At 35.2% G+C, this 72,089-nt stretch overlaps 1 protein-coding gene across 2 annotated transcripts; it reads left to right on the top strand.

The window, feature by feature from the left end:
* Positions 1–17,539: 17,539 nt before the first annotated feature.
* On the top strand, positions 17,540–64,157 carry LOC128988122 (mucin-2). 2 transcript variants are annotated; one of them, XM_054409342.1, is made up of 7 exons: positions 17,540–17,597; positions 34,878–34,938; positions 52,864–52,966; positions 53,827–57,646; positions 58,367–58,585; positions 61,224–61,562; positions 62,622–64,157. In XM_054409342.1, the coding sequence occupies exons 3-7, from the start codon at positions 52,866–52,868 to the stop codon at positions 63,060–63,062; spliced, it is 4,920 nt and encodes a 1,639-aa protein (XP_054265317.1). In that variant the 5' UTR covers positions 17,540–17,597; positions 34,878–34,938; positions 52,864–52,865; the 3' UTR covers positions 63,063–64,157. The 2 variants fall into 2 exon arrangements, with proteins under 2 accessions (XP_054265317.1, XP_054265325.1); XM_054409350.1 differs by lacking the exons at positions 17,540–17,597; positions 34,878–34,938 and adding an exon at positions 42,667–42,728.
* Positions 64,158–72,089: the final 7,932 nt, after the last annotated feature.

Raw genomic sequence — 72,089 nt, 5'->3', positions numbered from 1 at the left:
TAATCATATATATAATTTATATTTCTAACACAAGTTGCTGGTTCCAGCCAGCACCAAAATAAATCAAATTAAACAAAAATTATATTTTCTTTTGCCGCAAATCTTTACAATCGCAGTTCTGATTCGTCACATACTTTTCTCATTCAACGACTGTTTCCAAGATGTGTTGTGTCGGTAATGGGCAACGGTAGAAGATTACAATGTGAACAACACAACAAACTACGGTAGAAATCGCTGCCTGACCGAGTGGCCGTGTATTAGGAACGCGTAAAATTAAAAAGCTTAACTGGAGGAAAGGGGAGGATGGGATCGGGCGCGAGGACGACCCACTATCTGGCACACTGCAACAACCCGCAATTTGGGTGTTAATTGGTCGTCCTTGTTGGTACAATTGTCATCGCATCACGAGCTCAGCCTGCCAAGCCATGTGGGGTAAAGAGCAGTGCAGTGAGGTGAAGTTTATAACCGTCGGACCTTCATTGCTAAGAATACTTTTTACAAAGTAGATAAGAAAAGATTTAAATGCAAACGTACACGAAACCTGACTTTAAGCCTAACTACATAAAAGCCTAAGTAAAAATGTATGATCAGCTAGAGATTTTTACCTGAAGACATCTATGGTTTTGCGACGAACACCAAACTATCCAACAAAACTTTCATTTTCTTATGTACGCCAAGTGTCACTGATCACGGAGTATAACTTCACTCAAAACTTATAAAAACATATCTATATAAATAGTAGTTAAAATATTGTTATCATATAATTGTGTAAGGCTGATCCATTGACTATTGGATACTGAAGTATCCATAGTTGTATCAATAGTCAAAGCTGTGATTAATAACTTTGCATCAATGTAGTTTTATGCTTTATCGTGATGAGTTTGCGCATTTTAGATATCATGTACACAGGATATTATACATACTATTCCACAGCAAAAGAGTGGTATAGTGCTGTTGTAGCTTATTAATGTACGGCTTTCTTACAGTATTAAATTATATAAACTAAAGAATTGTGAAGATTCCTACAAAAGTATATTTATAGAAAGGGACGCACGTATTGCTATTAAGGATGCTATCATAACAAAGACACGACAATAGTGTTAAGACTAATAGGTGAAAAAGGTTCCTCGTAAGCTTCCTATTAGGATGATATGAAGATAAAAGACATGTTGTAGAACTTACATACTAAAATCAGACTTTTATCAACGAGTATGTATATTTTGATTGTTACAACAACACCAACTGACCAAGAGAAGCCAACTCTACTGTAAGACAAGCAGATAAGGAAGGATGTGCTCCTAAGTCATCCAATGAGGATAGGTTGAAGACACAAGGCACGTCGATGGACTCATCAGAGGATCGCTGATAGCATCCTCATCCTCATCCTCCCCAGGATCTGGAGGAGGTCCGCGGCACAACAAAGGAGGACTCCCACGAGTGATGACGGGCATTAACATAGAAACATGGAGGAGTCACCCAGTTCCCTGGCTGGGTCAGTCGGAGTCGGCTAACTGTGCACCTGTGTGCGCTGTGCAGATCATCTTCACAAACGTCATTTATTACACCGACTCAGAACGCGTCTTGTACATAATGCCGAAGTTAACAAAATCATAAAAGGTATTTTAGTGTATACCGTTTATACTTTTAACCCCGATACCCGAGTGATGAGATTAGATCCATTTTATTCCGCTAAATTATTGAAACTCTCCTTTGCCTCGGGATTGTTGTGCCGGTGTACCTACCGATAATAACCGATAATTTTGCTGGGTAAAAAAACCAATTACAGTTTAATTGTTGGAAGTAAAGGTGTAAGTGGATATACAACAAAATTGTAGATGCATTTGGACTCTACTAGGCCGAGGATAGGTGTAAGAATAATTGGGACGAAGATCAGGTCCCCTTCGGGGGCTGGCAACACTGGTACAATGAAAAACAAGAAAAAATTATATTTATTGACATCCTTTTTAGGGTAGGAGGAGGAGAAGGGGTGGATAAGAAACTTAATAAAACATTACTTTTTAGCAATTCTTTGAAGGAAGGGAACCAATAAAAACGTAAACAGCATGGACACACGTACAGTTGTTCATCCAGTCGTGGCACCTGACGGGTTAGGAGACCATGGATTTCGAGATGTATATTACAGACAGACAGACATAGCTCGTATTATAGTATATGATTTAAAAAAGAAGAAAAAAACTGAGGAATCAATTTTAACAATGGCCCACTCTGTGAGTCAATCATTAGAATAATTTAATTTGAATAAATATCATCCACAATTGGCCAAGTGGAGTTCGTAGCTGAATCAGTCTCAAAAATAGTGTAGTTAAAAAAAAGGATATCAGACATATTTGATAATGGATATATTTCCTCTCTTCAGCTGCTTCAAGACTTCACTTCCTTCACATGATTTTTGCCAATCAACTCTTGTTCGCGTTGGTCTATTATACAGGTAACATCACTCTAATATGAAACGTTTCCTGAGACGGGAAACGCCACCATAGATAAGGTGCTTTGCATGTTTATTATAAAACAAACTCATACGTAACCAGTTAGTATCTAACAGAGGTTAATATTTATTTTAATACTTAGTCAACTTTTTTCTGCGTTAAGTCACCACTCATGTTGATCAACTACGGGAAGTAAACATGATTTAAATGAACGGTCCAACATCAAAGACTTGCAGTCTTTTTTTCGTACCTTATTAAAAGGAGTTCAAAACAGCAGTAATAGATCGAGTTTAACTCATTAGGGCCTTCAAGATGCCTCTGCTTTCAGATCATAAACAATAATTAAAATACGTTTAATGGGACTTTTCTTTAAGTAAATTATTTGGTAAATGATTTAAATTAAAAAACAAAATATGAATGTCGTCAATAATATAGTGTACTGTAATGTACGATAACAACTTCAAGCTAAGGGGAAAATGATAATTTAAGCAAAAATATCGATATAAAATTAAGCCATGAAATAGACAAGTGTTTATACAACATTATAGTGGTTTGCTGTGATCATGATAAAGAAAGCTGCTACTACAATTAATCGATCTAAGATCAACCGCAAACAAAATGTTACTAAATTATATCAACGTTTGTAGAGCAAAACAGATGTATACAAACATATTGATTTATTTATTTAGATAACTTCTTTGTTTTGATATTATCAACAGTATTGAAGCATAGATGATAATATTAGTGCAATGCTTATGTAGGTAATACAACAAATAATATCATACTATGCCACCTATTATTGAAGCATGCAAACTGATGTGGGCAATGAATTTTCCCAGATAAAATAATAACAGTAGTATTGGTTATGAACTGCATTTAATTTTTGTCTCTTCTAATTTCTATTGCTTGAACTTCAGATGTTTATAAAAACAATCCGCTAGCAAACTCTGAAAATGGATTTGATACCGTTTAAAATTTGCATTAGCATTACTCCCAATGGAAATGCAATGTGTTTGATAAAGGTCAAGGAGGTATTTAACCTGTCTTCTGCTCCGCTGTTGTCATCACAATGTCAGCTACAGCTGACTGAAGTGAAGGTAGGTAACTGACAGTAACTGTGGTAACAATCTGTAATGCGGTCCGTCTCAAACGATCTACCTGTTAGAATACAGATAATAGTTTCGGAGTAATCGAAGTATTTACATGACGATACTTGTAATTTGCTTTAAATATAAATGTACATTCATAAAAGAGGGGTTGCAGATTCTGATTATGTTGTGAAAGAAGAAACTAAAGGTGCGTTTATATGCATTTTCATGTCATCCAAGTAACTTATGTAATGAATAAGTAGTTTATTTTTGAAGTTAACTAGTTGAAATAAAATGTGGATGATATAAATCAAATCAACCTACAAAGTTTATAATGTCATCTTGTTTTGTCTTAAATATCTATACATTAAACATGTTATTCTCTGTGTAAAGTGTTAAATATATACTAATCAATAATAGTTTTTTTAAGTATCATGGACTATTAAATGCAATAAGGGGAGAGACTTTTTTTGCTGATAGGGGTTTTCGGTATCTAAAATAGCTTTCAAAACAATCTCGCTCGACATATTTTTCACTTAAAAAACATATATTTATCAAACAAAATAAACCATTAAAAGAGACAGCCATCCGGAAACGAGTACTCGTAGTTAATCAAACATAGTCAACAAAAAATATTATTAAAAAAACTGTAGTAGTATGCATTCAACTTTAAGGTTGTGGATAATAGGTTTTGTGACCTCAGGTTTACGTTTTAACAATGATTTTTGTCAGTATAAACAGCTGATCCACTTGCGATAAATGGAGATTTTTGGCCTGGCCTATAAAACGCAATTGTCATTCATTACGTCATGCTTCTAAACTAGCTGGTTTCTACAATTACGATAAATATTACATTTAAATATTAGTCCCAAAATTTACCCATTTAGGAATGGAACTCCTGTGACGAGTAATCAACGATACTTTTCAAAGCGATGAAAATTATTAAACAAAGCTTCTAATAAACAATAAAACAATATTCGATTGTCAAGTGATTGTCTTTCAAGTTTTAATTTTCTATCTAGTTCATGCAATTAATTTATTTTAGTCAGCTGTAAGATATTATCTGTAATAAAAGAATGGATACACTAGCGCTACTGTTGATTAGAATGGAAACTTCATTTTTTTGAGGAAAGGAAAATATTTGTTTGAAACAGGCAACAATTTGTTTGGACAGGAAAAGAAATGTTTAGGACGAGCAAAATAGTTTTGAAAGAAAGGAAAACTACGACTTCTCTGTTATACCGAAATGATCTAATTTCGTACACAGAGTGATGAAAAATGTGTATTTCTGTACTCATAACATATCTAAGCCATAAGTTTATCATAACCAGTGATTCGACTTTTATCTCTTCATTGTACCTTGTAAACGGGAAAGGTTATAGCAAATTCTTTGTTCTGATCAATAAAATGTAATGAAGCTGTGATTAGCCTAGTGCCATTAAACAATATTTGGACTTGACAATGCATTGTGGTCGGAAGTGAAAGTCGGGTCACATCAGTTATCCAATACTGTGTAATGAGTCTTCTCCACGATACGTTCATTATTAGTCATCGATCCATTGTATCTGGCCGAAATGTCTTTCCTGGTGATTTTTCTATCCGAGTTTTGCAACACATACAGATGTTTCTGATTATAGAATTGTTTTTTAATCAGGAGTACAAACATATATTTTTAATTTAATGCTGTTCTCAACTTATCTTATTACATTGCTGATAATTGCAAGCTGGTCTGTATTTGGCCTGATTTTGAAATTTAAAATAAAAAGTACAATGTTACGTCATTACTATCAGTAATAAAAATATTTATGAATTCCTCAGGTAACCACGCCCAATAATAATACATGTGCATACACAAATGTGTTTAGTATAAATCTATGCACAACAAAGTAACAAGCTATACACAAGCAAGCTTATTAGGATGATTTTTCATCAACTGCTGACCGATTATATGCAAAATATTATCTAGCTACGACGGATAAAAATAAGCAGATATACAAGAAAAGAAAACATTCGCCTTTCATAAGATGATTTAACTGTATTTAGGTAAAACTTTTTTATGAATGAGTATTTTAAATCAAAGCAGAAAGTTTCGTTGTTATATTAATGGAAAACTTTAATATAACACGTAACCTAAGAATTACAAAAAATATCGTGTGTTAGCTTGCTTGTGTATAGCTTGTTGACCTCTTTGCGCATACAGTTATACTAAACATATTTATGTAAGCACATATACAGGGTGATTCAAAAAGGACTTTACAACTTTGAAAATTCATATAAATCTTTTTAAACAAGGTACAGAACTGGTTTTGGTGTTGTTTTAAAGGAAAACATTTCAAGTTTTTTTACCTTAAACTAAAGGTGTTCTTTGTGACTTCCGTTGGATTTGGGAAAAATAATTATTTAGGTATGAAAAAATAGTGAAAACCGTTAAAAATTTAAAAGAAATTTACAAAATTTTGAAAGTAGGGCGTTTTTTGACGGTAAAGGAGTGCGATTTTCGAAAAACGCATAATTAGTATCTTGTATGAAATTTAATTCCGAACCTGCGTTTTTCCCTTAAATGTTTTCTAGCTCTTACCGTTTTCGAGCTATAGCCGTTTGAAAAAAACGTGTTTCGTCGTTTTCAGAGGTCCGCCATTTTGGATTTTTGGGGGGGGGGTTAAAATTTGAAAATGTGACTTTTTGGAATTTTATGGGTGGTTGGGACCAAGAACTGCGAAATTTCAACTCCCTAGCACACAAGTGGGTGTATCGCACTCCTTCACCGTCAAAAAACGCCCTACTTTCAAAATTTTGTAAATGTCTCTCAAATTTTTAACGGTTTTCACTATTTTTTCACACCTAAATAATTATTTTCCCCAAATCCAACGGAAGTCACATAGAACATCTTTAGTTAAAGGTAAAAAAACGTAAAGTGTTTTCCTTTAAAACAACACCAAAACCAGCTACTTGTTTAATAAGATTTATATGAGTTTTCAAAGCTGTAAAGTCCTTTTTGAATCACCCTGTATAATTATTGTGTGTATTTACCTGATGAATTCATAACAAAAACTTGAAGTAAAAGTTTTGTGCAGCGTTTAAGCCAAAAACCTATATACACTTCATCTAAGCAATTTTTTTCGAAATAGTTTTACATGCAGATCAAATCTTCTATGCAAGTTATTTAGAATAGTAAATCTACAACATAAGATAACATCTGATTGTGTATCTAATCTGTATCAGTGAGCACGAAGTGTGATTTTGGTGTCAGCCTCCGGGCCCAACGACGAGGAAACAATCCTAATAATAGTCTCTTGGATAATACTGTAGTACTGCCCTTGTCTATAATTAGATTGGATACACTTTTAGAATATAAAGCTTCGATTGTTTCTCTCAGTTTGAAATACATAAAGTGACCTGGAAATATGTATATATTATTTTCAACAGAGGCTTACCGTGGGATTGTTCGCGTTTTTTCGATATCTACACTTATACTGTTAACACTATCAAGATGCTATATGTCTACTCGTATGTATATGCTACTGCTACTGGCAAGACATAAGACATAAGATTAATTTATTTCCTTTAGAACTGCATGTACAATGTCATTGGAAAACGTCAGTAATTCTGGTACATTATGAAATATACATTAAATATATAAATAAAACAATTCCTTCAACATCACATAATTCAAAAAAAAAGGAAATACATAATGTGTCAGGTGAAAAATTAAAAAGTCCTGAAACTCGCCATGCAAAGAGTAAAAAACCAAACAGCACACTCGGCAAATAGTCCAGGCAAATTAGATCAAAAATAGGGTGTGCTCCCCAAAAAATCGTCTAAAGCTGGAAAGTGTTTTAATACCTTTTGGGGGTCCCAAATAAGACTCCTGTGAGTTTGCGACGGATTCTGACGCCTGCTTAAGTTTTGGGAGTCGAAAAACTATGAAAATTTTGCACTTTTTTCAGTTTTTCGCTTATAACTCCTAAATAACGAATCCTAAAGAAAATGTTGTTCAAAGGTGACTTTTAGTGCATTAAATTTCGCGTCGATTGATGTTAAATACGTCAAAATCGGCCGAGCCGTTTACCCGCTGTAGCTTTTCAAAGTTGGGATATTTGCATCAACATGGCCAAAAGGTTGATTATTTGACCATTATTTCTGCAACTTCGAAAAGCGTTGTAACCCTTCAGAACACAGTGAGATCTACATTGATTGGAGTAAACAGCATGAGTAGTTTTAGGCTACATGAATAGTTAGATTTTCGACTCTTCTACATCACGCTTTCTTCATCAAACTGCGCTAGTGGGTACAGACCTATTTTTAATCCAAAGTATGATTCAAATTGAGGCTTGGGTTTAATGTAGAATATCACGTGCTGACTGAGGGGGGCAGATTCTTCTTTGATCTTTGATGTTGCCATCACAGCTCGCAATTAAGGTCACCACATCCTTTTATTCTGCACAGTTTATGGTCATTATATGCTTGCCTATTTACGATTTTCTTGCAAGCTGTGCCTTTTCATTATGCTTTATACATATCTCGCGTTGATGCTATCATATGGGATAACTGCTGAGCTGACATGAGCGAACTATTTTCAGAAAATGGGTTGTGACACTGGAACCATTTGATGAATTTCTTTTTGATCCCACCGTATCCGTGGAGTTTATATTGTCAACTTGCTGATAATATGTTGAAGAGGTGATCCCACAATATCCCTTAATTTGATGGGTAGCATTCACTGCGATGGGCCTGCCAGCGAACCATCGGGCTAGATTCCCATCATTGATTCCCCTATCTCGGAAAAGCTCTCCACATTAAGACGTTGCTCTCATGAGCACTTACTTGTTCATAGGCCATGCTGCAGGATCCATATGACGTCACACTAGTAGATAGATTCAATGCCATAGCCCCTATGTTTTTGATAATTAGGCTGGTTGTTTGCCAGATTTCAATGGCAAGATTTTAAACTTCGGAAACTTGACAAGCATCTGATCTAGTGTTAACAATCAATAGCGGTTAAATGGTGAAGCCGATCTTAATGAATTGGAAAAAATTCTACGCAGACGTTTATACTCTTCAAACTAACTACAGGAACATTTTTTCGATAGCATGCGTTATAAGATGTAAGCCAAAAACTGAAAGATGAATACAGGGATAGATCTACATAATGGGTGGTTGGGATGAATCCTAGAATTTTCGGAACCTCAGACAACAATATTAGACTTAAAATTACATGGGGGGTCTTACTCTCATCACACCTTATTAGATAAACTTCTGGATGGCCATAATGGAATAAACCACTATCTAATAATTCATAATCCATTTAAGGACAGGATCTATGTTGTTACCAATTTTAGTAAAATTTCCCAACTTTAACTTCAATACTATTTTCAACGAAATGGCGACTATACAAAGTAGGAAACAATCAATTGCCGTTATTGATTAATAAAAAAAACATTATACGCATAATTTTGTGTTTTACAAACTAACTACAGGCGCATTTTTGTATAGCATGCGTCGTTTTAGGAGTTGTAAGCCGAAAACTGGTCAAATAATCAACCTTTTGGCCATGTTGATGCAAATATCCCAACTTTGAAAAGCTACAGCGGGTAAACGGCTCGGCCGATTTTGACGTATTTAACATCAATCGACGCGAAATTTAATGCACTAAAAGTCACCTTTGAACAACATTTTCTTTAGGATTCGTTATTTAGGAGTTATAAGCGAAAAACTGAAAAAAGTGCAAAATTTTCATAGTTTTTCGACTCCCAAAACTTAAGCAGACGTCAGAATCCGTCGCAAACTCACAGGAGTCTTATTTGGGACCCCCAAAAGGTATTAAAACACTTTCCAGCTTTAGACGATTTTTTGGGGAGCATATGTCTAATTTGCCTGGGCTAAAAACAATAGTCAAAAAAGTACTTACATATTCTTTTTTCAATTTAAAAAATTCATAGGCTATATACTTTCAATTGGGTTGGCGAGGAGGAGACTTTCCACGCCCCTTTTGATTTGTTTACTTGGAAGGTTCCGGGCTGTAGAAGAGAACATATTTAATAGTTCAAGCACTATATTGAGGCATCCAGGACGTTACTTAAAGCTTAAAGGAGATTATTAACTTAGACTAGGCATTGTGTATAATTACTAAGCATTTTGTAGAATGAACTCATTTGTGTCGGGGATCGTATTATATAGAGAGGTTTGCTCACCAAAACTAGTTGCTTTACGATATTGAAATATTTTGTTTATGGTTAGATTAGTTTAGATCGTCTGACTAATCTCAGACAATTATAGGCATTATACAGATTACCTGTTTTTAGACTTTACTGGATCATATACAATATATGGTTATCGATTTCGAATACTTTAGTCACGTTGGTTATTAAAAAAGACCATTTGACAATCTCCAGATCCAACAAATATATCACCATATAAATTTTTTTACAATGATTTGAAAACTCTATAAATGTATTGTGTTTGAGATAAATGAACACTGTTATCCAGTTCAGGTCCAAAGCATCATTTCACTCCCAACTGGTTCACCGCTGTAGTCCCACCGTGTCCTTCTCTATCTCCAGTGATGGCGCATTTGCATAACCATGGATTTAATTTGTCCTCATCCTTTACCGAGGACGCCACAAATATCTTGATTACAAGTGTTTATGTTATATATTATACATCTTACTTGAAGTGAGTCGTCTAATTTACATACTCTAAGGCCATTTGTCTTAAACTCACTTCTGTGGTAGGGTGTTCTATTTGATCAAAAAAAATTCACCAGACCTGACATTCAACCCTTCAATCTATAAGGCTAGATACATTGGAGTTATTGCCAAACATTTTTGTATTACTTCAAAAGATATTTTTGTCCTCAAATAACTACGTTAATTGAACTACTGTTTATTTCTGTTTCGATATGTTTACCACACAAATCTATAATTTGTTTTAATATTAATTTATATTTTCGTACACACTTGTAAGTGTTATTAGTTTGTTTAGTTCCCCAGATTGGCTGGACCTTTAACCAATGATCACTAATAAACTTTTAAAAGTCCAATAATAGTCTAAACTTTTAGGTTGTATGAGTTTATAACTATTGTTTCGTTTTATTATTGGATATTAATGATTATGTCATAGCTTCAATTATTGACTCATCTTTCATGCTATTTTAGTAGATAACTGTAGTGTTTTTAGTGTATAATTATTGTTTTTTTAGGGTGTGCGTGTGTTCAGTCTTATTTAGTCTAATATGTGTTTAGTTTAATTTAGTGTGAAGAATAGTTTAGTCGTATATCTTAAGTGGCGTAGATGTTCGAAGTGAATTTTCACCTAAATCCAAACATTTACAAAAAATTACAGTAACACCTTTCTTGAGTCATGAAATTAAGTATGCCCATTGCCTAACCGTAGATATACTATATTATATCACTGTAATACTGTGTGCATTTTTTTTTTTTTTTTTTTTTTTTTTTAAGGGAGAGGAGGGAAAATGCTTTTACGCACACAGGTAGCCAGCCTGTAGTGTGAGACTCCTGAATCTATCGCAGACTACTCACTAAAAAACCCCCTCTACTCTGTTGGACACAGACCTGGAATTGTTTGTCACATTACTTCAAGTCAGGCCAACATGTTACCTAAGCCCTCAGGGCTCTCACCGTTTATGGCATTTGGATACTTTAAGACCTACACCGCATCCCGGTCAAGGTCAAACATCAGCTTCTTGGCGCGGAGAATACCCTGGATGTAATGTGACACACAGGTCCAATTGTCCTCACCCTCCGTCATCATCGGTATGACCGTGTTTACCGACAGCAGTCCTACTAACTGTTGAGCCTCCAGGCGGGGCAATACTGTGTGCATTACATTATTTCTGTATTATATAAATAATATTTATACGATATTCTTAGAAATGTTCTCACGCCTTATAAACACTGAATAAAGGTATCTCACTTTGTTTATTGCTATGCGTTCTTCTCCCCATGTATAAGCTATTTGTTAATTAGATTAAAAGTAGGTTTCTGGTACGTATTCAGAATTAATCTCGTAAGTAATGATTTCAGACATACCATCGGACAATGATGGCTTGTCCTATGGTATTAGTTGGACAGAAATGTCAGCTATATCAAGAAATATAAGCAATTGACCTGATAACAAATTCAAAATCACCTTAGTTCACCATTGGATTTGAAAATTGAAACGGCTTTAAGGGGGTTGTTAAATACATAATTTTTTTAATCTTTAACATAATTTTGGGGTACGCATGATTTTGAAGGTTTTAGGGTGTTTTATAAGCATTTTATTTCATTCAACCTTAAAACCATTCATTCAACCTAGGGTGAATTAAACTTTGACACTTTTTGTGCCTAGAGGAAAGTAATGTTAATGGCTAAATATTTTGATAAGCACAATTATTTTTATTTTTTGTTCAATCAGCAGAGGAGATAAATTGTTTAGCTTTAAGTGGTTCTTCTGGAGATGTTCTTTTGGTGGTGTTTTAAATCCTGGTTTGATAACATTATAATCATAACCCATTTAAGAGAGTTTGTTTCTACTTATACTATCAAAATTGACACCCTTACAAACAATGTAACAATGAAACAATATAAGGTGCCAAAGAAATGTTATCATTGTGATAAGTTTTGAATTTTACTTTTTTCTAAGAAGTTGAGTTTAATTTATATTTCAGCATATGTTGTTATTTCAAACACCATTATAGGTATAGTGCATTATAGGTATTGCGAAGATTCCTTGATTGGAAAGTTTTAATCTGTAAAGGAAGTTTGTTTTTTAATTCTTTGTAGTATTAGGTGTGTTTCCCTTGATTTTAAATTTATATTTAAATTATTTTTCCAACACGGTTGATACTTAAGCTCCTGCTACTATAAAACTAATTATTAGTATGACACCACTAATCAAAATCTATTAAATCATAAATAAATTAATAATAAATAATGTTTTTAAAAAAAATTTTTGAGAGATTTTGTTTACTTAGATTAATTTATAGATCGTCTATATTTTAATTATATCAATGAAAAAACTTGTTTTACAAAGGAGTTTGTGTCTGAGAACGCTTCCTTGGTAGGAATATATCAATCGTAGAGTGAAATATATATTATTTATTAGGCCATGTATTTTTTCCTTGAAATACTATCATATAATAGGACAAACTTTATGTTTTGATATTTTTTACAAAAACCGATTTACATTATGATTAACGTACGTCACCCTGTTTATAACGAAACTATGATTTTTACAATTTAGCAAACCAAATCAAAACACAATTCGCTGTTGTACCTTGGTTAAAAATCTAGCTGCCGCAAAGCAAAATTTTCTCTTCCGTCAAGTTATAGACATTTTTTACTCCAATCAAAAATTGTCATTTTCTTATCCAGCCAAGCTACCGCAACTTAAAAATAATATGTCAGATATCAATATTGTTCCAGTCTTTTCTACGATTTAAAATCTTTCCAAATAGACCAAATCAGTCGTTAAATTAGGAATTACGCTATGAATTGACACACATACACAAGCAATGGATGGAATTAAATTTGGAATTAAATTTTCTTATAAAAATAAATATGTCTACAAATTTTTATATATCTAATCTTTGTAATGCAACCCATTTCCTTATATTATTTATTTTAAATATCAACGTTGTAGTAGGCTCTCGTTCTCGTTCCGCCGAGTTGGAGGGTAACGCTCACTTGGGTTCACTTACGAGACCAGTGTTCCAAAGAGCGAACTCACTACAAAACATCTCAAATTGTTTGATACAAAACCAACCTGCGTATAACGATATATCTCCTGGGATTGATATATTATACATATTATATTATATAAGCGGGTGGGTACTTTGGTTTTATACCGACCACACTTAATAAACCTAACCTAACCTAACCTAAGGGTGGACTATGATTTAGTTTATGGTAGGGAGATTTTGTTATTTTAATTAATTAACATCTTATTTGGAACTCGATTTATCGGTGTGGTTGGTATAATACCAAAGTACCATTGGATGAATCCTCAATGATTTCCCTTTCATTTTAGCATTTCTTAAAAAATATTAACTTCCTTCTTGTATTTATCTTGGCTGACTAGAAAAATGTGTATTTATAATTAGATCATATATTTTATGCAATATTGGTGATTTACATTTGGAAATTAATTTACTTTAAACATGAGAATGGGTTCTGTCACATTATGTCAATGTAGTTTTACGCGAAACACACAGTAACGGAATTATTTTATATTGTACTATTTTTTTATTTTTTTATTTTTTTTTTTAGATGTAGTTTATGGCAGTTTATTTATTAATATGTTTTGTATCAAATCAGATTTTTCCGTTTTCGTTTATTTTCAGATGGTTTTAGTTAAAACCATTCTAATTCCACTATGACACATATGGAGTAATTTATAATCAAATAATTTGTTCTTTTTCATTATAAGACAATTGACAAATCATTCTTTTTCGCTTGCTGATACTCCTGGAAATGCATACAACTGGCCTACCATCATCCATGAAGGATGCTTCCTATCCAAACTGGCTCGCATCACACTGCACAGTGGCTGTCTTTTCAATAGCATAGTACTCTGTGTTCGAGGTGATGTTAGTAAATAGCCTAACTTTTGAAATGTATAATCATGACGTTTTTCCCATATCCACAAAGGTGCTGAGGTATCTGACGGTTTAGAAAAAATCACTAACCCTAGAAATCATGCAGTTATCCTTTTTTTTAGATACGTTCATCTGTTAATAAACACAACACCATAATCAACACACGTAAAGATGGTGAATCATTAAAAACCCCCTTTTCATGGAACGAAGTTGAAATTCATAAGCCCGAATTGAATTCATAAAATAATTGTTCAATAATTGGTCATGCATAATAGAATGTTTTAAGTGAATTTAAATATTGTTCCTGATAATGTATTACTCATATACACCCTTTTACTAAACAAACCTACGAATAAAATTTTGTTTTTATTAGCTCACATTTTAATGCAATATGATTATTATGAATGAAACCTACTTTAAAAGTTATAATTTATAAAAAATACAAAACAATCTTTAAGGACCCAATAGTTAAAAAACTAATACACATTATGATAAATAATAAATTTACAGTTATGTCTACAGAAATATTCAAAATTTGTCATTTATGTTAATGTTATACTACAGGGTTAATATAATTTAGGTTAAAAAGTATAAACCATGGATTTATGTTTTATGGTAAATTGTCGTAGAAATACATTAATAACATTAAAACATAACGGTTATATAGTGATTTTCACACTAATAAAGCAAATACTAACCAACATTGCCATTAAATAAAATCGGAGTGTATACAAACAATAGTATATTTTAGTAAGAAATTAGTATTTTAGTAAGAAATATTTTAAGAAGTAACAATTAGAATAACTACATAGGGCTGATGTAAAATTACTTCATTGGCTTAAAGTAGAACCGCCGGCTTTTACTATATTTATAGTGTTCACTGTTACTGAACACCTACCCCAGGGGCAACGACCCCTAAAGTTCATTCAACCATCGAAACATGGTTGTGATACCAAGGTAATCCTTTATATTTTCAGCGATCCTCTTTACTTCAAGCATAGTCATCTCTGATAAGATTACCCATAAAAATGAACTAAGGGAAATTCACCCTGACACTTCATCTGCGGCTATGGTAGTAGTCGAGATACCTTGTTGATTTCTATACATAACGATCATTAGGTGATTATTTATATATCTTAACTAGTTATCCTAAAGTATCAAGAGGTGAAGTATCCAGTCATGGGTTTGATCAACGGATCAATGTCCGTACTTGACGTCACTAGAAATAATTATTGAAATTTCCTAATTGTTTATCCTTAATGGGATGGTGGTGTCAATGTATCAATGTTAGTGGATGTAATATAGATCAATGGGGTTATGTCTGTATGTAATACCTACTATGTAAATGTTTAGGGAACCCCCACCTTCTATGATAACCCTTTATCTAAAGTAGCTAGGGGTATGAGGTCAGTTAAGGTGGTGGTTTTCAACGTTTAATCTACGTTACATCATACAAAGTTAATATCCAGAGATCCTCTACCCCTAACGTAGCTAGGGGTGGCGCTGGTCGTCGGTGGTGGTGGTTCTGGTGGTGGATGTGGCGGTAGGGTGGTGGAGGTCAGTTTAGTGGTTGTCAACGTTTAATGTACGTTACATAATACAAAGTTAATATCCAGAGACCCTCTACCCCTAACGTAGCTAGGGGTGGCGCTGGTCGTCGGTGGTGGTGGTTCTGGTGGTGGATGTGGCGGTAGGGTGGTGGAGGTCAGTTTAGTGGTTGTCAACGTTTAATGTACGTTACATAATACAAAGTTAATATCCAGAGACCCTCTACCCCTAACGTAGCTAGGGGTGGCACTGGTGGTCGATAGTGGTGGTTCTGGTGGTGGATGTGGCGGTCGGGTGGTGGAGGTCAGTTAAGGTGGTTGTTAACGTTTAGTCTACGTTACATCATACAAAGTTAATATCCAGGGACCCTCCACCCCTGACGTAGCTAGGGGTGGCGCTGGTCGTCGGTGGTGTTTCTGGTGGTGGTGGTGGTCAGTTAAGGTGATGGTTGTCAACGTTTAATCTACGTTACATCATACAAAGTTAATATCCAGAGACCCTCCAACCCTGACGTAGCTAGGGGTGGCGCTGGTCGTCGGTGGTGTTTCTGGTGGTGGTGGTGGTCAGTTAAGGTGATGGTTGTCAACGTTTAATCTACGTTACATCATACAAAGTTAATATCCAGAGACCCTCCAACCCTGATGTAGCTAGGGGTGGCGCTGGTCGTCGGTGGTGGTGGTTCTGGTGGTGGTGGTGGTGGCGGTCGGGTGGTGGAGGTCAGTTAAGGTGGTGGTTGTTAGCGTTTAGTCTACGTTACGTCATATAAAGTTAATATCCAGAGACCCTCCACCCCTAACGTAGCTAGGGGTGGCGCTGGTCGTCGGTGGTGGTGGTTCTGGTGGTGGTGGTGGTCAGTTAAGGTGATGGTTGTCAACGTTTAATCTACGTTACATCATACAAAGTTAATATCCAGAGACCCTCCAACCCTGACGTAGCTAGGGGCGGCGCTGGTCGTCGGTGGTGTTTCTGGTGGTGGTGGTGGTCAGTTAAGGTGATGGTTGTCAACGTTTAATCTACGTTACGTCATATAAAGTTAATATCCAGAGACCCTCCACCCCTAACGTAGCTAGGGGTGGCGCTGGTCGTCGGTGGTGGTGGTTCTGGTGGTGGTGGTGGTCAGTTAAGGTGATGGTTGTCAACGTTTAATCTACGTTACATCATACAAAGTTAATATCCAGAGACCCTCCACCCCTGACGTAGCTAGGGGTGGCGCTGGTCGTCGGTGGTGTTTCTGGTGGTGGTGGTGGTCAGTTAAGGTGATGGTTGTCAACGTTTAATCTACGTTACATCATACAAAGTTAATATCCAGGGACCCTCCACCCCTGACGTAGCTAGGGGTGGCGCTGGTCGTCGGTGGTGTTTCTGGTGGTGGTGGTGGTCAGTTAAGGTGATGGTTGTCAACGTTTAATCTACGTTACATCATACAAAGTTAATATCCAGGGACCCTCCACCCCTGACGTAGCTAGGGGTGGCGCTGGTCGTCGGTTGTGTTTCTGGTGGTGGTGGTGGTCAGTTAAGGTGATGGTTGTCAACGTTTAATCTACGTTACATCATACAAAGTTAATATCCAGAGACCCTCCAACCCTGATGTAGCTAGGGGTGGCGCTGGTCGTCGGTGGTGGTGGTTCTGGTGGTGGTGGTGGTGGCGGTCGGGTGGTGGAGGTCAGTTAAGGTGGTGGTTGTTAGCGTTTAGTCTACGTTACGTCATATAAAGTTAATACCCAGAGACCCTCCACCCCTGTAGCTAGGGGTGGCGCTGGTCGTCGGTGGTGGTGGTGGTGGTGGTGGTGGTGGCGGTCGCGGGGCCTGTACCGTTACGTGACGTCACCCGGGGTATATATCCAGTGAGCGCTGGCAGTCAGGAGTTCTGCAGTGAGTGTGCGTCGTGCCGCCAGTCCGGATACCGCATCACACAAGGTGTGTACTATTTTATTACATTTGTTTACCTTACTCATTCAAAATTTTTTCAACTTATAAAGGTAAAAATACAACTTAAATAAAATAGTAAAAATATCAAAAAATTTCAATAAATGTATCACGTTTTAAATTCTACTATGCAACAATTACTACTAAGATATCCAACAAAAATTTAAGTAAATTCATAACATAAAATAACGAGATTTTTGTAAACAAAATAGTTTTTTTACCAATCGTGCTTGAAACAAGTTTTAATAAATCAGTGTGTTTTGATACTCATTCAAATATAAACTATTTATTTACTAAACCTTTTACAAACAAAACTCGTCAATAAACACTAATTATGTCAACTATAGATGTTCTAAAAAGATTATTAAAATTAGTTCTATGGCAAATAGTGAAGAAAATGCATTGTATAATTTAAATTCACTGGGTGTAAAGTGCACATTTTATCACAAGTTAGATATATCCGTTGTGACAGTTCGGATTTAAGTGTCATTGTTATGTCAGCCCACTAGTGGCATTGAAACACACGTAGGCGTCGCTGCATAAACACAATCACCACAATAAAGGTTAAATGCAGACAACTAAAGGTCCACTGAATCACAATATTGTCTCAATAAAATCATATTTTTTATCTTCTGACCCAACCCTAACTTCTGGTATCTGAAGAGAATGAAAACAAATAACAAGACATGCTATTATTAGTAGGTAGGTAACTATTAGGTTGCCATATGGCCACAGGATATGTTTAAGTTTCTGGAATAATACTGTATAATTAATTAATTAGGGATTTCCCTTTGAGCAAATACAATTTTACAATTCAGTAAATCGTTCCTATATGAGTAACTGGTTTCTTTTAATCGAGAATAATGCATTAACTCTTTGATATAAAGTTTTTGTATTTGTAGTATTTGAGTAAGCCAACAATTAAAGTAAACATTGATAATCTTCGTTCGAGCTTATTCGTACTAAACTACGACGAATAAGTAGCTATAATAAATCTACTAAAACAATGGACTTTTATCTGAACTACTCAAAAATTAAAGTTGTTGTTTGTATCATGGCTTTAATTTATTCCAGTCATTCAGTCATGACATTGATACTTATTTTGGTAATTGAATAGTTTCCTCAAGTATAATCAGATACTGAGAAGACAAATACTATCCCTCCTTTTTCATATAACAATTTAAATATCAAGTTTTATTCAGTTTCATTTTCATTACAGTAACCGTTTTTTTATCTTTGTTTAGGCAAGTGGAAATATCATCTAGTGAAGGGTACGGACGAGAATTATATGATTCGAAATATTAATTCGATTTATTATATGTTTACAGCTCAAACAAAACAACTTGCAAACATAGTACGACTAAAAGATTTTACTAAAATAATTTAAGGTTAGATCGGCTGTTCGGACTATGTATTTTTTTTTAGTTATAGGGAATGTTGATTGTTTTGTAATCTATGTCCGTTGTAATTAATCTCGTCAAACATTTTCCGGTTTAATTGGAATCAAGAATTATTAAGGTAAACTAGCCCTATCTTATCTTAAGAAATTGGTTTTGTTCCCAATAATACATGAATAAAAATATGTTATTTTATCCGTTCTTTATGTTAATAATATTCATAATATATAACCAACAAATTTTCATAAAAATAAACGATTCAGTATACGTCTTTCATCATACGTGTTATTGCAGTATTACAAGTCGTACCACTGTACATTATTTCAATTTTACTGTCGTGAAGAATACATTTATTGTTGTAGATTACTTGTTTACTGATGAACCTTCATAAAATTTTGCAAACTCCTTAATCCAATTTAATGTTTTATTTAATTTTTTTATTTTATTAAATCACAAGAACATTGTTTACCCTCTATTGGCAGCAAACCAAGTAACTATTAGTTGAGCCAATGTTATTTAACATCGGGTGTGGGTCAGAGAGCAAATTTATTTTGACCGGGAACATTTTTTTTAACACTCAATAAACATGGCATTGTATAAGTCACCAGGTTTGCTGCAAGGCCTATTGCATTATTCGTGTGGTACTCTCCTGCTCAGTAGCCTATTGATTCATTGTCACCGAAGGGTGTGATTAGACCAGCCTCGTGTAGATGTTGCTCGCGTGCTGGACCTATCACTTTCACTATCAGTGATCACCAGTGACTACGACCCCGGAATCAGACCCGGGATTACGTGGGTCCAAATTTGTCTGCGGTCGGGTTGCGCAGAGGCTTGTTGACTCCCGCTCCTGACATTGACTCATCTTGTAGCTTGCTGCTCTGCGCTCTGCGCTCTGCGGTTGTGTTTCCTCTCGAAGGAAATTGCATTTCTGCATGACGGTTAAGTAATTTAAAGTGTTAATTTGTCCACTTGGTCGCTGTTTAGGGCTATGGGACATGAATATGGTCTTTTTATTGTGATATCGTGACATCAAAGTATTAGTTAGTATTGCTTAAATTGGAAATCTACTTATAAAAAAAAAAAAAAATGGATTTTGAACAGTATTGTGAATATTATTAAATTGTCTAAAATGTATATAATTTATTCTATAATTTTATACTAAAACAAAGTGTAGGCCTGTATTTAATAATATCGCAATAATTATCCTTTTGTTTCACATTCATCTCCGGCGTGATTTGGACACTGTACCGTACATAATTGTAAATTGCATATAGGTTAATATCGGTGCACTGTTAATAGTTAGTGAACAGTAGTGTAAATAGTTTGTAAATACAGTAACCCTAAATATATACCTTGTTCTAAAAACTGTCTCTTATTTTAAAACCAAGTATATACTTAAAATCATCGTAATTATTTCGTGTTTGGGCTCAATGTTCTTGTTATTTGATGCAGGTTACAAAAATTACGTTATTTAATACACTTTTTTAGTGATATACAAAAACTCTATCAACTATGCATTACGCCTAGTGCCTGACTCATGGTCAAAACCCAGTGCAGCCGAGCGAGGGCTAATTAGGGGCCGGGCCACCACCCGGCCGTCCTAATCCCTCAGCCGCCACGAAAGTTTGCGGGGAGTATAGTTGATAGGGTTTTCTAATCTCTTTCCATAAGTGCGGGTGAAATATATTTGAGTAACATACAAAATATTCGTTATGACGTACTATTCTAGTGGTTCGCGTAACTCAAGAAATTTTAAAATAATTTCTTTTGGGGCAGTTAAACTATATTTAGCGCGAATGGTATTTATTTACCTTTGGAACATCTAGACTAAGAAACTAAACTGAGAGTTAAATTACCATACCTTGTTACATGTTTTTAGAAACCCGTACAGGCAATAATAGCTCAACTCCTTATCCTCTCCATCTTCACACCATCGGGACTTACTTAAATCTGTGTAATATTTTATCCGATCCTTCGATTTTTTCTGAACAGTAAAGACAAGGAGTGGTTTACTTTGTCTCAAGTATCCGCACACTTTCATCTCAAATTAAGCTGAAAGTTCTTATTGTTTACCGGTAAAAAGATAAAACACATAAATGCACACATCGATTAAAAATTGAAACTACCCATGTAATATCAATTTAACTTTTTGACCTATATTAGTTTTTGTTTTGTTTTTAATAACGTTTTATTGGCATTTTTTTGATATAAAAAAAATCTGAAGATCGAACTATGAAAATTGTTACTTACTAAACAAAGGTGTATGGCGTAATTTTGTCGTGAAGAAAAATTTATTGATGTTGATTGCATGTTTATGGACGTACCTTAATACAATTTTACAAACTTCTTTATTCAATTTAATGGGTTTTAAATGATATCACAAAAACGTTGTATTCCCTCTATTGACAGGTATCCAGCCAATGCTATTTTTATCGGGTGTAGAACAAAGTGCAAACTTCTTCTTATTGTAAATCTTTTTTACTCTGGCACTGTATGAACGTAAAAGTTGATCTAATAACACTTGATTTCTCCTGAAACATTTCATCATTTAGATGACAACTTGAGTTGAATCGTCGTCCAACCCATTACCCATTACAGCCTCAGTTCTTGTAGAAACACTAAGAGCTTGTTAGGTCGTGGGAGAAGTAGGTGAAGCAACTCATCCCCAGCCCCTGACATTCAGGGCAATCATCAGGAGCTGTGACCCTTATCTCGCTCAAGGCCGGGGAAATGTCACCCTTCTTGCGACGCTCCGGGGTTAATTACTACCAAATTAACGACAATTAACGTATTTACACGGGTGGCCTTGCCTCGTCCCGAATCGGAGCAAATTGCCGTGTGGTAACGGCGGCACGACTCTCGTCTACAATAAACTCGGCTGCTGACATCACGTTATTGTAGGAATGTCAGCTACTATCACTTGTTAAAGTGTCGTACTCTCGACATTCCTTGTGATTATGGTTTCTTCTAAGTTGAGTACATGTCAACTGAGTAATGTTTTGCTTTTTTACTATCTTATCTCTCGAGCTTTCTCTGTGACTTGTTCATCTACTAGTGGGTACTGATACATCATGTATCTGAGAATATTTCACTTCAAACCACCCGTCAAAGTCTCCCAAAATAATTTTGTTACTTGAATAAGTAGAGAAACACATATAGCATAAATGAGAAAATGACACAGATTGAAACAGGATCATAAAATAATCCGAAAAGATGAGGGACTAAACATGAATGAGATTATAGCAAAACACTCTTTGATATTATGGATTTGATTAACACAGTAGTTGATTCCAAAATGGGAGTTTGGGAGACTTTAACTCCCAACCTTTATTACATTTTGGAGTCAACTACTGTGTTAATCAAATCCATAATATCAAGGATTTTGCTATATCTCATTCATGTTTGGTCCCTCATTTTTTTGTTATATTTTATTATCGTGTTTCAATATGTATCATTTATGCTAAATGTGTTTCCCTACCTATGCAAGTAAAAATTTTTTTTCCTTCTGTCACACCACCCGTTAAAGTCTCCTCTTCTCTCTATGATTTATGTGATTTTTTTTACCAATAACCTATAAATTCATAGATTGACTTAAAATTATAGGTAACATTCTGTAATAGACTATAACACTCATTATCGTAGCTTTAAAAATATTCCCAGCCACCTTCGTTTTTAATATTCAATAACTGTGAATTTTGAGCTTGAATTATATTAATGCGTTTTTTACGTTATGTTGCTTCGTGCACATGTGTAAAAATCCAAAACTAATTACATCACTCATTTATCACTTTATAGGAACTCAACTCAACATTTTATGTTAATTTTATTTTCTATGTATTTGATATTTGAGTTTGAGTTTGAGTTTGAGTTTATGTACCAGATTTAGATGCACTATTGCCAACTATAATCCCCTTGCTTGCGGTCTTGATAGCTTACGTTACCAAGTCCTAGCTAATGACCAAAGCCCACCTACAACGCTGGCTGGTCAGCCAAGCATGGACGCTGAGATCATTGAACGAGCCAGCATGCAGCTCTGTTGTCATTAATCATTGCATTACTGCATGGCTTTGTAAACACCATGACGGACACTTGCACGATACTACTTTCTAAAATTAAATAATTTGACAGTGTTTTTCTTTTCAAGAATAATATTGTTTCTTGAAAAGGGGAGTCGTGAACCTATAATGCAAGAGTTTTTTAATCATATTGTGTTTATACTAGCTACTATGTTCTCAAACATCACATGTTCTCCAACTTTTTTAAGTATATCCCCTACGTTTGAGAAAATATTTTTTTTTATTTGTTATAGTTAATTTTCAGTTCGGAAGCGTTAAATTCCGCCTGTGACAAATATGGCAATCAACAAAATATGTCATTCAGTTCTATTTCATATAAAACATGAAAATATTTATTTTAAAGTGAAAATAGATTATGAAGGATTTCCGATGCATTCCAAAATTTAAGGTCCAAAATAATTTTCAACAAAAATTATGTTAACTCCACATTGAAGTTATTTTTTAATATACATTTTAACACTAGGAATCGAAACCGTTTTATCTAATTTCTTATTTAGGATCACAAATCAGTTATAATAAAAATTAACGCAACTGATCCAAACTATACCATCACCACACATTGCCTTGACCTTTGTACGTTATACTGGCAACTTCGTGTTGCAATACGGGTACCGCGTATCGGATGGTAAAAACTCCTAATTGAAAATACTGAGGCAACGCATATTATTTACAAACGTCAACCGAATTAACCTATATACAGTAGTAGAGTATTTCCCAAGCATTACTTGCAATGGAAGCAAGAAAGCTGTTCCACTCATCAAATTCGTTTTAGTGGATGGAGGGTTAATGGCTGGCGAACTACTGTTCCGCGTCGAGCAAAAACTAAATTTAATAAAGGTTAGAATTGAACTATGTGGCCAGGTATACCTTGACCTTGGGAACTGGAGCTTGACGACGGAGCAAGTAGCGGTAACGGCAACGGTCACAGGAGCGGTTACTTGTAACTATTACCTGTTGGTCAGTGGTGACCACAAGATCGGTGACTTCGGTGTAACAGTTACATCATGACCGCAACATCAGGTCAGAAAAACAAACGATCAAAATATAACTGATCAATAGCGAAGCTAGACTTTTCGTTTGTATTATCCAAAGAAAAGGTTAAGGGTTGTTATTATATTTGTTTCTTGTCACTTGCGTTTGTCCTTATGATTAAAATTTTTATACACAGTGATATGCATTAAACTATCAAATATGAAAAGGTTTTTTAGTCAATGAAGTGTTTAAATCGGAAGTGATATTTATATTGACTTGTGACAACACGTTGACCTTAAAAATATAACATCACAAAAATAAGAAACTACTTAATTAAATGTAACACACAAGTGACACACACACCATAATCGCACACCATATAAACATTTTGGAGTAAAATGCGGAAACATCTATAAAATGGCCCAGTGTCTGCCACAGAGGGAAATAAACTAAATAAATATTATAAAAAATACGTGACTTAAAATTATTATTTCGAACCGAAAAAGGCTATGGCCTACTCGTTTTCTGTAAATTTGTAAAAACATTTAAAATCCAAGTACAATTTACCTTTTGGTAGCCAAATCAATTAACTAAGGGCGACACGTAGTTTTGATGTATGTCAAAAATTCAGAAATGTAATCTATATGTAATCTTGGGGGGCGAGCTAGTCTAGTAGTTAGAGCGCGGGACTTCGGTGCCTGAGGTCCCGGGTTCAAATCTCACCAAATCACCAATGGATTTTATCTAAGTGATAACATGGTGATAATGCCGCAACCCCTGAGTCTAACCTGAAGTAATGTGAAAAACAATCCCGGGCGCGAGCCTAGCGTCCTAGGACAAAAAAATCTTGCATGTAGATCGTAATTATTTTACTAGTGAAAAAGTTACATATTAATTATCTTAGTCAGTACACAAATAAATGGTGTATCGGTAAAAAAAGGTAATTTGGACAGTCAAGTGCTAAAAAATGTAATATAGCAACATTATGAAACTGGACACTAAAGATGAAACCTCCAAAATTTATATTATAATGTATATTATATAAGTTCCTAGATATCCCTAGGTTCCGGTTTCCTCAAAGCTCGAAATTTCAAACTAGTCACACTATAGGTTCACCTCAAACATCGTACCAAGTAGGAAAAGAATACAGGGAAGAGGATACACAATTAAATAATAACCAGGACTGTCCATCGACAAGGTGACACCAGTACTCAGTAAACATTCAACTTCATCTGTGTATACTGCAGGGCTCATAAATAAAGTACACAACAATGCAGTGACGTGGCCTGTCGTGTCTTCCTTCTCCGTGTGGTAAATTAGAACATAAACCCGAGCATGAGCCATCAGCAGGTAATGCATCTCGGCCTTTGCTATAGACATAACGGTGTGGACGCCTCAAGGCCGGCTAAGCGCCGCTATTAATACATTTTTATTGACCGAGTGGTATTTGTGGAAGAATGCTGAAGAGTCAGTGAGGACTGTGAAGCCATTAACGTGCAGACAATGTGCGAACGCCCTTCAGTATTGTGTCCAAATGTGAAGGTTTATCTGCAGCCTTCGCAGCCGAAGCTGGACTAATTAATTAATGGCAGGCTTTGTTCCACTACTGAGATACGTAAGTGGCTTCTCCAGCAGTTAATTCCAACCAATTATTCCGTAAACACAAATGCAAATTATGATTTGTCGTGATAAAGGTTAAGGTCGGCTCGTGGAGTCATGAGGTTGAATTAAGACTAACTGTCTTCGTAATACCAGTGTACTTCTTTTTCGGCTCATAATTTCTAATTTGTATAGTGTATCTTAATAACAAGCGGATATAAAAGATTTACACTTAACGGGGGGTTGATCGCTTGAATTTGTAATTATAAATTACTGTACTTGATTTCAGTGTAATGAGGATGTGTAAACGAAAAGTAGAATTAATTTAAAGAGAATTTTTTGTTTTTTAAAACTCGATGAATGATTTTGAAGAAGTAATAGTGTTTTGCTGACTTTCCCAAACTATCTGACTGCATTATAATCAAAAGCTACTACTGTAAATCGTTACCTGCTTTTGATATCAGTAGGTTATTGGTTAGCACATTCCTGGGACGGTCACGCTGCCGAAGGACCTTGGGTAGATCATCATTGGCTCTCTGCTCCTGTCGGACAATAGCCCAGAGCCAATGATCCGACAGGAGCCAAACACGACAACACGACGCACTGTATCAGACGTCCTACATACTTGCCTTGGGGCGATTACTGTAAACCACATGTCATAAACTAAAATTTCATTTGACTAAATGGAACGATCCGCCGCACGCCATTTTATTATACATGTTTAGTTCTCGTATGGGATAAACAATAAACATGGTTTAGCCGTTTCTGGATATCTAAAGAACACTACGACGAATGAATCTCGCATCTCATATTACTACGATCTCGTAAAGTAGAGTAACGACGAATATCCATGCTACTATTGCATTACCAACATTAAATCGAATACACTCTACAACTTAGGAAAAATCCTAAAATTAGGTTAGTGGTTTTACACTGTTTTCACTGTATAATAATACAGATTGTGATACAAGAGTAGAATGTAGGTATAAGAAAACCTCTATGAACTTGATTCCAGTGACGTTTACTATTATTTCTAATTATTAAACATATGAATACAAAGGGCATGTAAATTAGTACCTATACTGTATACAACTATTTGCAGTGAAATTCACGAGAAATTGTGTTATAACATCAAGAACATATTCTAAATTAAATATTAAGGATAATAGCTCTATATACAAGTTTCTGGCTAAGTTACAGAATGGGAAATATTTTCCGAAATGTCACGTTCTTGTTATAATAAGAAGTTACATTTACACAAATCTCTAAAGCTTTAAATCCTTTAAGCAAAAATGTCATATTTTCCCCCTAATAAAACCTGTTCCGTACTCAAAACGTGTGCCAACGAATGCCCATTCGTGACTATTGCATTACAAACATTAAATGGAATACACTGTATGATATGACTTTAAAAAATCCTTAAATTAGGTTAGTGGTTTTACACTGTTTTGACTGTATTATAATACAGATTGTGATACACGAGTAGAATGTAGGTATAAGAAAACCTCTATGAACTTGATTCCAGTGACGTTTACTATTATTTCTAATTATTAAACATATGAATACAAAGGGCATGTAAATTAGTACCTATACTGTATACAACTATTTGCAGTAAAATTCACGAGAAATTGTGTTATAACATCAAAAACATATTCTAAATTAAATATTAAGGAAAATAGCTCTTTATACAAGTTTCTGGATAAGTTACAGAATGGGAAATATTTTCCGAAATGTCACGAGCTCGTTATAATAAGAAGTTACATTTACACAAATCTCTAAAGCTTTAAACCCTAAGCTAAAATATCTATTTATTTTCCCCTAATAAAACCTGTTCCGTACTCAAAACGTGTTAAATCTTTTTTTCCAACTTATAAAATATAGCAAAAGTCTTTATATTTGTTATGTCAGTCATCGAATCGATACTTAAATAAGTCTTCAGAAATACAATGATGCATACAATATCCCCAGTATGAAATGAACAGTGTGATTGTCTACTTTTGGGATTTCCATCCAAACACGAATAGTTCGAATACATATTCAAATTCATTCCGATCACGTGCACAAACATCGTTTCTCATCAAAGGTATATTCATCTTGCAATGTGTCTACTGCAATATATTTACTTGTCATTGTTCCATAGCCAGAGCCATTAACCCATTATGCAATCCTACCAACACCACAATAAAGTTGGCATTTCAGTTTGAGGGATTAAGTGAAATCTAAATGAAGCTAAATGAGAAGGTCATCAAACTTGTAAACAACTACACATAACAGGTCCCGGTGACCGGAAGTTCAGGTTGGCACTCGACACCAGCGTGTGGTAATATGCTGGAAGACGCCGGACAGGTCAGAGGTCAACTGTGTGTGTGTGTGTGTGTAGGTGACGTAGTGGTGACTTATATCACGTCCAGCCCAGGAACACAGCAGTTCACACGTGAACAATACTAATTACCTGAATAATTGGAGTAAACTCTTCCGCGAGCATTGTTGTGTGTCTTACTCTGGTGCAATCCCGCGCACGCACGCACACACACTAAAACACACACACACCGTCCGGGGGGCTTAGCTCTATGTGTTATCCGTCTAAGTATTTATTCATAGAAATGTTTATTAATAACAATGTATACCGGTATATAAAAACAATTAATAATAACTTTACTTAATCCTTGTTAGGTTTTCTCCCTTCTAAACTTATATCAATTTTTTATGTTTGTAATATACATTTAATATAATATACGTAATAAGTACTTCAAAGTATTCATTGCCATCACCACCATTGGAGGCAGCTGTAACGTTAGAAATGTGCAAACAAATCTAGAAGCGTTTGGTAGGAACCATGCTATTCCATTAACAAAAGTGTCAGATTTTTGTTTTAAATATAAAATATACATATGTATTTTTATTTAATATTTCATCTACGTCAACGGCATTTTTTATAATCTAATGGTCCAAATCCTTTCACCTTTTCTTAGATAGCATCATTAATTTATTGGCCAACCACATTGGGATCAGAATCGTCTCCTCTAGGGATCGAACAAGCAGCCTTCAGCAACCTTTAGTTAGTTGAAAAGTACAGCCTGATGTTCGCGTGTCTCACAGTAGTTTTGGATTTGACGTCATTGATCCTAGGAGTTATAAAACAATGGATCAGGTCGTTAACATATTCTGGTTCGCTTGAGCGAGCAATGCTCTGATTCTGTGGCAACACATGTGTTATTTCTCACACATCGCAACGTCTGCTGCGCTAGTTATCACCCTTCTTTAGATACACGTCCTTAGAACTATGTCAAAATTCAGCATATTAATGAACAGTTTTTTTTTTTTTTTTTTTTTTTTTTCAGTGTCATCTGAACAGAGAATTGATACATAGGAGTATTAGAAATGTCCATTTCGTTGTATCAAAGTGTTTTTATTTATTTGTTAACGAAGGCTGAATTTACATCATTATTAACAGAATCTTTCAACTTAGTTTTTGTAAAATAAATAAAGCTAAACTTTTAAAATGTATGTAGTTGATTTTGCGTTTGTACACAAAATAAACTCTTCCCAATTTATTACAAGGATTGTCGTACGTAGCTTTTACAATGCATGTTTTTATTCATCTGTGTTTTTTAGTCAAACAATGAAACCCTCCAAATAGTTCAGTTTGATTAGAGTTTTTTCTATGATAATAGGCCCTACAAATTTATAACGAGATTTTCCTTGACGGCAAGTCTCGTCTAGTTGTATTGCTGCCATTGCCATCACAGACTAGTTGTTCGGTAGTTATACGCTACCTCGAGGGCACAGATTACTAAATTAACTAGATCTATTAGCAGCTCGCGCCAGGAACAGGTTACAAGTAACAGTTAGCGCGAATCAAATGTAACTCTTTGCGGTAAACTGTCACAAATGAACTGCGTAACGGCAACAATAATGACGAGGTACAAGTTCCATTCCTGATTACTGGTGTTTAGTTCAGCCAATAGATGATATGCCTCTATTTTACCACGATGTTGGACTAACTCAATAGATTCTATTGTTCCATACTATTGTAAGTATAGTTTTGACGTGGGTTAGATAGTGATGGGGAAGGTACCGTTGTTGCAAGTGTGTCGTGGTCCTGCCTTGGCCATTGTGTCCTCCGTCTATCCTGGCTAATTACAATCGCAGGATGATTGTCACCTCACAGTCGCAGTATCCAGAAAGCTATGTGAAAGTTATTTGTTTGTTTTTAACTATTGTTACTTTTCTCTAATATTTATGGTTGAAATATGACTTAATACTATCTTTTTCTTCTGCACTTTGTCCCCAATAACAGGATAAAAATAAAATACATTGATTGAATTGAACATTTGATTTATTGTACATCAATGGGACAACATTTTCATTATGACTCTAGGTAGGAAAATGTCCCTACTAACTTTTTCTACGTGGGTAGCCTTTACCAAACTTACCATACAAACAGTTTTCAAATCTTAAATAAATTCCAATTTCTTCGTTTTAATAACTCTGTTCTACAATGTTTACTTGTGAATTTGTCTATCCCTCATATACGACTGTTTTAACAGTTTTATTTGAACGAGTACATTTTCATGTGGTTTGTAAGATAAAATGGTCTTGATTAATTTTATTGTTTTAAAAATAAATTGTGCGATGCTTACATTATAGGTTCGGCGTAGCAAAAACTCTTCTTGGTTCTTCTTGATCTAAAAACCACATGTAAGCAATGGATAGTTTGAGTTTGGCTAAAGTGCGTCAAGTGCTGTAAACCTCTGATTCAGATGGCTCCGCAAACTGTCGGAAAGTGAGATGAGAATTTTCCGTGGGGGAACTGGTTCCAACAATCGGGTCACTAGCTATTGTCGTCTGTCCTCTGTAATCTCTGTCGCAATCCTTAGTTATGCGAATGATTCATAAGCATATAAACTTTGGTCACAACACTCATCAGCTGATAGTGAACATATAAAACATCCAATACGTCCATGGACTTCACCGCATTGTCGTTCTCTACACAATTACCTTGTTAACGTGATTGTGAAAGCGCGTTATTTACTCACACTCAATCAGCTGTAGCCAGTTAATTTTTAATTGATTTGATGTACTTTAGTTTAATTGAGCTACTGACAGAGGTCGCTGATGTCAATCATTATTACTGTCAAATATGCAATCTCTTTACCAAATTTAAAGGGCAGCTTATTGTAAATTATAGCATATTTTATGTTTCATCAACTACGATGGGAAAAAACAAAAACTAAAGGAACAAATCGAGTTTTGACAGTGCAATCTGTGAGTGGCTAATTGGGCTGTGTTCTATTCCAAAAAAATAACCTCAGCTGGTCCATATCGTGCTCCTGTTGTGCGCTGTTGTGTGTGGCCAGCTCCCGGTGTTTGTGTAGTAAGGTGGCGGAGCCCGACTGGGTCCAACAAGTGTGTCGACCGTTAGGAAATCCACGTCTCCGCAGCTGCATCTTGATTCTGGTACCCTAGCAATGACAGCTACACCGACAATAAAGATAGTCGCACAGTCATTCCGCTAGGCTATGTAAAACCTACTGCTGAAGGAGCCGGTAAAACTGTGTTTGCAAACCTGTGTTCTCTTTATGACTGCAAGTTGTCCAAGTTCTTATTGGATGTACATAACCTTTAAACATTAACATTACCGCGAAACGTGAATAAAAGTGGGTCAGTAAATAAAAATGGAAAAATACCTAACAGAATAATTGCTGGATGCACTTATTCTGCACACTTATAGTTGCACATTTTTATAAGATGCACATTCCAATATCATAATTAAATTTCAAATTAAAACCTGAAATATAAATAAAACAGACTTGATTGTTTACACAATTGCTCCTACTTGTTTTCATAATTTCCACATACAAGTAAAGAGAGAACCATCTTTGTTCCAAGCCCATTTGATTGAATATCGGTTACATACTGCAGCTCTTGTGCTTATTTAGTGAACTAAAAATTAACCTTGTCAACCGCCTGATTACAACAAAGATCACGTTTTATGATAGACCTAATCATATTTATATTTTATATAGCGGCTAATCGTACAATATATTGTAAAGCATGTTCTATTTAGCACGACCTAAATTACACAGATTCTGAACTACATTAAAATACAAGCAATGCTGACATTCAAGCGTTCCCACTACAAATTGCTCTCGGTTAACCGAAAGCGTTAGACGTATAATTTAAAATTGCTTAACTGGGGCTTTCACACTTATTACGAAGATTCTGTAGGTGACAAAATTAGTCCTTGACTTTGACAACATGACAAATACTTGTAAACTATTTGACTGGTGACCTAAAAGAATACATTTAGATTGCATGATTAAATTATGGGTATACTTCCAAGAACCACGCCCCATACCCTACCTCGCATACCAAACACTTTATTGTCTGTATTATCATGGTATGATCATGGTTGTGTCATTGAAATAGAGTGCGCTACAATAGACGTAACAATAGTTTACAGAGAACTTGAAATATTTGTAAAGGATATGTTTTGTATAAGTTTAAAAATGTGACGATTTAGAATGCACTAGGGATGGTTGACAAATTTTAAATAGAAGATTTGATTGATGGAAGATATCATTTGGACCAGCATGTTTGGATGTAGGATGTTTGGATGTATGTTCTTTACATCGTTGGTTTTGATATCCACAATATTCTGCGAAATGGCTTTTGAATATGATATTGTGCAGTACCGTATGCTATCCGGCATTGAAAACGTATTACAGTAAGTCTTAATTTGGCTACCACAAAGTTATTATCTATTCTTTTACTTTATTTCTGTTGATAAATGAAGGTTACAGATCCAATATTAAAGCACTCTTTTATCACCACAGGATGCAGAAATGAGTGACACTTTTGTTGATCAGGATGACAAGTAAAGTATTGTCTTTTGCTTTTGCCTGTGCTTCACCCTCCATTGACCGTGAGGCAATCAGTCCACGACAAGAAGACAATCAAATGACAAATAGACGCGCCCAAGGATCAAAGTAAGCGGGATTGCAGCATCGCGGTTGTAATTAGCATCGGACACCAAGATTGCCACGACCAGGCAAGAGCGCAGTACTTCTGCTTTGATTGCACATTTTGTATTCTAAAATACTTTAGATCTATGGCTATTTTTTACGGACCTGATCCCCACCGACACGTATTATCTATATCTCCGTTCAGTCGCCAATAGGTACTGTACGATGAGTACGATATTGTGGGAACACTGGAAACTACGATTTGATTGTCTTCGTCAGAGGCTCTCTACTGACGACCCAATGTAGTCTCGTTAATTTTAAAGTCAAATTTGTCACTAGGGTTTTATGACTATTAATTTAAAATACACTACTCAAAGGACACGTTTTCGTCCCTCCAAATCATCTGAGCAAGATGTAGCCTAGAAAATATACAGGATCTGTAGAAAGTCAGTTTAAGTTTTCAGCACACGAGTTTCGCATACCACGATGATCCTCCTGTCTACTTATCCGTATTATTATGATAGTAGCGTATGACGTGGGGTGTGCGACCTGTTTCCTAGTCCATGGCCCATTTTACACGGGCCACACGCTCACGCGACGCGCGCCTGTCTACTCCTAGTCTCCTCTGTCCTCACGGTCCTCACTCACAGACACGCAAACTCTGCCTATCCTTTATCCTTCGTCCTTACTCTACCGACATTATATAAGCATTAACACACATCACTGTTATAATGTATGCCAACCACATCTCACAGTCTATAAACTTTTTTGCCGTTATAATTCCTCACTAGTCTACAAATGTTTACTTTCTGGGGATACTGAATAGTTATGGAGTACCTCTAATTTGACGTATTCTTTCTGGTTTTCAACCCTGTGCCTCTGTGATAAAAAATGTTTTAACATTTTTAGTTTACTTTACTTAATATTTAATGTAATTGGAATCCACATCGTACGTATAAATCAAACATCAGTACAATTTAACAGAAACGCATTAATTAGTGAAAAATGTTCAAACAAGTAACTACTGGATAATTAGGTTTTCTATATACATTACCCCTCTAGTTTACTATAAACAAACTATTGATGCACCTAGAAAATGTAGACTACATTGGCTGAAAATTGTTGTTTGAATTGAATCTTAAGTATGAGAGAATCTTTGTTCAGGATACTATGCGAGACTTATACGATCCAATAGTTAAATAGATAACAGTTAAATGAGAAATTATTAAATACTTATTTGGCATTCTCAAAATATGTACTAACTAAACTTCAGATTGTTGGCAAGAAAGTAGTCCAGTTGTATAACAGCGGGCTGCCCAGCTCTGGCGCATATCATGATCATGAATATTGTGTTACAGTAACCTCTTGTTAATGAAATCTTCCAATTAGAAGATTAACTGAACCACGAAAAGAGGGCCTGGGATCTTGGTAGACTGTCTAGCATGGAGTAACACAGTAACAGGTCGGCTTGCTTGGCAATGCATAGTACAACAGAACTAACCAACTAACGTTAATCTACTGACATTGTAATGTTCTAAAAATTTAAGTCTAAGAATCTTTGTCTTTTTACTCCAGTCCGTATTTAAATAATTCTTGTTTTGAAGACATTTTTTTTACCTAAACACTTTGAAAAACTACTTACAGCTGTATAAAAAAGGTTTCTTATACAATCTTAAACGCAACACACGTAACGTTTCTGAAAATTGAATTTAATCTTAACCCTTTTATAAAAGTTAAGTTTCTACACTAAATTAGCATTTTTTAACTCAAATAAGTCAATACAAGCATCTAATACGAAATCCTTGTGATATAGCTTTAAAGTTACCTTTAATATCCAATTTCTGTACCACTTTAAGTTATGATTCCAAAATAAAAGCCAACCGTAAAACCACTCAGTGCTTTGGTATTTAAAATATGACACAAATTATGAACATGTTCGATTTCCTTTAAAAAAATGAATACAGTAAGTCATCAATAAGAATCACATAGAGCCATCGCTTATGTATAAGATAAAACCAATATTAATTTTTAACAAAGAAAAAATATTATCTTGGCTAGAGTATGATATCAAATGGTTTTACAATACTGTAAATAAACTTTAAACCTTGTTAGTTAACGGCTAGTAGGAATTATTAAACATACGGTTAAGTTATAGGATGGAATTAAATATTAGAATACACACTTCTCTGTGAATACACATCTAAAATATCTAACTCTATTAGTTCATAGCTAAGGTTCATTATAAATGTTTTGTTGCAGACTGCAGTTGTTCCTCTGATCTGCTGAAGTTCAACCTAGTACACTGCCCCTGTTACTCCAGGTAACTGATTACTTTATACTTTGTACCTAACCAAGCACGATCAAACGAAACAGGAATGGTTGTGTTTGAAAAAATAATAGGCATTATTTTATAACCCAATATTGGAATATTATATGTGTTTGTCTAGACTTATTTTATACAGTATTTGCAATATATCAATGGAAATGGTACTCTAAAATTTTTCTAAAAGACTCAAAAATAAATATTTATCCACAGTTACGATTCTATAATACTTTAATATGTATTATTACGTAGGCGTACTAAACATATATTACTTGATTATAAAATATGTAGGGTTGTCTATCTACTAAAAGATTGTAGTAAGATATCCGACCGATATCTAAAATATTAGTAAATATTTTAGTAGTTACTTTCTAACCTTTTGAACTGTAAAAATTCTTCCTGCATTTCAAGATACTTTTATACATTATGTACCACTATATTATAATACATTATAAGGAAATGAGAGCAGGTTTTCATTTACTACTAAATGGATTGCGATTACGCATCCCTAAAATACTGTTGGTACTAAATGTACTGTAAATTTTAGCTAGCCACATCGGTTTCCATTGTTTCAGTTTTATACTTCGGGATGCAAATTTAATATATTCTATTAGCCAACTTTTTTCAAATTTAAAGTTAATTATATCTTTCCAAACTATACAACTTTTTCTTTCATGAAACGAAAAATCAACACACGCCATAACGTATTATCAGAAAAAAATTGTGAAAGATATATATATTCAAAACGATTCAAGCTGCTTTTGTATCTAAATTTATAAAATCTTAAACTACTTTCATATAATAATAAATTGTTCAACCAAAATATCATTGACTCCTCAAAGCTTTAAGTGCATTTAATTTAATTTCTTTTCATGAGTTTTATTAGAGAGTTTATTGATTTGTATCAAACTTAGGCCACATTGAAAAGTGGTCAAAGTTAACTAGCACATCATCTACTAAACCTCTTTGGCCCTGCCAGTCTCGCCTAATCTAAAATGTCGCAACAATACAATGTCCTCCAATACATAATGGTCAGTTTCACAACCCGAGATGCACATTTGTAGACTGTATTGTACATCAATGTGGTAAGCACATTATTTAAATGTCAGTAGAGTGCGAGTCTCCCGTGTCAAATAATCGCGCTCTCGACCTTTGTCCGTTATAGCGATCAGCTGTTACAGTAGCAGCTCTGAATTGGTTTGTTCCTAAATAGGAACTCATTGTCTATACTTCATACCGTATAGCCTACTTGACATTCTCCCAGATGTGAGTACTGTATGTCAGGCGAGGTTGTGAACTAACATGCATCCTTAACACACGGTCGCTACCTTGACTACCCTTGTTTCACACACTGGCCCTGTGTCCGTTCCTTTGAAGTCAAAATACAGTTGTTTAAATGATAGTTTTTCTTTATAAAAGTAGGGTAAAATTTATCATTTTTTTACTTATTAACCTTGAGTTGTTTAGAATTAGTTTTGATCATATCCTATATCAGACTGATAGTATTTCATAATTTTACAATTTATTCTACAGTTTTATTTGGCCTTTTCCAATGGATTTCGCTGCGATAATAATAATTAATGATAATAAATAATAACTTACCATACTGTTCCCCATTTTTGATTTAATTAAATGGATCCTAAAACAATATATACAGAATCTTTTTATATTTAGTACAAGGGGCCAAATTGAATATATATTGGACACAACATGTTATGACTCTTATTTTGATATAGTATACTGTTATCACTCCTTCCTCTTTAATGCTGCTTGTTTAAAGAATTTAGATACTGTAGATGGATCAACTTAGATTGAAAGATAGATCTAGATAGATAATAAAGAGAGAAAAACTAGATGATGTTTTTAGTGGACTGTATTTCTTTTAACACTGCTTAATATCAACAGTTAGATCGTCTCAAGAAACAATGAATATATTTGTAATAATGCTCCTTCGAAGATTTCAACAATTATAATGTAATATTCCCATTTCCTATCAAAGTCCAGAGCCACTGGGGCGGAGCCCGAGAGTCCGATCAGAATAAAAAAAAAACTTAGTTTTCCTATTTAATGCCTAAAGAATCAGTGTACCAAATTTCAGTCTCCTAGGTAAATGGTAAGTGGGAGAATTAGTGATGAGTGAGTGAGTGAGTCAGTGAGGGCTTTGCCTTTTATATATATAGATAGATATTCCCATTTCCTATCAAAGTCCATTACAAATTATATAAAACGGGCGATGTGTATGAAAAATATATTAATTAAAGATACATATCATTATATTATTTTTTTGTGGAGAGATTTTGCTAGCATGTTTTAGTTTCAACAAAAGTGTATTCCTACCTAAACTTACTTAGAATCAAGGAATTTGGATTCTAAACTTTTCTGAATTTCTTTGAACTGAACATCACTCCGAAGTTAAAAGAAGGTTTGAATGTAGGCGGTAATGGCGGGAAGACCCCAGACCCGGCAGTGAGGTTAGGTTAGAATCAGCTGATTGTTTGTCACGTGACCGCAGCTCGACCTATTGCGAGGTTGAACCTTTAATTGATGACACCTATCAATTCATGTGTGAAAGGCGTTACCTAGGGATAATAGCGTCAAAGTGGCGTCTTGCACGGCCTCGCTACAATTGTGCTGCGGTTTTTCCTTGACTGGCGCAGAGATGTAGCTTGTGCAAAATGATTACTGTCTTTTATGCCAAGCTTTTTTTTAACGGGTATTCATATTTTTAAACGTCCAAGCAGCTCTGTTGCCAAATTATTCATTAAAAGTTGTTTTTTACTTTTCATGGCGTACGGTGCCTATCCAGCGTGCAATCCTACAATCCAATGAACGCTGCTATGAAATCCCAATGCATAAGGTTACACACAAAATTACAATGTGGTTGTTTCTCAATTTCAGTGCACCCCAGAGCTAAGTTTTTCTCTATGAATTTCAAATTGAACAAAAAAAAGATAAATAAAACTCCCTGGATAGCCCCCAATAAAAAAATTAGTGTTGGTGGATTATTATAATTTATTTGTTTTGACTTTTACCTCAGTTCAACGGTCCATTTATAATTCTAAATGTTGTTTTGAATTTAATTTCAATCAAAATATTGCATAGTTCATTTAAATGCATACTGTGGAAGCTAATCCATTAAATAAAACAGGATCACTGTCTTTTATTTACCAAAATCTCATGTTCCTTTTAGTCAATAATTTAATAACACATGGTTATAGTTTTGAATAAAGGTTATCAATTGTGACAACTCAGAAAAGTCCAAAATGAGTTATCATAACAAACAATACCTCCCTCCCCTCCTTCTTCACAGACTTGACCAGTTCACTACGCTTGTCACTGCAGTTTCCCTGCCAATGCGTGCTCGACCGGTAATTATTTTACTGGTACTATTAATACCGCAATTTCCAACAATTAGAAAGCAGTTGTTAAAGATCCAGCCCAGCTAGAAAGTGCTCCCAAAGAGGGAAGGGAATCAACAGCGGGGATGTTGGCTAAGGTGGAGTCATTTCCGAACTGTGTTCTTCCTCATTCGTTACTTATGCGAATAAATTTGTCAATTAATTAAACAAATCACCTTTGATATGTGAAACTAAAGATTTTAGAAAGTCCCTTCAACATGATGGATCCAACATACAACATGGCTATACCAGCGTGTAAGTTCAGTGTTGTGTACTGGGGAGCTGTGGGGCTAGCGCGGTGGTTTGGTCCACAACACAGAGCAGGCCAGTAACAAGAAGAGCACTGGACCTCACGTCTACCAGTATGCATGAACTATCATTAGAGTCCGTTGCCCTTTGATGCCTCAATCAAAATACCGCAGGGAAGAATAACCTGCGCCTCCATTGACGTGTCCCAGTCACTAATTAAACAGGTCGGACTGTCAACAGACAACGGATCTTTGACCACCGGACTTAACTATATCATGGAAGTGCTCCACTTCGCAACTAGGTGATTGGAGTTTGGTGATTACCCTTTACTTTGCTCTTTTCCGGGACTCTTCAAGGTTTCATGTATGACGGGGTGGCGGAAGATACCCAGGAAGTGGCTCTTGATGTTAGTAGTTTGCACCTCATAAGTGACTTCAGCTATAGCGTCGTAACTCCACTGTATTTCCATAAACTGCGCTTCTCACACTCTCGCAGCGAGTTACTACGTGTACAGGTACGGATAACAGTTTCCTTAGCGATATTCCTCATCGTTACAAGCAAATTAATTTTTATTTTTGCTTCCTACAACCCTATGATAAAGTCTACAACTGATTTTCATTTGGTTTTTGATCATAACAAATAATAGATCAAAACCTTAAAATTCAGTCATACACATTAATTATCCTTTAATGTTTTCCTCTTAGTATATTTGGAAGCAATTCCGTAACTCGTGTTGTCTGTAAATTGTTGTCTATACTCTTGTGGAATCTGTTATAATGCTGACACTTAAAACATACCATGCTCCACCAAACTCTATCCAATCATTGTTTTAATCTATATGAAACATTTTTTTTATAATTGTACGTGTTGAAACCAGTACTAAAAATTTTAAACAATTTGGCTGTTATGCATGGCTATTTGTCATCACTTAGGCATATTTCATCCTAACCAGGTTACCGAAGCAAGAGATAATCTACAGGCTGACTCAGTGTGAGTGGCAAACAAGACATGCGAGTGCTGAGTGCTGAGTGCAGTCAAACAGGTTCGTGTTGTCAGACGCACGCGCCGAAAAGTTCACTCACACCACACCAAACTGTTACAATTACCGCACATCCACCTCGTCTAGCGGCTCCGACACCGACACCGCTAGTGATACTCACTTCCTAGACACTTCCGCAGATTCGGGGACACAAATCCGGTCATTTACATGGTCTTAACTGCTTCCGTCGATGAGTTGGAAGCTATAGTGAGTTACCGGTCGGTCAACTGATCAGCCAGTCTCGATACTGACAGAACGCTGTACATAGACGTTTTAGCACCCCACAAGTCCTGCTCCTGAACCTTTAGTGAGCTACTGGTAAACTGAGCAGCCAGTCCTGATACTGACAGAACGCTGTACATAGACGTTTTAGCACCCCACAAGTCCTGCTCCTGAACCTTTAGTGAGCTACTGGTAAACTGAGCAGCCAGTCCTGATACTGACAGAACGCTGTACATAGACGTTTTAGCACCCCACAAGTCCTGCTCCTGAACCTTTAGTGAGCTACTGGTAAACTGAGCAGACAGTCCTGATACTGACAGAACGCTGTACATAGACGTTTTAGCACCCCACAAGTCCTGCTCCTAAACCTTTAGTGAGCTACTGGTAAACTGAGCAGACAGTCCTCATACTGACAGAACGCTGTACATAGACGTTTTAGCACCCCACAAGTCCTGCTCCTGAACCTTTAGTGAGTTACTGGTAAACTGAGCAGACAGTCCTGATACTGACAGAACGCTGTACATAGACGTTTTAGCACCCCACAAGTCCTGCTCCTGAACCTTTAGTGAGCTACTGGTAAACTGAGCAGACAGTCCTGATACTGACAGAACGCTGTACATAGACGTTTTGGCACCCCACAAGTCCTGCTCCTGAACCTTTAGTGAGCTACTGGTAAACTGAGCAGACAGTCCTGATACTGACAGAACGCTGTATATAGACGTTATAGTACCTCACATGGCCTGAACCTTTAGGAAGCTACCGGTCAACTGAACACTAAGCAGCCAGTCCTGATAGTCCTGATGACTAACTAAATGCTGTACATAGGCATTATGGACTGCACAAGGACTTAGCTCAGCTATCTAATATTTAAAAGTACACTGCCCAATGCCCAGACAATATATTCCCCTAAAAAAACTTAAACCTTAAAGGAGTAAAAGGTGTTAAAAATTACAAGTATTTTTTATTTTGGATTTTCTTTTTTTTATTTAGGATTAGTATCCTACTAAAGATAAGATATGGTTTTATCATATATTCGTCATGATTAGAGAAATATGATGTGAGTAGGCAGAAACTACGAATCTAAAATGTTGTACTCGTTTGAAAACTAAAACAGTTTCCACCGCGATTCGTACATAAAATGTGATAAACATTTGACTAATTGTATTTTTATAAATTTACTTTCCAGATAGTTTACTCGTATCAGATAAAATTCAAATGTAAAGCCTTTTAAAACCAACCGCAGTAAGAAGTAAACACTGTCGAAAATATTTACTCAAATCATCTTTTCCACTTAGCAACACCCGCAGGCAAGGGATTCTGAAACGTCGATTGTTTCAACGAAGGTAACGAAGAAACCAGTGAACTATTTGCACTGTCGTAAAATGAAACGATGACTATAATGAGGGCATGAAGAAGGCGGGAGCATTGACATTGAGTCACGAGGGCAGCTAGGGACCAGGGACTTGGCTGGACCTGGGTATACTAGACGTAAATATTGTATACTACACACAAGTAGGAGAAGAGCTGACGTGTTATGTAGGCTAATGATGACTTAATAAAGCCCAACGCATTGTTTCCTCAAGGATATGTGAACAATTACCGATCGTAATCTGTGATGTTCACACTTGTAGATATTTGGCGGAGAGTAGTTTGTCGGACAATGTTGCTACATGAAACTTTTATGGAAGTTGTTTAAGTTTAAAAAACATAGTATTTAATATGTTTTAATGGTTGACTTACAGTAAATGATTGTCCATTGTATTTTCCAGCAAATAAATTACCATAGTTAATATCTCAAAGCCATATTAAGGCCAATAATTTTACAAAATCTGTTTCTAGAAAACTGTTACCAAAACAAAGGATTGTCAAACTATTTCAGGGTATAAGCTGCTGTTTTATAAGAGAGTTGGAGGTCGAGGTATAGTCGCTCGAATGCTGTAACTGATCCATTGAGTAGTTGCTGGTAGCTGGCTGGACCGGTATAGCCGTAGTATTCCTCCGTTACCAGTTACCAGTTACGAGTTTACCACTGCCACTGAATGATCCAAGACCAGGTTCACTGCCATCTCGATCAACGACATTCTTCCTCGGTCAAGTTTTCTTCTTTTCCCAAGCCTGCGACTTTGGAACGACATCGTCGCGTTTGGAACCATTATGTTATTATTGTTTGTTTTAGTGAATCCGCCGTAGGGATTCATTGTTGTAAGGACATAAGTCTAGGACTACCGTAATTTTTCGGTTCAGGGTCCCGAGAAGACAAAAATATTGTTCAGTTAATCAACAAACATACAGCTCAATATCTGAATTTAATAAGTGACATGACTTTTAGCAGCAACGCAGAACTATTACGATATAGTGCCAATTATTGTTTTACCCTCCAAACTTTTATTACGTCTCAGCTCTTAATTTTATAATCTAGGCTACGTACTCGGATCTTGGATTACGTCTAAAACATTTTTATATTCACGTTAATGGAACAAGAGTCAAGTAAAATATTATAAAACGACGGCAAAAGATAATCAGGATAAACAATGTAATCCTACAAAGTATGTAATCCCTTTGTAATGACTTGTTGTATTTTCAATCGAACTGTACTTTTATATCCTAAAAGTAAAACACTATCATCGCGTGACACGTGTTAAAAATAAAATTACGTAGTCCGATAAAAGCATTATTATCTTGTAATAAATACAAATAAATAACCGTAGTGTTATTGTTTTAAAAGGCTAAATACTATTTATAAAAGGCAGTTCGGCAGCGCTGTGCGTGGGGGCGTGTCCAAGGGTACTCTCTGCAGTCCCGCCGTCAGTGTTGTGGTGACCGTCGTCGCTGACGGAGACTTGAACGCTCCAACTCCAACACTGAAGTCGTCTCCAACGGTTTGTCATCTCTTGATTATTGCTATTTTTACTGTGTGCATACCCAGGTCAAATTGGAGAATGCCATTTATTATGGTTGTGCTAGATCTATATTTTTAGTTAATTGCCGTGTCTACTTTATATATTCTGTATTGAGTTAAAAAATATGTTTACACCACTAACAGATTTACGCATTATAGCTTTCAAGGAATTAATTAAAAATATAGCCATCTCTAATACACAGAAGTGGTACTAATACTCTGTGTACTAGATAAGGCTGTGTTAAAAATTATCAATACATTTAATACCTTATTTAAATAAAATTGCCATCCAATATATTTCATTTTTGTTTTTTGTAATAAGTATTAGGAAAACTAGTAACATAAACGGTAGCCCATTTTTAGGCAGAAACCAGATATTGTAACGTAAACATCCTTCTAATAAGCATACATCAATCATCGTTATGACTATAGATTATAAATATTTTTTTTAATTTTTTGAATGGTATTTTGATGCTACAATCAGCAAATATTTTTAGTTTGCTTTACATTAAGCGTAATGCAATTTAAAAAATACTGCTAGGTATTATCATAGGGATGATTTTATTTTAAAATAAACTTAAGAAATAAATCAATTTCTTCCAGCCAATCTAGTTTTTGCTCCCAATAGAATGTATTTTTATACACTTGTAATTTTTTTTAAATTTGTACGATTTATACATCTTAATCAAATTGAATCATTCATAAAACTAAAATAGAAAAAGATTCCCTCAATAAATTCGTATCATATCTGTAAGTAAATACACGTACCAGAAACCCCATTTTTTGCATAAACGAGACATTTTATTTATAAGTTGATTATTTCATACCTAATTCATCTTGTGTGGTTTCTGTGTTGTACAATTTAAAACTAACTGAAGGTGATGTCACCAACAATATTGAAAACACCATTGACTCTGACAAGTAAATTCAGATAAAACCAAGTGATTTTGGTAAATCAGTTATAACATTTAAAAAAAGTGAATAAGTTTAATTGTTTCATAGACGTTTATTTCACTCAAGGCAGTTAGTCACTGAGTTATTGTAGGTCTTCATGATGACGCAGCATGACAGCTCTGCCAATGCTAGTTAAGCACCAACAACGGAAGACTAAATTGGAGCCCGTGCATTCCTTTGGGGCAGACCATTTCTGAGAAGAATTATAGGTTCAGTCGGGTTCACTAATTTTGTTAATTTCCCCGGCGTGAAGCAACTATCCTGCAACCTCGACGGTCCCTTTCTAAGTAAAACAATGCCGGTGGGAAATTGTATATTTTGATCCTGGTCTTCCGGGACGGCGAGATTGTCATTGCGAAGCTCATTAGGCACTCACACTCCCGTTGACTCTGTATAATGTGACTGGGTTATTAGATGCTACAACCATTGCAGCTTGGTTTATGCTACGTTGCACGATAAATGTTTGATCAATAATTCATGATGCTCTTTATCTAGAAACGAGTAACCGGACCACGTACTATATATGAATATAGATTTTTTCGACAGTAGCATTTCTTTGATAAAAAGACTATGATGCAGGGTTAACAATTTACTGTGCAACACGTTAAAATAAATTATCACTTATGTTTAGCCTTACATGTGCAATTACTGTTTTAACGTTTGAAACTACCATTCATTAAAGCATTAAACATAAACGTGAGTATTATATACTGTGTAGTAAATCGTTGACTGCCCTTAAAATTGTGTTCATACAAAGTATTCAACTCTATTTGCTTACATGAATATATGGTCATTATAACATGTATCACAAGTCTATTGAACATTGTTCACGCACCCTTAACATCAAAAGATGCAATCAGTTTCTGTGATAGCAGTTTGCATTATGCTATATATTTTAATCTATGAATAATGTTTGAACATATTTTAACAAAGTAAAATGTTCACTGCGGGTTATAACGAGAATATCCTCGCACGTGTATTTAAAACGATATAGGTAGGCAAAAAATATAGGTCTTGGACATAGTGGCTGAATATTTGATCACAAGAAACCCCGGGACGAATCCATGGATCGGAGATTGTTGAACGGTTGTCAAGATGGAGGTTGTGAGGTTATAAAGTCTCGGTACTCTCTAGTGTGCGCCCGTCGTGCGTTACGCCATGAATTAAATACTGTGTACTCACTCACTGATTCATCATTCTTGTTATACATCGCACGTCCTAATAAAAAATGTTTTAAGTTAGTCTGGGTTATGTAGAAAGTGTTTGTTACTTACCTTTTTAATTTGGCTGTTTTGAATGCTTTAACCTTGTAAAATATCCAATTATAAACTCACTCTCCAATTAACTCCAACTTTAGATCCAATTAACTTGTTTACTGTCATTATAACAAAGTAAACAATAAAATACAAATGTTAAAGTGTATACTAAGATAAAATAGAAACATCAGCTCAATCTAAACGTTACCCATGACACATATGAAACCGACTTCAAATGTTACAATACGATTAAAAGTCTACTTGTACTATTCAAAGTGAATGGTTCAACCATCAACCATGGCAGGCTTGTACTTTAAAACTTTGAAGTGTATCTGGGTGCAGTCAATGTTAAATAAAAACACATTTTGGGAATCCCTACATATTATGTTGTGCACTAAACCACAGAGGTGGCTATGACTAAACTCAAATGTTCTGTTTACCTCAAATATATAATGATTAAGATCTCCTAGAACAGCCTTAGAATTTTATCGATTGTATAACAGATAATGTAATCACATTGATAAAGCTTTATAAAAATGAATTCACTGAAGTTGGCTATCTTCCATTAAATCTGTATTTGAGAGCAGACACTAAGCTGGGTGACATTCGTAGTTCTGTAGCAAGGTGGAGATTTATTAGTCTTTAGTCCTACTTTAGTTGTGGTTGAGTGTTTCCACCACAGTTTTCTGCGATGCAGAGAAGTTGATTCAAATCTCAATCAAAGGCAGTCTCGCCGGAGTTGTGCACCAAAATACAAGTTAAATACCTGAATTACGCTTTGGTATCCATCAACATTAATATCTATATATCTTTCTTATGAAAGATATCTATATAAAGTGCCTACCCTTCTACTAGGTGCTCAAATCCGGTGCATCGCTATAGCCGCCTCATCAACGCAATGTAGTAATCAAATTTTGTTTGGGGTTTCATCTGCAAACCTGCGATTGTAAACCCGAGGTCGTAGTTGGTATTGGATGATTTGCATCTTGTTTACGAGACGCAGGGGTCGGGGGTGAGATTGGTGATTGGTCAATGAGACGTCACGAACAGCTGACACGACTACTACCCCAACAAACACTACATGTAGCTACAGACTGCGAATAAATCCTGACTAAACAAAACTATATAGAGTAATGACAGATATTAATAAACCATAGGAATGTGACGAAACGAGGATTAGTGAAAGTACAAAACGATCTCCACAACTAGAACCCACAGCAGAAGGGTTATTAAGTGTATTATGTTTGTTTACCACGAATGCGATGGGAACTTGTTGTATAACCTCTCTCTCACTCCCTTCAATCCCGTCCATATCAGATGAGAACTTTCGCTCTATAATATTTGTTTAAATTAAGTAATTGCATTGTTACATTACTCCATGGCCACACCCCATTTTACACTACCAATTTTCATTTGTTTTCCAAACTGCAGAATTTAATAAAAATGAAATTATATAAAGTTCTCAAACATTATTCAGAATAAATAAATTCCATTTGCCAGAAAGTTTATTTTTTAGCGAATAAGTACTGACTACATTATTATTGAAAAATAACCATACTCGGTTCATTTTGACGTATTTACTTGTCACTATACCCGTGGTATGTATATTTCAGTTTCACATGTATAGAACCGATTTACTTTTTCATTTTGTCCCCAAAAGCCAAAAACACTATTCGTTCAAATGTGTATATATTTTTATATAGTTTTATGTGTATGTGTGTGTATGTGTTTTATGTGTGTGTCACTTTGTCTGTGTACACGAAACCTTGAGTAATTTAGTAATTTATGTCCAATTTTGATCAAGCTTTGCATGAATGTGAATAGCTGGATAAACTTGAACAAGCTCGCAAACCAGCAAGATAGGATGATGAAATCGAGGTGTTATGGGGGTTGACTTTTTTCAACAATTGTTTTATTTCCTAACTTTTACTACTAACCCATGAAAATAAATGGCAAATATCACCCATCGTAGAGCTTACAAAAAATTTTGTATATTGAAGTGTTAAAACTAAAAATTACGGAAAAGATAACAAGTTATATTAAAGATTCCCAAGTTACCGTATTTTTAGGTAGAAAAAACTGTTGTAGGTAGTTTGCTTGTTTATGGATGTGTGTTGAATGTATAACAAATTTATTTATTTCATACTACACTATTACAATTTTATGGGAAACACTTTTTCTCTACCCCGTATCAGCAAGCCAAAGTATTCAAGTTCAATTTTCATTTATTAAATTGTGGAATAAATATGCCGTGTTTATCGAAATTTATTACGTATCATCAAATCAGACGAATTGAATTTCGATTGGTCTGCAGATTTTCCTCGGTGGTGGTAATTTACGTTGGAAACTAACATTCTTTACTCGATATCACCAAGTATCGATATCACCTGTTTGTATTAAGGGAGTATTTTAAATATATAGTACAAGTTAAAAATTCGATACTTTCATACAGCTCATAAATTTTCATTTAAGAAAGCTTTATCTGTTTCAAAATTGGCCCGTGTTCTGGCTGGCTTGCGTTTGCAAATAGAGTGATAAGTGGAGTGATGAACGGGGGCCTGTAACGGCACCTCCTGTCGAGCCGTAAATATCCAAAAACGATAAGATTCGGGGGACAACTAACGGTCTGTTACGTCACAGCAGACTGCTCTACTAACCACTAACCAGCTGGTGTAATTGAGCTGATGTAAGATCAGCTGTTGTCTAAGTCGCGACGCGTCCTCTGAACTCAGATAACATCTACTCACGATCCGCACACAATTTGGCTCATTTTATCGTTATGCGTCTTATTACGACTTGTGTAATTGTATTCACGACTTCAACTCGTTCGCTCGACTATCCGTAAACCCGGGTATATTACTCGAGTTGTATGTTGATGTTCACGATTTCCAACATAAACGGAGAAAAATGTCTATGAGAAAATTTTAAATACTGTTGATGTTTGAGTACAGGAATCTTCTCAAACTATATCGCTAATAAGTTAAATATTCAATTAGAAAAATATTTGTCATAAGATCTTTTTCTGATTTCTTACAAAGCTTACTCGAATACACGTGCACCAACTAGAGCAAATAAAAGTAAACTAAGTTATATGGATTCATCATCGTTTTATATCCGTAAACCTTCTATTTAAGATTTTTCACAAAACCTACATCTTTTTGCTTATTTCGACAATAATTTACCAAGCTGTTACTGTAACAACTATGTACATCACGACGACACTCCTAGAGTGGTAGATTGCAGATAGATCTCCAGCTTTATCCAGGCCTCATCAAAAGAAGAGAAACCTTTATCGCGAATCTCTTTCTCATAATCCACATACCGTTTCCTGCCTTACACTGTCAGCTATCCTTTCACACATAGCGTGGGGGAAAGGGAACAACATCTAGTTGCTGATTTACACGAAGCAAATGTTCATCCTTGTTAAATTACTCTATAAGAAATAAACCAATTGCACTTTATAAAATACTAGTACTTTATAACAAACCCAAGCTTCAAACAAAAAAATTAACACGTACAACCATAATATTCCTTTGTAGTTGCTTCAGAATGATAGTTCTAGGGTTCAGGTAGATTGACGAAATAGGACGTAGTTTCTGCAAATATTATTGTCTAAATGTTTAAAGATCTTTATCAGACATATTATAAAATAAATACTCATCTATTGAAAAATATATACAACAGTAGTTTAACTCGCTTAGCTACAGTTATTTTTGTTAATGGAAAAAGTAGGCATAATATTTTTTTCAAGCAATTACTTTTTGAAAAATTTATGACCTATTTTGTGTGAAATTGTAGGTTAAAAATTTCAAATATCTGAAAATTTGAACAGCAAGTGTTTCAAATAGGGATATAATCTCCGTTTCTACATGTTACTAGGATGAAAAATATATTTGTTTTTTTCAGTATTTGTGAATAAATGTCGTTGATCATCCAAATGACCATCCAAAAAAATATCTAGCTTATTCCTCACAATAATAATAACTTCTCCAACAAAATCTTGGTTTTTTTAGTCACTTTAAACTGTGATGCAGGATAACGTAACAATAACCCAATTGGCCTGGGACCCAGCCATTAATTAATGTAAGGTTGTTCAGGCTTTCTAGCAGATTACAATGGCCAACAAGGAAGATTCTGCCAGCGCTGAGTTCCATTCATCCACTTATTGTTGCATACAAAAACACTACATCGTTTCTTTCACTATTTGCATAGCTGTTTATTTTTTATAAATTAAAAATGAAAGTTATTACCTTAATTATATGCTTAATAATCCACTTGCTAGGGGGGTTCCCGTGTGCATTTTATGTATAGAAAAACACCCTAAGGGATCATGTAGGTACTATGTGGGTTATCATTTTTCACCTGGGTGCCAGCTTGGCAGAGTGGGCATAACCTTAGAATCCGTCATTTTAAAAATGGCGGCGGCATTTATTACATGAAACTCATTGGGAGCTTATATCTCGAAAATGGTAATATATAGCGAGTTACTTTTATTACAATAAATGCTGCTTACACAATAAGGAACAACTTTTGTATTTACAAAAATGCCCTTAATATAACTATTTAGGAGTAGTTTGGCAATTTATGCTAATTTAACCTATACATTTTTACTCTGTTTGGAAAAAAATTCTATTATCTTTAAAATAATGTTCATATTTAATTTTGCACATAGAACTTATTGCTCTTTACATTTAAGGTAAAAATACCCCCACCGAAGCAAACCTGCAGACTAAGCAAACATTTACCTGGCTGCATTTCTACTAAAATATTAGATTTGTCATATATATTTAATTTTTATATTTAACCTATACATTTTATCTCTGTTGCCAAAAAATCTAATAATTATAAAAAAGCTGTTATTTTGTAATTTGGCACATAGCACTAATTTTTCTTCGCATTTAAGGTAAAAAACTGCGAAAAGCATTCGAGAAGCTTCTGGCAGATATATATGTTATTAAAATAATATAAAATATTTTTTAATTAATTTTTTGTTATTACATGACGCACACAAATATAAAAATAAATATAAACCTTTCTATATAATGAATTTTTATTATTACAAATAATAATAAATCTACGGATGTAATAGAAACTATTATTATAATTCATAAAATTTATTATTAAAACGGCGATGGAGCGGGAACGGGACCGGCGGAAAAGTTGGTGCATCGGCTAAGCATTGACGTCTTGTTATCACAACCAGTACCTTGACATTGTCCTTGGTGGTAGGCTGCTTTGGACTGATTGTATTGATATTGAACTAGTTTCGTGGATCATAACATTTGAGCGCAGTTATTGGATCTAAATTATAAGCCTTTTGGGTTAAGAGGAATTAGATCTGTTCCCTTTTATAGTCATCAGAAAAATTAAACCGTTCACAATATACTTGTGTGCATTGCGGCAAAGAGTAACCACCATCACTGTATCCAAAACTCAAAGGATCGAGTTGAAAAACGTGTTCTTCCAAGCAATGGATTTGGATGTATGTACAATAAAAAGCACGTAAGATATGCTGTCTAGTAGCTCTACTAGACAGAATTTCTTCTCGAGCAAAGCATGCGGTTCTTTAAGAGTATTCGTTGTACAGTGACAGTGTACGTATATCCAGTGTCTTAGATCATTCATAGTTTCACACTGAGTTTCCTTTTTTTAAATGTGAACTAGATACTTCACTGTGTTTTTCAAACTTTATTCTATCTCTTCCTCCCTATCTTTTCCAAAGTCCATTAGCAAAGTACTTGGATTACATTTTAGGGTAGCACGCTTTGTTCCAAATTTGCTGGCAAAGTCACAGCCCGTTAAAATATGGATTGCTGGGAGAACTGAGCAAAGGTTACTTCCAAGCCTGTTTGCTATAATGTGAACTAGTACATATCATAAAGTTCTGACTAAACCAAGTCGCATCCACAATTCCTGCAAACCTTCCGAAGAGAATCCATTCATAAAGTGTAAAGCCGACACTACGACATCTGTATCCGAAGACAGAACTATGACTCAATTTGATAACTCGAGCAAAAATGATCCTGAAATTTATCACAAACATGTAAACCTACGTTTTCAGACGAGTTCGGACTATTAAACCAGCACGATCGGACTATGGGAACGGGGGTTTATGGGGAGTTTTATGGAGTAAAAATGGATTTTTCCGATTTTCGACCCTAAAAACATGAAATTTTAGAATTAACCAAACCATTTTGTAGAGCTCATAAAAGAAATAATTTTGTATATTGAAGCAATGTATGTCCAAAAGTTGCGGAGATAATTTAAAAAATTTGTAAATTTAAAATTCCCGTGTTATTCTTATGGAGAATAAATAAACTGTTTTAGTTTGCTTGTTTATGGATATATTTTAGTCAAATTTCAACCTTTTTTCATTCATACTATGATATCAACGTTTCAATAAAAATATATAAAAAAACACCTCAATTCCTTCCCTGAAGCAGCAAACTTAAGTACTCATTAAAAATCAATGTTAAATGACATTGATTTTTAATGAGTACTTAAGTTTGCTGCTAGGAAGCTAATAGGAAATCAATCCGTCAATTTTAATATTTTAGTAGAAATACAGCCAGGTAAATGTTTGCTGATTCTGCAGGTTTGCTGCGGCGGTGGTATTTAGACCTTAGATGTAAAGAGCAATTAGTGTTATGTGCCAAATTCAAAAAACAGTTTTTTTTAAGATATTAGAATTTTGTTTGTCAAACAGAGTAAAAATGTATAGGTTAAATTTACATAAATTGCTCAACTACTCCTAAATAGTTATATTTAGGGCATTTTCGTAAATACAAAAGTTGTTCCTTATTGTATAAGCAACATTTATTGCAGTAAAAGTAACTGGCTATATATTACCGTTTTCGAGATATAAGCTCCCGATGAGTTTCATGTAATAAATGCCGCCGCCATTTTTAAAATGGCGGATTCTGAGGTTATGCCCACTCTGCCAAGCTGGCACCCAGGTGAAAAATGATAACCCACATAGTACCTACATGATCCCTTAGGGTGTTTTTCTATACATAAAATGCACACAGGAACCCCCCTAGCAAGTGGATTATAAAATGTTTAAATGGTGTTAACTTATTTTATGACGAAGTTATGATTTTTAAGCCCTACCTTTATAAGTAGTAGATATGTGGATTTTATTGTTTTTATTTGGTGTAAAATCTCATGAACTATAAGTCAATTTACAAATTAGTTTATTACCTTGTTGGTTGAAAATTGTATCTTGGTTGTTCATTGTTCACGTTATCATGCTTCACATCACTCTCTAAATAGTGATATGAAAATGCAACATGTTTCACTAATTAATCAATATTACATTATGTTAATCTTTGCGAGATTAGGGTAGGGTTAAGTTAAAGAAAGAAATAATTAAAGAAAGTAGACCTTCCTTTAAATATTAGTTAGTTGATAACTGATAATATTATGGTAATATTAAAAACATACATAAGCTCATCCTTATCTAGTAATTTACAAACGACTCTCAACATTTATTTATTTCATAAAACTTAATAAGCCTAATTTAATTAATTTATTTCAGCTTCAACTTCCAGATTAAAATAAAATATATAATCAATATGTTTGTTACTACCCATTATTATCACTACATACTTCAAATAATACAATTTAACCCGGTCTACATTATCTCTTCAATAATGAACAATAACTTTGATTTGTAAGCTTGAAACTGCTTGAAAAATGTTCTATTAATTTCATATCAGAAATTTACTCAACATGTCAGGTTAAAATGGGTTATGAGGACTAAAAATTAGCTGGATAAAAAGTAATTTTTAATTTAATTTCAATGCCACACTTAATTCCAACGTATAAAAACTATTAAAATGGTATCCTTTCTATTCATTATTATTAAAATAGTAGGTACTTATGTAATCTTATGTCTTGTTACAGCCATGAAGCCTGTAAGATGGCTGGCTCTGCTGGCCTGTAGTCTGGTGGTCTTTGCTCAGGAGGAAGTCGACAATGAAGAGTCGAGGAAAGTTCTTGGGTCCAGGTGAGTGAAGATTAGACAAACCATTTACAATAAGCTGAATAAATGCTTTCAAATCCTGAAAATGAACATCAACTGGTTTTGGATGTGAGTTAATGAGATTCCAGTGATCTGCTGGAACATTTTCTATTTCAAAATCAAAGAAACATTTAAGATTGATAACATTAAAAGTTAATAAATAATGAGATGTAGATTTCAGTTTAAGTAGACAAAGTAATCCGAGCGTTTTGCCAAAAATCTGATAATAGTCTTAGGTTCTCTCTAAATAACTGAATATATCTAATATGACACCAAAATATCTGGTATATATTGAATAAAACCTTTTTAACACTGAATCTGCAAACCTATGTATGTTGGAGGGGGTTGCCGGAATTTTATCCCGCTGGAATTTTACCCCCTGGGCAAAACTGACGTCACAATGACGTAGTAACCTGAGTGGCCAAAAGTTTGTTCGCGGCCGTAATTTTACCCCCGCGGATTTGGAAGTCTAATGAAAATAGCCAGAGCGTAATTAATTAGATTAGTGATAAAAACCGGAATTTTACCCCCTGTCCGTAATTAGCGTTAAGACAACTGAAGATGTGCTATTTTAATGCTCTGTACTTCCTTTGTCATACCTTCAACAGGGTAGCGGATTTTTATCCCCCCGGATTTTTACCCCTTATTTTTTATTAAGGTTTGGTATTTTTTTACAGAATAATTCAATTTTTTTATAAATTTTTCTTTTTGTTTTAGAATCACTACATATTGATAATCAAGATGTTTGTAAATTTAATCAATTCTTATTCATGGAAAAGGTAATAGACAATATCCAAGCCCTCTTTTATTCACACATTAACTGACTTATTATCACTGATTTTCAGTGTAGTGACGTCTGTGTCAGTGATCATGGACCACGGGAATGGTACCAAGACATACATAGCAGATGCAGCAGGTCAGCCAGTAGACCAGACAGAAGGTGCGGTAGGCAGCCCAGTGGACCTTCTGAACCCTGATCGCTACGAGTTTTACACCTTCGATGAAACAGGAGACCTTGTCAAGAGGCTCATGACTTTGGACCAGATCAAAGGATTGCTAGCAGGAGGTGACGGCGAGACACTAGACAATCCTTCTAACTCACCAACGTTCTTCCACGATTCTCTATCGTCATCTCACATTGATGATTCTGACTTAGAACCAAACATGGCACAAGGCGTTCACAGTGTTGTAGCAAGTGTGCAAAATGTGCTAAGAAGTGAGTTAGAAGCTTCAAAAACAAAGGTAGTTACAAAACCTCCATTAAGTATACCAGATTCAATTTCATCGTGGAGTATGCTCTTCCCAGCAATCATTGGCGACTCTTCAGAAGCTCTGGATGATGGAAGTGACACTGGGAACAGTGTGAATGAACCAATCATTGGAGGAGACAGACTTCCAGCATCGTCTAATATTGACCAAGCACAAGTTAAAGTAGAAACTGAGAATTCACCTCAAGATAAAAATGATACCACAACAGAGAAACCAACAGCTGTTCCGCCTATAATTCACTTTTTAGAGATCCAAAGTGTGCCTTCTCCAATGAAAGGCCCAACTAAAGTACCCTCAAATTTGTTGTCAACTGCAGCAGCATCAACCTCTACAACTGAAACCCCCACAACCACTGCTAAATCTACATCTCCAGAGACATCCATTCAGGAAATGTCTGCTTCAATATCTGATGTTTTATCTCAGGTTACAGATGACCAAACATCTGGAAATCTCTTAAAGTCTTCTGAAGATAGCACCATGACTGAGGACCCCATATCTTCGCCAACTACACAAACCGTTAAAAAAGAACAAAGTACTGTGCCAACTAAATCGACAGAAAAGTCACCGATTAAAATAAAACCTGTTTTGAAACCAGAAAGCAGCAGTATTAACCCTGTGACAGCTAGTCCTCAAGAGAGTTCAAACAAGAAAACCTCAACAACAGAGTCTCCTTCATCAGTAAAACAAACAACAGAAGGAAGCACCAAACAAAATGTGGTGGCGCAGACAACTGTTAAAAGTGATACTCATTCAACAAAAGTAACAAATAAGACGACAGATTCAGTTGTATCTCTATTGACTACTGTGAAACCGAACATTACAAAAGTAAGCACAAAAGAAACCAATAAAAATAAACCTTTAACTCCTGCAGCTTCATCTGTAGTCAAACAAAAAGTACGGCCCACAGCTCCTAGTCAAACTACATCAGTAAAAAAGAATACTATAAAAGTACAATCTGTAACACCATCATCTTCAACAACTGGAAAAGTGCCACCCAAGAAATCAAGCAAACCAGTAGTAAATAAGACATCTCAGAACAGTGAAACTCTAGAAGCCCATGGTAGTGAAGAAGTTGTTAAAATTATTCCAAACAAACAGGCACCTTCAGTGTCCAACAAAATCAAAGTCAACCAGACTAAAACTAATATGACCGCATCTACACCAAAGCCTTCATCAAAACCAAATATGAAGGTCTCTAGCAAACCAAACGCATCTGAACTGCCCCATGACTGTGCAACTCATAAAACACCCTCCACGGGAGATACAAAAACTAAAGAAAAGATTCAGGTTGCTGCTTCCACAAATGTTAATGAAAGAATACAGCCATCTAAACTTAAAACCCCAGAATTCCAAGAAATTAAAACTGTTCAAAAACCAAGCAGTCAAAACAATAAAGTAACAATAAGTAAAATTAAACCATCAGAAGACATAAAAATTACAACTTACAAACCATCAACTAGCCAGCCATTCACAACCAAACAATCTGTACATAAAATATCAACCACTACAGAGAGACCTTCAAGTGAAAATAAAATAGCGAGTGCTTCTAAAATTCATGAGGTTAACAGTTCATTATTGGATATTAAAGATCAAGCCCCAAGTCTGCAAAAAAACAAATCTGAAATAGTTTCTTCTTCTAAATTATCAGCTTTGAGTTCTACAAAGAATAAGAATACAGTTTCTGGGGAAGAAGGTGCAGCATCTAGCACTGATGAAACCAAAGTTCCAGTTCCTCTAAAAAATCCCCCGAAGATTCCTTTGGATGAACATGAAGAACATGATAAAAACTCCACAGATCACAAAAAAGAAGCGGATTGTACTCACTCCAAAAAACCTATCCATACCTCAATCCAAGATAAAATTAATGATTCCATAGAAGATTTTGCTGCAAGTAATTCTGAAGAAATAAAAGTTACAACTTCAACAACTGCTCCAACATCTGAAGTGACAACTGATGTAACTTTTAAAGACTCAACAACAGAGGATTTACCGGAAATGACAACGAGCGATTCCTCTGATGATGTTTCTAGAACTACAGAACAAGTTGAAGCAGAGGCCACTGAACTCCCAGAGACAACAACACTAAACATGCCAGAAATGGACTTTGTGAAAGAGGGTATTTCAGCAGTCACAAATATATTACTGGACTTAAAACCTCCTCTAGAACCACAACTCCAAATGGCTACAATTCCTCTGACGGAGTCAGCATCAAATATTGTTAACAGTCCTCCAGTTAAGGGAGAGTTAAAACATGCTGGTTCTTTTGAGGATTTTGATATGACAACAACTGACGTTCTAGAAGAAAATAGCACATCCTCTCCATCCTCAACAACAGAGAAGGAATTATTAGTATACTTTACAACCACCACTGTTCTAGATGCAGATCCAACCCTAAAACCAGAATCAGAAAAAGAACCAATCATATATTTCACAACTACAGACGCAGCAGAAACTGAAACTGAATATCAAACCACAGAAAGTGTAACTGCTTCTAATAACTCTAAGGACCTCAGTGAAGAAAACACAGAAAAAGTACCAGTTGCTGAAACAACACCCTCGGTAGACGTTTCAACAGTCAATAATCAGGAAGAAGAAATTAAAGTGCCCAGTGAATCAAAAATCATCAGCACTGTTTCAAACCAAACACTACCAACCAAGGAAAGCAAACTAAGTCCTGAGAACCTAAATGAAACCTTAGATTTAGGATTACCATGCAACCACACTCAGTCACAAAATACCGTGACAAGTGATAAGAGTGAAATACCCTTAGAACCAGCACAAAGTATTATATCAGAGGTAAATAACACGTTGAGTGAAACATACACTACCCTACCCTCAACCACACAAAGTGTTACGGAAACCACTCAAAAGAACAGTGACGAAAGCTTTAAGGTAGATTTTAAAACTGCATTACGACCAGAGCCATCAAAAATAGACCGTCCTTTTACGCAGGTTAAATATCCAAGTCTTCAAAATGCTTACAGGCCCTTGCAAGATCCTCCTGTAAATCCAACCACGGCAGTGGAGCTTCATCCGGCACCTCATGAAAGCATGGGCCTTGAAGCCACTACAGCTTTCCTGGCTGATGATGTGAGGAGGTTTTCAGATCTGTGTAATGAGCTCGCCTTTAGGATGTGGACATCCATCACTGGCAAAGGATCAATATCGTCGAGGAGTCTAGTGCTTTCACCTTTTGCTACTACTTCATTACTAGCAATGGTTTTTCTGGGAGCTAGAGGACCCACCTCAGGACAAATGAATGATGTTCTAAGACTGGATGACATGGTCACCTTCAATCCTCACCAAGTTTTGCAGAATGTAACAGAATCTGTCCTAAACTCAAGAAACTACGGAGTAACAACAGCTGCTTTTGTTCGAGAACTATACAGTGATAAGGTAAGAATTTATGAGATAGATGCATATTAAACTATAGAATACAGCTTATTAATTTTAATTATCCTATGGAAATTGATCTACATTCACTGCATATAATTAAGCGTTAGAGATTGACATTTCAATAAGAAGTTGTGGCAAGGTTTTTACAATTTTGACAGAAGCAACCAAACACTCATCCTTCACTCATATTTGGGTTAAAATACGCACATAGTGGCGTCCCCATCTTAAATAATTGATCATTGATAATTGATAATTGATAGGCCTGCGGTTTGTATGTAAAACGTTACAGTATGAGCTCAAAATATATTTGCCCCCTCCGCCCTTTCCTTGCTAGGAAATGTTTCTCTTTGTTGCGCCCCCAAACAAATCTAAAACCACTTGTGCACCGGGGCCTGGCCCAATCATTTACTAAAGCAGCCCTGCTGCTTGACCTGTAGGCCTACTTAGAGGTAATATGAAATGGACTTGACCAATATTTTTATGACATAAAGAAATAAAACCTTTTTGCTCCACCAGCATTTCTGAAAATGATTATATGGTGATTAATTTGTGAAATTTTTCTTATCCACAGTTTTATTCATTTTACACTGTCATGTATATAAGTTTTGGATATTTCTTTAAATATTATTTGTATTTACAGATTTTACAATTAGGTAGTTTATAAATACAAATGAGCCCACTTTCATAGATATAATTATTTTGTATTTTTATATATTTCAGCTCAAAGGAAAGATATTGGATTTCTACAAAGAGAGAGCCCAACAATACTATGATGGGCACGTTGAAGAAATCTCCTTTAACACGATTGGAGACATTCTTAGACGAAGGACAAATCTTCTGGTGAAGCGTCAGACTCTAGGAAAAGTACCAGAATACTTGAGAGGAAGCAACTTGAACTTGCGACCTCCTCTTGCTGCATTCAGTGCAAACATATTTCAGGTGAAATATTTTGAATTTTGCTTTTCCAAAGAATTATGGCTATCGTATATTGAATCTTGCCTGTGTCAAAACTTGTTTTTTTCTTAAATCATAAAGATGTTTCATTTTTAAATACATTTCATCATTTCTATAACCATTAAAGAGTGGTGACTGGTTATTAGCCCAACGTTTTGGAACCATGGTAGCAATCACCACCACTATCTCTTGTTTATATAAAATTTCAGGATGTTGGTTTAAATGTATACAAAGTTTAAAAGAAAAGTACAGTACCTGGGGACCGAACTTTGTTCAGAGAAAATCTTAAGTATACTCTGAGAGCAGTCTTTGGTCAGCGTTAAACGCCGAGCCAGCAATTCGTCGATGCTCCTGTTGAAGATAATCAGCCTGTTCTTCATCATATTGTTTGGCCATAAGATCTTAAATTATTTCTTAAATTATTCACTCTTAGATGCGCTACTTGGCCGAAGTTCTGAGACATTTGGTGAGATGTATGAGCTGGGTTGGAACTGGGTCGGTTGTAGACAAAGTGGTAAAATTTGTTTCCTGACGATCGATTGTAGCTCATTCTCTTGCAGATTATGTATAAATTTTTGCTTCTGAGGTCTTCCGCATTTCATTTCCTTGAAAATTAAAATTGAAAACATATAAAACTGATATGTACCTAATAAACCAAACTAAATATAACTGTCCTTAAAAATGTTTAGTATTTTAGTCCAAACTAACCAATACAGTTATTTTTGTTTACACGCCAAATGAAATTATGACGTTAAAAACAGCCTGTATTAGCTGTTTTTTGTTAACTACAGCTACAAAAAGGTATTGACGATAACACATGGGCACTTTCAAGGGCTGTAGGACGGAAACTGGATTTTTCCCAGATTTGTGACCAACTCCAATCGATTTTTTGTGGTCAAATAGCCATACTAAACAAAAAAATCCAATCCTCGGAGAAAAAAAAATGTTTGCCCGTACACACAGTTGTTCTAGAGTATATGATTAAACGAACAATTTTAACTGCCTTATATATTATCACTTTCTGCTGAGAGTCTTGACTGTATAGATCAAAAACACTATAATAAAAAAAAATATATGAACAGGAAAATTATCAGCCACTGCTTGAAATACAAACAGCAAATGATCAGCCTAGCAATTTTTATTTTTAGTGTTTGATATGTTATATGATATTGTTGAGGTTGGTGCGTTGTTTTAAGAGAAGGCAGAATTTTGCCACTCAGAACTTTCAAATGGAAAATAAACTTTTGAAAGGAATTTGAAGAATAAGAACCAGCCACATATGTAAGGAAATAATACTTACTAGTGTACCTGTTGCTCGAATTCGAGCAATTGCGAAGCATTACAGGCGACTCAAAGATTATGGAAATACTCACGATCTACACAACAGTTAGATATAATCAAAATCCTTTGTAAATATCTTTTCTTTTTTCAAAAAGCTGATCTTGTTTTTTAGTGTTTTAGTGTAAAAAAACAACATTATTTCTATTTCTTCTACTTGGTTGTGTTCTATGACTTTTTCTATGTTTCCATTGTTTGCAAATCGGTTATTTCAATGATTGCTCAAAAAATGTAGCACAGTGTTAATTCAGTTTTATTTTTAGCCTATATCAAATTGTATCAGGATTTCTTGCTCTTTTCCATTGTAATTATTACACCAACCCAAGTTTCGTCTACAGATGCAATATGCCAAAGAATATCACCTACGTACAATCTCCAAGAAGTGGTAAAAGAGGCAGAAACCAACCCATACAATAGATATAAGTTAAATCCATAAGAAATAATTTTAAAAGTTACTGTGATATTAGGATTTTCCACTGATTTGGTAATAGAACATTATATTGCAAAACATGACACGATGCAGAAGAAAATCAATTTTAAAATCAGAAAAATCCATTGCAAATACTGTACTTCATTTTGACAAATTCAATAAATCACAATTTAAATATTAACAGCTGTTGCATTAGAAAGTAGTGTAGAATTATGCATATGGTCGTAATGTAAACAAATCTGAAGAGGCAACTTTAAAGGCTTCTGGGGCAGAGCCCCAAGGGAATTTACCTCTTTCCTCTTTTGATGGCTCATCTACAGACCAAGACCTTTCTTTAGAGACCCCTACCAAGTTTCTACGCCCAGCCGTTCTCTCAAATTAGCTGTGACAAAAACCCCATTTTCCTCCATAAGAATAACATGGGATGGGAATTTAAAGGCCACGGGGGCAGAGCCCCAAGGGAATTCACCATGTTTTTCTTTTGATGGCTCATCTACAGACCAAGACCTTTCTTTAGACACCTCTACCAAGTTTATACGCCCAGCCATTCTCTCAAAATAGGTGTGACAAAGAAAAGCAGTTTCAAATTAATATATAGATTCTGCGATGAATGTATTTTTATACTACCAATAGTGCACAGTAAAAAAAATGCTTTCCTACCATAAAAACAACCATCAACAATATCACATCAAATATAAACATAATAAAACTGCTAGTCAGCTGATAATTCACAACTACACACCGCCCCTTTGTACATCTTGCTAGATTGAAAATCCCTCCTTTCCAGGGAGAGATATTCCAAACTATAGAGAACATTTGATAAATGTAACTTTTAACCAAATATACTTATTCCAGACCGACTGCGACCTAGCATCAACAGATGGTCGAGATGGGGAGATGTACTTTGTAGTCCGGCCTTCCACACGCCAGCGCCGCCTGGTGCCAGTACCAGCTGCCGTGTGGCGTACTGGGTTCCTGGCAGGTTACGAGCCAGGTCTAGACGCCACAGCTGTTGCGCTAGGCACAGACTCTGTAGCCAGCACCATCCTCGTACTGCCAGGCCAGCAAGGCCAGGTCGCACCAGGGGACGGCCTCGCCAGACTAGAACAGAGGCTCATTGAAACATCGTACCGACGAGGAGGCTGGACTCGGCTACTCAGAAGCTTACTACCTCGACCAGGTCTGGAGCTACAGGTCAGTATTAGGAGTAATCGAATGTTGTTTTTTCTTATGTTTTTGTATCATAGCTTTTTAAAACCTTTTAAGCTTCAGATCTTGACCAATAAAATAGTTCTCATGACATTGTGAGCTAAAACGTCATCAACTTAAATTAAACCGTGAAACTCTTTTTTATTTATTAACTTAGAGTTAAGGTATTAGTAAAAAATATCATTTACTATTACAGAAATTGTTTTTAAATAAACTTGCAAAAACACCAGAAATTCAAAAGTATTATCAACATTAAAAGAGGTTAGTTATATTATAATTTCTAAACAGTAGTGTTCCCACTCTCCTTTTTCCAAAGAACCTAGAAGAAGTTATATATTGGTAAGCGACCTGTATTTTTCTGTGAAAATGATGAGGAGCGCTCCCACAATGGAAAATTTACGGCTAAACCACTGCTTCTAAAAATTAACAACACCCATGCATGATACCTACCATGCCTACCACACACCCATAGAAGAGTTACTACTACAAATTGCACTGGAAAGAACTAAAGTTTGGACACATCCTCCTTTTTTAAAGTCTAAGCTAGGCAATTAGTAAAACTTTTACAGCAATTTTAAATTGAGTAAATGAGTTTTCACAAAAATGCATAGTGTCCATCTAATTTCGCTAAAAATGTGTGTGTTGGGTTTTATTACAGTCATTTATCATCTATGTTGTCTAACACTAGTCATTTGGTGTAATTATTTTTTACACTACTATTTATTAATTAGCTCAGATATTTTAACTTTTATTTTCAACTTTGACATTTTTTTAATTTTATGTGAACAGCATTTCAATTAGGTTTCTCAGCTTACAAACACCCAACACCCAAACAAAAAGCAAAGACTGTAGACCTACTGCTTTTAATTTTCTTCTGTATAACTCCTGTTGTCCATAACAAGAACCACCAAGAGCAAGAAAAAATTTTTAAGATAAGTAAAATCACCTGATATACTGTTGATACTAGTACACGGTAAAGAGACACTTTCCTTGCTTCAGCTGCATTGAGAATCAATTGGTTTGATAAATGTCAATGTGTTACAGGTTCCCAGATTCTCCCACAGATCTGTACTGAACATAACCAGCACATTGCAGAGGATGGGTCTGAAGGATCTGTTTAATGAGAACAAAGCTGACCTACGAGGTCTCAATGGTCTGTCCAACGACCTCCACCTGTCAGACATCGTACAGGTCAACACCTTCAGCACCTGCGGAGAGGACACCATAGGTGCCAGACACCACATAGAGACCTACCCCGTGTCCCCACAGCGCATGGGTCGCGATGACCCAGAACAGTACCCTCGGCCAGAGGACCTGGAGGACCACGACCTGCTCAAAATCCCTTTCAACTTGAGGCCGCGACAAGCCAGACTTCCTGACAACCCTAGACTGCGGTTCGACCGACCGTTCCTGTACATGGTGCGACACAATCCGACGGGCATGATCCTACACATGGGGAGGTTTAATCCGAGACTCCTACCCTGAGCTCTTCGTTCTAGTGAGCTGAAACGTCTCGGTGATAACCAAAATTAATTTTGTCGAGTGAGAGGACGCTCGAGACAAAAGTATTTATGACTGATGTTCAGTATTATTTTAACCATTGATCGTTTGATGACCAATGCTTGAAATAGGACATATTGCCATGACAAACTAGAGATTACAAAGTGTGATTTCATCAGTTCTAGATGTAAAATTTTAGATATAGTTATATGAACTTTGAATGTGAATATGCTTTATATTATTAATAGCTTTCTATGTTTTGTCTCAAATAATTTTGTATTATTTTTGTATAAATTTTTTTCTAACAGTGTTTGCCCACAATTCGACAATATATTGTTGTCCTGAGTTCCTACAATGTGCTCAAATTACAAATAATAAATTATTATGAGTTTTTTGAGATAACATAAAATTGTTATGTCTTTAGTGAATGGCTGTTTAAGTTGTTTATCCCAAAATCTCTAAGTTTGGCCCTGTCAGAGTAGATTTGCCTGTATTGTGACCATTCAGTGTATCTGTGAATTAAGTGTTTGTCTTTAAGAGATAAGTCACTAATCCAAGTTATTAGTCAACAAAAGAGATTAAGCTTCAACAAAATACATTTCACTAAATGCATTTAATTAAAATATTTGAAAATACTGGCATGAACATGATAAAAATATCATAACACTTGAAAAATCTATGTTGCTGTTTCGACTAACAGTCTACGAATTTGTAAATGACAAAATTTAATATTATTCCTTTGCCAACCTAGTATGGCAATTACTAGCTAGTCTACAAACAATTGGTTTTGATTGTGCAAAATTATTGATTGTATTTGTAAAATTATTGATTATATTTTAAGAAAACAAAAATAATAACTGATTTGATGATTATAAAAAATTACTGAAATGTACTTTGAACAAATTAATTTGTGAATATTTAGCTGTAAATATGTTTGTAAACACCAGAAACTGTTTTACTATTCTTCCTTATCCCCTGTTTTCATTAACAGTTTAAAACAGTATTATATTCTGTATCTCAAATGTACATTGATTTTGACCATGAAGAATGTTATACTTTTATTATACCTGTGTAATAAAATATATTATGTGATACATAATATGTTTATTTAATGTTGTATTTATCTTCCATAAAACATACATTAAAATGTGATAAGTTGTCTGGGAAATCAAATGAATAACTCTTTTTAACATGGAGAGCAACAGATTGACTCTTAATAACTAAACCTTGAGTGGAACTTATTTTTAAATAAAAATATACATAGGAAAGTATTTTCATTAAAAAAAACCAAGCTCTAAATTGGATAAAAAATTACCTGTCAAATAGGAAACAAAAAATAGAAACTAAATTTAAGGATATAATCATTTAGTTTGATTGCCAGCACAAAAGATAAAAAACACAGTCTCTCAAGGATCAGCTCAGCTAGAACATTAAATGTGTCATTTTTGTTGATAAGATCGTTCACATATAGTTTCAGGAAACACAAAAACAAGTTATTAGTATTATAGTAGTAAGTGGGTTTATGTTTATTTAAAGAATGGTAGTAAAAGTGTTATTGATTTGTTTCATAGTTTCATTTTTAATTTAAATAATAAGCTACAGGTAAAGAAAGAGATGTGACTAAAATAGAAGAATTAGGGTAAAATATCTTTTTCATTACACTGTCTCAAAACCAGCTGCCTTACGGATCGTTTTGAGTCCCTAAAGATAGCTTATTCCGTAAAATTTAACGGACTCGAATCATATGGTTATGTCAAAGCTTGTCTAAAAAGAAATCATCTGTTCTGATCCTTTAAAATGCTTCAACAATGTATAAACAAACTTTGTTTGTTTCTTACTATATTTTGTATAGGTTACTAGTTACTATATCTGGCAATATTTTGTATTTTCTGCTTTAATATATGACAATGTAATGAAAAATATTGTTCGTAACTCGTCCTAAAATGCTTTTTTGTGACTTAATCGAATTTCCGGACTTGGCAAAGCCTCGTCCGTTAAACACAATATCGTCCCAAAAAAGCCTACTTTAGGGACTAGTAAAAAAATCTAATATGTACTTATCAATAACATCGAGAATGATTTTGTTACGGTACTACGCTATATTGTTGTTGTTTTTTTTACATATTGACTAATTAGGTTAATAAAGTAGTGTTTTAAAAGTAAAGAGATCTACACTTTTCAATAAAATTACTGTAGATTACACTTTTCAAATTAAATCAAAGAGTTAAAGCATAGACAAAAAGAATTAAATATAGACCGTCAGCTGTGCTGCGGTTACCATAGGTTCTGGCGCAGACCGCTTGGAGCGCCATGTAGTTACGGCGTGCGCTACATTGCTACATAAACTTCAGCGGTGTGCGCCGGAACCTATGGTAACCACAGCACGGCTGAAAGTCTATATTTAATTCTTTTTGTCTATGGTTAAAGTATTTTTAAACACGCATCAGCCCCACTTATGCACTGTACTTACCTGGAGATTTTGAACCTCTTATTTTAATTTAAAGAACATAATTTGACTACACTACTATAAGTGTTAAAATAAGTGTTTTGTTTTTTAAGTAAATAATAGATCTGTAACTCTTACATACAGCAGAACTAAAAAACAGCATTCTCTCTTTTGCGTACCCCTGTATCCCTCCCCTTGAGAAGAACGTGTATACAACAGTTCAGTTTTTATTATTTTTTTTTTTAAAGAGAGACAGTTTGTGTGAACCAGTCACCTAGAATGCACTAGTATTTAAAGTTATATTTTCTACTTTATTTTTTGTTGCTGACTATAAGTTGTTAGGTCATAAAAGTTGCTATAGCTCACAATAAGTCATTCCATTAGTTTTACATGGTAAAAGAGTTTTTGTTTTAGACAGGATATTTAGTCCTAATTTGGATCAGCACAGGTTGGTGGCTCACATCAACTACGACGATTTTGATTTTAAAAATTAGCAACAACTTTAACATGGGAATGGAATGTCTAGTTGTATCAATAGTCAAAGATACTACTCAAATAATTAAATAACTGCTGTGTCCCAAGTAAGTGAAGAGTTGATCGTTATGCCAAGATTCTATACTTTGCCATACAGTAGGGAATTGCTTTGCCACTCGACTGTGATTGGGTTTATGGAGTCTAAGTTATTTGAAGTGCGGAGTCGAGAGTAGCAATTACAATTGGTTTTGTGTTTTCATGATTTATTCTCAGTCCAAGTAACTATTCGGTTCACATCTTCATTGATCCTTCTGACACAGTCATTTTTGTTATTTGCAGTAAAATGGTCATAGATTTGTAAGTCATCAGCGTACATGTGGTGTTTACAGTTGGCCAAGGTCGAGTTTATGTCGTTGATATACAGTACAAAGAACAGAGGTTCAAGGATTGGTCCTTTTTGGGCAAATCACATTTTTCGGGACTTATAGAGCGGACAAAATACTTATTGGCCTGAAATCGTAAGCCGACTTAATTAAATTCATCAAGTCTGATCTCATGTCAACAACCTGGTTGCAGCCTACCTATCTAATAGATGAGATCTCAGTCATTTAAGATAATTGTGGGAAAACCCTATTACCCCTTCATTTCTGCACCAGCAAGTCATGATTAACACAGTCAAATGCTTTGGAAAAATCAAACGGAGTTAGAATGTTCCTTGTTGACGCTCCATAGTAAGTCTGTCTTCAGTCACTCGAAGGAGTGCTTTTTCTGTACTGTGTGCTGATCTGAAACCAGATTGATAGTCAGATAAAATGTTTTTATCAGTGATGAATTCTGTGATTTGTCAGTGAACTGTAATTTCTAGGCCTTTATATAGAGCGGACAAAATATTTATCGGCCTGAAATCGTAAGCCGACTTATCGGTTAACGGGCACACATATATATATGTGTGTGTGAATTTTAACGGAGGGTGTTTTTCACCTCTGGGGACATGAAAACGATAAAGTAAATAAGTCCAGGGTCCAGGCATATGGGAAATTCGCTAAAATGGGAAAAACTATTTTTATCCGTTATAACCCTCCATAAACCAAACTCCTGTTCCAAACCACCTTTCGTGCCTGTTCCCATGTAACATAATTCCCAAGTATAATTCCCAAGTAGCACACATCATTTGCCCAACGTTGGGAAATGGTCGGCACGGTTGGGAAATGGTTGGCGGAAATTTTAACGATTTGCCAACGTTGGCCCAACGGAAACTTGTATTCGTTGGCCCTACAAAGGAAAGAATCACCTGGGTCTTCGTTGGGTTTAAGTACAAAACATCCTAAAACACATTTTAACGAATTAATTTATTTAAATAACATAAATGTTATGGCAGCAGAATATAAGACAGTATTCAAGAAAATTGGATCTATAATAAATTTAGTCAGATGATGTTGTAATAGTTGTGATACTAGATACAGTGGAGGAACACCTGCTTCACATATAATAATTACTAGCTGAATACCCGGCCTTCGTTCGGGGTTGGCTTATAAGTTTAAATTGCTTATTGCAGTTATACTAATGCTTTGTGTTTGCAATGGAAGAGGACATGGTTTGAGAAAATTTTGTTCTTTTAATTTAACATACATTAAAATGTGATAAGTTGTCTGGGAAATCAAATTAATAACTCTTTTTAACATGGAGAGCAACAGATTGACTCTTAATAACTAAACCTTGAGTGGAACTTATTTTAAAATAAAAATGTACATAGGAAAGTATTTTCATTAAAAAAACCAAGCTCTAAATTGGATAAAAAAATTACCTGTCAAACAGGAGACAAAAAATAGAAACTAAATTTAAGGATATAATCATTTAGTTTGATTGCCAGCACAAAAGATAAAAAACACAGTCTCTCAAGGATCAGCTCAGCTAGAACATTAAATGTGTCATTTTTGTTGATAAGATCGTTCACATATAGTTTCAGGAAACACAAAAACAAGTTATTAGTATTATAGTAGTAAGTGGGTTTTTGTTTATTTAAAGAATGGTAGTAAAAGTGTTATTGATTTTTTTTATAGTTTCATTTTTAATTTAAATAATAAGCTACAGGTAAAGAAAGAGATGTGACTAAAATGGAAGAATTAGGGTAAAATATCTTTTTCATTACACTGTCTCAAAAACAGCTGCCTTACGGATCGTTTTGAGTCCCTAAAGATAGCTTATTCCTAAAATTTTACGGACTCGAATCATATGGTTATGTCAAAGCTTATCTAAAAAGAAATCATCTGTTCTGATCCTTTAAAATGCTTCAACAATGTATAAACAAACTTTGTTTGTTTCTTATTATATTTTGTATAGGTTACTACATCTGGCAATATTTTGTATTTTCTGCTTTAATATATGACAATGTAATGAAAATATTGTTCGTAACTCGTCCTAAAATGCTTTTTTGTGACTTAATCGAATTTCCGGACTTGGCAAAGCCTCGTCCATTAAACACAATATCGTCCCAAAAAAGCCTACTTTAGGGACTAGTAAAAAAATCTAATATGTACTTATCAATAACATCGAGAATGATTTTGTTACGGTACTACGTTATATTGTTGTTTTTTTTTTTTACATATTGACTAATTAGGTTAATAAAGTAGTGTTTTAAAAGTAAAGAGATCTACACTTTTCAATAAAATTACTGTAGATTACACTTTTCAAATTAAATCAAAGAGTTAAAGCATAGACAAAAAGAATTAAATATAGACCGTCAGCTGTGCTGCGGTTACCATAGGTTCTGGCACACACCGCTTGGAGCGCCATGTAGTTACGGCGTGCGCTACATTGCTACATAAACTACAGCGAAAATATACTATAAGTGTTTTGTTTTTTAAGTAAATAATAGATCTGTAACTCTTACATACAGCAGAACTATAAAAAAAACAGCATTCTCTCTTTTGCGTACCCCTGAATCCCTCCCCTTGCAAAGAACGTGTATACAGCAGTTCAGTTTTTATTTTTTTTTTTTTTTAAGAGAGGCAGTTTGTGTGAACCAGTCACCTAGAATGCGCTAGTATTTAATGTTATATTTTCTACTTTATTTTTTGTTGCTGACTGTAAGCTGTAAGGTCATAAAAGTTGCTATAGCTCACAATAAGTCATTCCATTAGTTTTACATGGTAAAAAAGTTTTTGTTTTAGACAGGATATTTAGTCCTAATTTGGATCCGCACAGGTTGGTGGCTCACATCAACTACGACGATTTTGATTTTAAAAATTAGCAACAACTTTAACATGGGGATGGAATGTCTATAGTTGTATCAATAGTCAAAGATACTACTCAAATAATTAAATAACTGCTGTTTCCCAAGTAAGTGAAGAGTTGATCGTTATACCAAGATTCTATACTTTACCATAGTAGGGAATTGCTTTGCCACTCGACTGTGATTGGGTTTATGGAGTCTAAGTTATTTGAATTGCGAAGTCGAGAGTAGCAATTACAATGGTTTTGTGTTTTCATGATTTACTCTCAGTCCAAGTAACTATTCGGTTCACATCTTCATTGATCCTTCTGACACAGTCATTTTTGTTATTTGCAGTAAAATGGTCATAGATTTGTAAGTCGTCAGCGTACATGTGGTGTTGACAGTTGGCCAAGGTCGAGTTTATGTCGTTGATATACAGTACAAAGAACAGAGGGCCAAGGATTGGTCCTTTTGGGGCAAACCACATTTTGTGGGACTTATAGAGCGGACAAAATACTTATCGGCCTGAAATCATAAGCCAACTTAATTAAAGTCATCATGTCTGATCTCATGTCACCAACCTGGTTGCAGCCTACCTATCTAATAGACAAGATCTCAGCCATTTAAGATAATTCTGGGAAAACCCTTTTGCCCCTTCATTTCTTCACCAGCAAGTCATGATTAACACAGTCAAATGCTTTGGAAAAATCAAACGGAGTTAAAATGTTCCTTGTTAACGCTCCATAATAAGTCTAATGTCTTCAGTCACTCGAAGGAGTGCTTTTTCTGTACTGTGTGCTGATCTGAAACCAGATTGATAGTCAGATAAAATGTTTTTATCAGTGATGAATTCTGTGATTTGTCAGTGAACAATAATTTCTAGGCCTTTATATAGAGCGGACAAAATACTTATCGGCCTGAAATCGTAAACCGACTTATCGGCTAACGGGCACATATATATATGTGAATTTTAACGGATGGTGTTTTTCACCTCTGGGGACATGAAAACGATAAAGTAAATCAGTCCAGGGTCCAGGCATATGGGAAATTCGCTAAAATGGGAAAAACTATTTTTATCCGTTATAACCCTCCATAAACCAAACCCCTGTTCCAAACCACCTTTCGTACCTGTTCCCATGGTCTGATAATTCCCAAGTAGCACACATCGTTGGCCCAACGTTGGGAAATGGTCGGCACGGTTGGGAAATGGTTGGCGGAAATTTTAACGATTTGCCAACGTTGGCCCAACGGAAACTTGTATTCGTTGGCCCTACAAAGGAAAGAATCACCTGGGTCTCCGTTGGGTTTAAGTACAAAACATCCTAAAACACATTTTAACGAATTAATTTATTTAAATAACATAAATGTTATGGCAGCAGAATATAAGACAATATTCCAGAAAATTGGATCTATAATAATTGTAGTCAGATGATGTTGTAATAGTTGTGATACTAGATACAGTGGAGGAACACCTGCTTCAGATAAAATAATTATAATACTGCAAATATTATTTTTTTATTCTTTAACTTATTTGAGCAAATTCTTGATAGTTTAAGTGGAAAGATTAATTAATCATATAACAATCAATTATAACAGTAGGTACTGATATAATGGTAATTAAATAATCTATATTTAAATACCAGTATAATCTCCAACTACCAGAGAAACAATTCAACCAATTGAGGCCTAAACAGATTAACAGAATCATATTATCTACTACAGTATCATAAATATTTTAAGTATTGCGACCATTGCAACTGTCGGCTACTCTTTCGCCACTTGAAAACTCTCATAACCAATAACCATCAGTCACAGATAAGCTCAGAGGTAAATTATGAGGCTCATAAGCCGAAGGTACCAGGTTCGAGACCCGTTTGGTAATTTTTTTTTTCAAAATTTCAGTTGAAAGAACTATTTAATCAATTTACTTAATTGATAATTATGTTTTTCATACTAAATCTGTATTATTTTGTGTTTTTTTATGTTGGTTGGCCAACCGTAAGACTCAGTGCCAAAACATACCGATGGCCAACCATCGACAGAAACGTAGGGCCAACCATTTGCCAAAGATTTTTGCTACTTTGGAATGCTGGTTATAGATCTCGAAATTCGAACCCATTCAAATGTATCCAACCTACACCTTCAACCCAAATTTCATGAAAATCGGACTAAAATTACTCAAGTTATCGCATTCATGGACGTATAATCAAATATATATATATAACAATTCCAACAAATAGGGATTTTAGCATTTTAGCCTCTGGGGACACCAAAATGAAAAAGTAAATTGGTCCCGGGCCTAAGTCATTCCGTGCCACCTACGGTAATAACTACTTCCCTATATAGGGGAATTCGCTAAATATGGCTCGGTAAAATCAGCTGAACTCGGCCTTTGGTTTTTGGATGTTGAACAAGTACATCACATCTGCAATCAATTCTTTGATTCAAACAGATCAAAGTTGAATTAGCCCCACCCTTAATTTGTGTTACCTACTGTTGAATTTCAAGTTGCTATAGCACGGCCGCCTTTGGGTCGCTGTCAATGCGCCACCACGTCAAACCGCCACCTCGGTGTTTTGGTCAGAGGCGTCAACCCGCCACCACAAAAAAACCGTGGTGGCGGGTTGACGTGTACGTACAGGTCAACCCGCCACCTCGACAACAGGCCACCACGACAACCCACCACCACACAATTTTCCAAGGTGGCGGGTTGTCGTACACACTCAAGTCAATAAGCCACCACGACAACATGCCACCACGACAACCCACCAACACCAGTTTTTATCAGAGGTGGCGGGTTGTCGTGAAGCTCCATGTTCGATGTCGGCAACCCGCCACCTCGCACGTAGGCGACAACGTGCCACCCCGTCAACCCGCC

This window comes from Macrosteles quadrilineatus, unplaced genomic scaffold, assembly GCF_028750875.1.
Source record: "Macrosteles quadrilineatus isolate MER2022 unplaced genomic scaffold, UCM_ALF_1.0 Scaffold_1__1_contigs__length_201487025, whole genome shotgun sequence".
NCBI classification, from domain to species: domain Eukaryota; kingdom Metazoa; phylum Arthropoda; class Insecta; order Hemiptera; family Cicadellidae; genus Macrosteles; species Macrosteles quadrilineatus.
Note: the sequence above shows the minus strand (reverse complement) of the source record. Positions and strands in the feature narration are given on the sequence as shown.

What these genes read in the sequence shown, in the direction of transcription:
- LOC128988122 (XM_054409342.1), top strand. Translation starts at nt 52,866, where the DNA reads ATGAAGCCTGTAAGATGGCTGGCTCTGCTGGCCTGTAGTCTGGTGGTC. An exon ending in GAGAACTATACAGTGATAAG is followed by an intron (nt 57,647 to 58,366) that starts GTAAGAATTTAT and finishes TATATATTTCAG; the next exon opens with CTCAAAGGAAAGATATTGGA. An exon ending in TCAGTGCAAACATATTTCAG is followed by an intron (nt 58,586 to 61,223) that starts GTGAAATATTTT and finishes TACTTATTCCAG; the next exon opens with ACCGACTGCGACCTAGCATC.